This window comes from Lampris incognitus, chromosome 8 (assembly GCF_029633865.1).
Source record: "Lampris incognitus isolate fLamInc1 chromosome 8, fLamInc1.hap2, whole genome shotgun sequence".
Taxonomy (NCBI): domain Eukaryota; kingdom Metazoa; phylum Chordata; class Actinopteri; order Lampriformes; family Lampridae; genus Lampris; species Lampris incognitus.
In genome coordinates this window covers 52,183,794-52,255,882 of record NC_079218.1, presented here as the reverse complement: position 1 = coordinate 52,255,882, position 72,089 = coordinate 52,183,794, and the positions used below count along the sequence as shown (strand labels likewise).

The 72,089-nt window shown below is 45.6% G+C and overlaps 1 protein-coding gene across 1 annotated transcript; it reads left to right on the top strand.

Annotated features, from left to right (window-relative positions):
* The first annotated feature begins 23,369 nt into the window (after nucleotides 1–23,369).
* LOC130117324 (neuronal tyrosine-phosphorylated phosphoinositide-3-kinase adapter 1) lies at nucleotides 23,370–49,848 on the top strand. Its single transcript, XM_056285535.1, has 6 exons — nucleotides 23,370–23,557; nucleotides 42,997–43,364; nucleotides 44,554–46,380; nucleotides 47,148–47,390; nucleotides 48,747–48,853; nucleotides 49,426–49,848. Exons 1-6 carry the CDS (start codon nucleotides 23,370–23,372, stop codon nucleotides 49,846–49,848), a joined length of 3,156 nt encoding a protein of 1,051 aa, XP_056141510.1.
* Nucleotides 49,849–72,089: the final 22,241 nt, after the last annotated feature.

The following is a 72,089-nucleotide window of genomic DNA, read 5'->3' as shown; positions in this document are numbered from 1 at the left end:
CCACACTCTCACTCATACTGTACAACACTCACACTCATCCTGTACCATACTCACACGCATATTGTACCACACTTACACTCCTACTGTGCCACACTCACACTCACACTGTACCACACTTACACTCATACTGTACCACACTCACACTCATATTGTACCATACTCATACTGTACCCCACTTACACTCATACTGTACCTCACTCACACTCACACTCACACTGTACCATACTCATACTGTACCACAACCACACTCATACCGTACCTCACGCACACTTATACTGTACCATACACATACTGTACCACACTTACACTCATATTGTACCATACTTGCACTCATACTGTAACACTCACACTCAAATTGTACCATAGTCATATTGTACCTCACTCACACTTATACTGTACCATACTTCTGCTGTACCACACTTACACGCCTACTGCACCACACTCATGCTCATACTGTACCACACTCACACTCATACTGTACCATAGTCATATTGTACCTCACTCACACTTATACTGTACCATACTCCTACTATACCACACTTACACTCCTACTGCACCACACTCATACTCATACTGTACCACACTTACACTAATACTGTACCACACTCACACTCATACTTTACCAAACTCATATTGTACCACACTTACACTCATACTGTACCACACTTACACGCATACTGTACCACACACACTCATACTGTAACACTTACTTTCATGCTGTAAAACACTTACGCTCATACTGTGCCACACATACACTCATACTGCACCACACGTACACTCATGCTGTACCACACGTACACTTATACTGTACCACACATACACTCCTACTGTACCACACTTACACTCATACTGTACCACACATACACTCACACTGTAACACACTCACACTCATACTGTGCCACACTTACACTCATATTGCACCACACTCACAGTCATAATGTATCACGCTCACACTGTCCTGCCATGCTCATGGATCTCTACTCCATTCATTTTTCACCCTTTAATCTTATAGTCTTTTACACTGTCCATCCCCCTTTTCGTCTCAGTGGTGCAGACAGAGTCCAGCAGTGCACACACATGATCTGTCATGGCCTGCTGAGGCGCATGTGTCTCACACAGACAGACAGACAGACAGACAGCCTGGTAGTTAGACAGACAGACAGACATACAGGTGGTAAGACAGACAGACAGACACGTGGTAAGGCGGTAAGGTGTGTGTGTCACGCCCCGGCTGCTTCTCATTGATATGACAAGGCACTTCCCCACCATTTTGAATTTTCTCATACACGTGTGTGTGTGTGTGTGTGTGTGTGTGTGTGTGAGAGAGAGAGGGGGGGGGGTGAGAGCATGCTCACCATTGTTTTTGTATGTTAAGTGCACTGACTCACCTTGGTTATTGCAGATTCCAGCAAGAGACGATAAAACCAAGGGCAGGTTGAGGTGGAAAATGGGGAGCGGGGGGGGGGGTGGAGGCACGTCATTGGTTGCCCTCCTTGTACACCGATACTAGACCGACTTTATCGTACGTGTTACCGTGTAGTTGGAGCTGCTGCAGGGTAAACCATGTTGGCACACGAGCCCTCGGTGCAGGTGCAGTTATGTGCAGACAGAATAGGTGTTTAGATGAGGACCACATTAAGGTGTTTCCTGAAGTTGGTTTCCACTCGAGCCTGTGTCCTACTGGAGTGGAGCAAAGAAGGGGAACAGGGGAAGTCAAAGTGTATTTTTGGTTGCGGTCCATGAAAGATTTATCGGTCACTCAGTTTGCACGAGGCGGAGGAAGACAAGCCAACGTGTATTAAGAGTGAGGGCACGCTCTTGTGTGGCTGTATTTGGGTTTTTATTTCAGTTTACTTGTTTGTCTTTCTGTATTTCGTTGAGAGTGAGAAATATTGAATTCATCCTTTTTTTCATCCTCTTCGAGCCTTGCTGCTAAAATAAACTCACGCCTCTCTAATCCTCTACATACCATTGCTCTGGCCATTTACACAGTATTTTTAATGAATGGATGCCTTTTGGGGCGAAGACACACGAATTAATCGTTATTGCTACCACCGCATTTCGTCCTTGTGTTGTATTTCATAAACAATCTCCATTCCCGTACACTGCAATGAAGTCTCTTCAAAATCCACTGAGACATCACGTGATGCTGGTCATTTAACATGCGCAAAAATAAGAAAGAGCTGTTTTTATTTTTTTTATTTTTTTATTTTTATACTATGCATAGCCTGCTAGTGTAAATATTTCAGATGAATACGTGTACACGTTTAAGTATCTCATTGGCTTTGTCTATTGAAACAGATAATTGCAACATTGAATCAGGATCAGGAACAATTTATTCTCATCTCATTCATGTACCTGAGTACACAAAAGAGACGAATGTCGTTTCTCCCAGTCCACAGCAGTGCAACACAAAAGACAAAAACAGACATCCAAAGCCTCCCAAAAACGACACCATCAAAAACATACAAAACCTGAGAGAACAAAGCAAAAAACAAAAAACAAAACAAAAAAAAACAAAAACAAACAGTCAACAACACAGTTCAGTACATTTGCAACACAATTCAAAAAATTTCACTGTCCAAGAGAACGAACGCCAGTCAGGATGACTGTCGGAACTGCCGGTCTGCATGGGCTAGAAGTTAGCTTAGACTGCCCCGCTTCCGCGTCCTGTCAGAACGCACATGGTACGTATCCCCTTGTGGAATGAAATAGGAAACCTCAGGATCTGTTTCGTTTCAAGTGAAAAAGACCCTTTCTTGGGATTTTTACTTCAGCTCGTTGCCGAAACCAAATATGCTGCTCAAAAAAATAAAGGGAACACATAAGCAATGCAATGTAGCTCCAAGTCAATCACACTTTTGAGATATCAACCTGTCCAGTTAGGAAGCAACACTGATTTGTGAATCAATTTCACCTGTTGGTAAATTGTCTAATTTCCACCAGGTGGAAATTAGACAATTTGCAAGACAACCCCTATAAAAGGAATGGATTTGCAGGTGGTGGCCACAGACCATTTGCCTGTCCTCATCTTTTCTGGCCGATCTTTGGTTAGTTTTTCATTTTGCTAGTGCCCTCACCACTAGAGGTGGCATGAGGCGGTATCTGCAACCTACAGAAGTTGCTCAGGTAGTGCAGCTCATCCAGGATGGCACATCAATGCGTGCTGTGGCAAGAAGATTTGATGTGTCTCCCAGCACAGTGACCAGAGCATGGAGGAGGTACCAGGAGACAGGCCAGTACACCAGGAGACGTGGAGGGGGCCGCAGGAGGACAACAACCCCGCAGCAGGACCGCTATCTGGTCCTTTGTGCAAGAAGGAACAGGAGGAGCACTGCCACTAATGTGCAGGTTTCTGCTCAAACAGTGAGAAACAGAATGCATGAGGATGGTATGAGGGCCCGACGTCCACAATTGGGGCCTGTGCTCACAGCCCAACACCGTGCAGCCCGATTGACTTTTGCCAGAGAACATCTTGGTTGGCAGATTCGCCATTGGCGCCCTGTGCTCTTCACAGATGAGAGCAGGTTCACACTGAACACATGTGACAGACGTGAGAGAGTATGGAGACGCTGTGGAGAACGTTCTGCTGCCTGCAACATCCTCCAGCATGACCGGTTTGGCGGTGGGTCAGTGATGGTCTGGGGAGGCATATCCTTGGAGGGCCGCACAGACCTCTACGTGCTAGCCAGAGGTACCATGACTGCCATTAGGTACCGGGATGAGATCCTCAGACCCATTGTCAGACCATATGCTGGTGCAGTGGGCCCTGGGTTCCTGCTCATGCATGACAATGCTCGTCCTCATGTGGCCAGAGTGTGTCAGCAGTTCCTGTATGTCGAGGGCATTGGTGCTATGGACCGGCCTGCACGTTCCCCAGACCTGAATCCAATCGAGCACCTCTGGGACATCATGTCTCGTACCATCCGCCAACGCGATGTCGCACCACAGACTGTCCAGGAGTTGACCGATGCCCTGATCCAGGTCTGGGAGGAGATCCCTCAGGAGACCATCCGTCGTCTCATCAGGAGCATGCCCAGACGTTGTAGGGAGTGCATACAGGCACGTGGAGGCCACACACACTACTGAGCCTCATTTTGAATCGTCTTGAAGAATTTCCACAGAAGTTGGATCAGCCTATGTTCTCATTTTCCACTTTGATTTTGAGTATGATTCTGAATCCAGACCTTAATGGGCTAATGATTTTGATTTCCATTGATCATTCTTTGGTTATTTTGCTCTAAACACATTCCTCTGTCTAATAAATAAAGATTTTCAGCCGAAATATTTCATTCATCGAGGTCTATATTGTATTTTTAGGTGTTCCCTTTATTTTTTTGAGCAGTGTAGTTTTAAGAAAAAAAATTGGAAAATAATGTCACCCTTCCCAAATGTGCCTTCTAACCCCAGTGGGCAGGGGCGGAGCGTGGGTCTCAGCACAAAGGGGGCGGAGCTGTCAAGTGTAAAAATGCTTACTCACGCCCCCTTCTGGCAGTGTGACGCAGTTATACCTTAAAACCAATCACAGCTGGATCACAGCTCCGATGCATTCATGAATAGTCGTAAAAAAGGCTATAGCCTTTATAGGGGCCGTTAATATCTATGTATAGGGGCCCCGTACTGCACTGTATTTTTTAGCCGACTTTACGAGTGTGTCACTGAATGCGTTGGAGTCCCGAGACCCGGTGCGTTCACGGACGCTCGTAAACTCGGCAACAGAGCTCCAAACGGGCCCCCCCGACCTTGTGGGCCCTGGGGCGACCGCCCCCATGCCCCCGCTCTGGCTCCGGCACAGCCAGTGGGATTAAATAATTAAACACAAATATTAACCCCTTTACGTTTTGTTCTCCCCCTTCCCGTCGCTCTGTCCATTATGCCTTCGTTCGCCACACGTAGCCCTCCATTCAACAGAACTCACAATAGTGAACTGGTTTCAAATGTGATCAGGAGTTAAGTTTCTGTGGAAGCATGGTGGCACCATGGTGGCCCAGTGGTTAGCATATTTTCCTCACAGGTCCTGGGTTCGAACCCCAGGCCATCCCAGGTCCGTTCTGCGTGGAGTTTGAATCTTCTCCCGTGTCTGCGTGGGTTTCCTCCGGGTGCTCCGGTTTCCTCCCACCGTCAAGATGACATGCATGTTAGGGTTAATACTTCTGTCTGTGCCCCTGAGCAAGGCAATGGAAAGAGGAACTGGAGGTGGTCCCCCAGCCGCTGCAGTTGCCCACTGCTCCTATACAATAGGATGGGTGCAGGGAACACATTTCATCGTATGTATGTACAATGAGACATAATAAAAAAAAGTGTCTGATCCACGTGCAATCAAAGGTGAAAAGTTAATCACAAGAAGAGAGTAATTTGAATAATCTCTTCTTCTCCTTAATATACAAGCACATACACATGTATCCGGTTGAATGCGTAAAAAGTCTGTGCCCTAGTTTTTCCCTACATATATTAAGGTTGTTAAATGCCTCTAGACCTAGTTAATAGACGAGAAACTTAAGTTCCAATGCATGAATAAAGCATTAAATCCTGCAGAAGTATTTACAAGATCCAAGCCTGAGGAGCTCAGGCTTGGAGCAAAAGTAGAACAGTGTGCAGGGTTCAGGACCTCTAACCAGCTGTAAAACGTCACCATTAGGAGGCGAAAAGGCGCCTCAGTGGTAACAACAGCAAACATAAGGCCGTGTCAAGCTATCAATACTGTTTGGCCTATTGCTTGGAGGGCAAGAACAGTACAGTGTTGTATGAGAGGAATTGGGTCTGAGCAAGGGCAAGCTCTCTCTTCCTTTTCTTCCTACATCTGATCTAGATAAGCTTTCTTTTGATGTAAATAAGATTTGATATCGAATTTTGCTTACAGCTGTGTCATTATAGAACTAGACATACTATGTAGTACACAAGTTTATTGGTTCTCAAGTAGAGAGGTGGAAAACCAGCTGTTTTTAGACAAATCTCTTATGGTCTTGTAGGCAACTATATATTGGACGTCTCATAGAACCTTGAACGAGTAAGTGCTGAGCTGTACTGTGTATGTTTGATACCGTTACAGTCAGAGGTGTGCAACACCAAACATGCCTGCACGTACCTGAGACCTGGACCACTTCAGCTTCTTCTCAGGAGCCTTGGTTTGAACAAAACAATTCCTATGTTGTGAGATATGTGATACACATTCTGACTGTGTTTCTGACAAACAGGTCAAAGTCGTTGAGTTATTTTCTACTAAAATTGACACCTGTCAGTATATTGGCAAGTATGTTGAATTGGTAGCAGTTTTTAGCAAGTAGTATTTACCTAGCTTTGAGTTAACATTAGTCCTGCAACTAATGCTTGGTACCAAACTTTTCTGAATTGTCTCATGGTAGTGCTATGTGCACACACACACACACACACACACACACACACACACACACACACACACACACACACACACACACACACACACACACACACACACACACACACACACACACACACACACACACACACACACACATCCATGCATTCAGCTGTTCGTATTTTTGCCTTTAGTGTAGGTTGTGGATCAGATGGTGCGGCTTGTGAGATTGGCAAGTATATTTATAACGGCAAAGCCTGATGGCCTGTATGGTAGCCACTGATCGGTTACCGGTTAGTACATTGTGTCAGGACATGGTTTACTGCACGTGTGTGTTGTTGGGCCTGTGTGATGACAGTGCATCATCTCTGTTGTTCCAAATTGATATCCGTCTCACTGCGTTTGTTTTTCAGCAATTGTGTAACATAAAATAATGCTCCTTTATTGCAGAAGCTTAAACTTTACTGCTTTCACTCATATTCAGTTGCTTAACAATCACATATTTCAAGCACTTTTTTGCATGATTTTTGTTGCTGTTTGTTTTGTGGGCAAGCTTCCTGTTAACCTGGCAGCGTCTGAGCTTCCCAGTGACTCCTGTAGCACAATCACCAGCATCCCAGAATAAACAGCCATGGAAACGTACCAGGGAGCGTAGAGATGACCAGGAACCTTATCCCTCATCCCAAACATCCACGAGCTTGGAGAATTCTGAATCAGAATCAGATTCTGTTTTATTTACTAAGTCAGTTTGCATACATCAGGATATGGACTTGGTTTGTTACTACTGAGACAAATGCACATAACACAAAATTACAACGGGAATGTATAAGAACTTTAAAATTTAATTTACACACATTTAGAGCAAATATCAAAATGAAAAAGAACAGTCAAGGGTGTCATCTTGAAACCATCCATTAAGTAATAATTGTTTAATTAATCTGTGAACTTGGTTTGTTAAGCTCTGGCTGGCTAAACATCTTGTTGTCCCCAACACAATTCTAGCAATCATTTCTTAGCACATAATGGTCTTTATTCACTGAAGTCTGACGTGGTGAAGAGTCCTCGTGTGTGTGACTGGTGATGTGGGCAGGAACTTCTACACGAGAGTTGGACTGGAACTTGCTGCTGTGTTGTGATGCTGTATGTGGGCTGCTGTGTTGTGATGCTGAATGTGGGCTGCTGTGTTGTGATGCTGGATGTGGGCTACCTGCTGGTTCATTTGGGCTACCTGCTGGTTCATGTGATGCTGAAACCTTTTAGAAATACACACCAATGCATGAAGATGTGACGTTTTCAACATGTAATGCTTACTAGTTATTCATTCTCTAGTTACTCACTCACTAGTTCCTCTCTTACTAGTTATTCACCTACTAGTTACTCACGTATTAGTTATTTACTCATTAGTTATTCACTTACTAGTTATTCACTCACTCGTTACTCTTACTAGTTATTCACTCACTAGTTACCTGCTTACTAGTTATTCACTCACTAGTTACCCGCTTACTAGTTATTCACTCACTACTTATTCACCTACTAGCTACTCACTCACTAATTCACTCACTAGTTATTCACTTACTACTTATTCACTCACTCACTCACTCACTAGTTATTCACTCACTAGTTATTCACTTACTAGTTACTCACTTACTAGTTATTCACTCACTAGTTATTCACTTACTAGTTACTCACTTACTAGTTATTCACTCGGTAGTTGTTCACTCACTAGTTACTCACTAACTAGTTATTCCATTACTAGTTGTTCACTCACTAGTTACTCGCTTACTAGTAATTCATTCACTCGTTATTCCCCTACTAGTTACTCACTTACTAGTTATTCACTCACTAGTTATTCATTTCCTAAATATTCACTAACACTGAGCAAGACTCCTATTAATATGTAAACAATAGCTTTGAATCACACAGAATCAATACACTGTCCTTCTACAAACGCTACATACTACATACTACACAAACTGTATTAACACACTACACAAACTGTATTAACACACTACACAAACTGTATTAACCACTACTCAAACTGTACTAGCACACTATACAAACTGTACTAACACACTATACAAACTGTACTAACACATTATACAAGCTGTAATGACACACTATATAACTGTACAAGTACACGACACAAGCTGTACTAACACACTGTACACACTGTACTAACACACTATACAAACTGTACTAACACACTACACAAACTGTACTAGCACACTATACAATCTGTACTAACACACTATACAAACTGTACTAACACACTATACAAACTGTACTAGCACATTATACAAGCTGTACTAGCACACTATACAAACTGTACTAACACACTACACAAACTGTGCTAGCACACTATACACACTGTACTAACACACTATACAACTGTACTAACACACTATACAAACTGTACTAGCACACTATACAAACTGTACTAGCACACGATACAAATTGTGCTAACACAAACTGTTACACTTCAACACCACCGTGTTCACTGTGTTCCTCACTGAGGCAGTAGGAAGCCTAAAAATATACAAATTAATTCAATAACCAGAACATTACGGTGAAAGGTGAACAGGTACTATGTGGCTTTACAGACGATGAGTATTATTTTTTGTATGTTATTCTTTTGCTCAGAACTACTAGATGTGATTACGAGGAGTGTTGGTGGGTTTGTAGTAAGTTCATCAGGCTCTGGTGATATTCATGTGAGGCAGTTTGCTAACCAGCAGTCTCATTGTTCACAGAACAAGAGAGTGAAATGAGAGGCTGCTTCTCACATACAGGTCATGTTCGGTGTTAGCAGACAGACGAAGATGCCCCTGGCACGGGACAGCCCTGAGCCTTTTATGCAAAACAGCAATTATGATGAAGGCGCCAAGTGATGGAACAAATGACTGAGGTTGATCTTTGAGGAGGTTATCTCCTCAAACAGGATATTGAACGAGCGGCTAGGATATCACACTTGGATATTGAACCAAGTGTAACAATAAATATAGATGAAATGTCCTAACATGAAATAATAATTGCGTGGAATGTCTTGCTTGAAAAATAACAATTTTAGGTTGCTGAGTTTCAAGCAACACATGTCATGTAATTGGTTTGAGTGCATTATTCTCATTATTTGGTCTTATTCTTATTTTTGCCTGGTCTGGTTTTATTTCTTTGTAAAGCACTTTGTGACATTGTTTCAGAAACGTGCTATATAAATAAAGGTATTATTATTATTATTATTGTTAGTATTATTATTATTATCTTATTATAATTATTATTGTTACTATTATCATTATCTTATTATTATCATAATTATAATCTTATTATTATTATTATTATTCATCTTATTATTATTCTTACAACTTGATTTGAATGGAGCACTGTGGCAGTAACCCAGATGGGCATGTACAGCTGCAGGTAGTAAGTGTCGGGTAGTAGTGGGTGTAGTCCTTCAGGAGCAGGTTGTGTCCATATCAGTTTGCTGTAGAACGTTGGATGTGGTCTCCAGCAGGGCTCGAGGTTACTGCCACTGATGCTGGTTAAGATATAACACTACGGTCATATCAAAACCAAAGAAGAAGTGGCAAATTGGATCAGCTACAAGATAACTTCTCCTCTGAGATAATCACGGACGACAAAGCTAACATCTTGCTTTGAGCATATTCAGTGGCGAGGAGGAGACCATAGCCGACACAGTGTTGCTAGGAGACCACACAGTGACTAGTGTGTGAGGCTCGCTTGCACATCCCTCCCCCATTCTTACAGCCTGGCTGTTTTGCTATCTTCCTGTCTCCTCACTTGCCCATTTGCTTGTATCTCACCCTCAGATTCCCTGTGTCAGTATCACCTCCTGTCAGTGTGTCCGCACTCCGCTCTCGTGCTGACTGTATTAATCGTAGGCCTGGTCGCGCCCTCAATGGCTTTCTGTTTACTGGCTTCCCCCATCTTTCTCTGTGCCTCCTCCTCCCATCTCTCTCCCGCTGCTTCCCTTTCTGCTCCTCTCCATCTGTGAGTCTCAAGATGCTCACTCGTCTCCAGCGTTTTCACCTCCTCTTCTTACACTGCTCTCCTCCTCTACCTCTCCCCGGTACGCCATACCGGGGAGAGGTAGAGGTGAGCCGCAGCACCGTGTCTGGGCTGACTGGGTTTGTACTGGGATAATGGGGTCAACATAAATACGCACCAGCAGGCGGGAAAAAACAACAACAACAAATGTACCACAGCTAAAGCAACATATTTATTTATCAAGATGGTCAAACAGAATTTATCATGTAAAATACATGATTTTGTAGCTCCAAACTATTGAAAACACATCTTAAGAAACAACATCCACCCCGTTGTCACACGTGGAGTAATACATTTGATGGGGGGGGGGGGGGAATGTACGGTATGAGATTAAGATTTCATTAAACCCATCAAGTGTCTTTTTGTCCATTGTTGTATTTCTATTACAGTTGTATATGCAAATTGCTCTCAGTAGAATTTAAGTCCAAGTTAAGAATGGCCACAGACGCTAAACATCCATTAAAATGTATGTCAGTACATATGGGTGCTAGGACTAGATATAATAATAATAATAACAATAATACTAGTAATAATGATAATAATAATAATGATATGATAATAATAATAATAATAAATAATGATACTAATGATAGCAATAATAACAATAATGATGATATAACAATAATAATAATAATAAAGATACATAATAATGATAATAACATTAATAATAATAATAATAATGATGATGATGATGATGACGATGATAATGATAATATTAATAATAATAATATAATCATCATCATCATCATTATATTTATATAGCTCTTTTCTAGACACCCAAAGCTCTTCACATTGAAGGGGGTAACTCACTTCAGCCACCACCAACGTGCAGCAGCAGCAGCTGTACCATCAGCCCTTTGAATCTCACTGATGCCCTGCAGGCAGGCAAAGGCAAACATGCTTTCCATGTTTGTTTGTTTTTTGTGTTTTTTTTATCTTTGAGGATTTGTGTGTTGATCATTTTAAAATGAAAAAGAACATACTGTCTTTAGAAATATGCCATGAATAAAAAAGAAAATTTGGAATGCCCGGAAAATGCAGATACATACATACAGCTACATATAATGTGATATAGAGGCAAGATATATAGTTCAAATATGTGTGTTTGAAACACGGCCAATCTTTGACTGTAAGATCCCACAGTGGGCCTATACACAACCACCGTGCAGCTGTGAGCTGGTCTCTGAGGAGTCAGCCCGGGCTGACTACGTATTTCAACTGCATTTGCCACAAGCACATGCGGTGAGAGTGGCTGTTAAGCACAACTGGAGTCATATGTGGCTCGATTTGGACAAGAAATAAAAGAAACGTCGACTCTTCCACTGTGCTGATCCGTGAGGAGCCAGATGATGTGATACAGATGTTCAGTTACACCCGTGACCACCCTGATCGTGGCCAAATTAACCCTCCATGGGGCAAAGCTGTTCTATGAGCCCCAAACAGCCCACCCATGTGCACTCTCTGTACACAGTGCATGTGTCAAGAAGTTTTCATACAAGTTTTCAAGTTTCTTTATCATATATGAAAGAAAGTTTACATTTATTCTCAAAATCCATTATTATTTATCATAAAAATCCATTATCATTATCATTATCATTATTATGAAATGCTTGTTTTGCTGTCTCAGCACACGACTGGGAAATAGAAGTACTTATAAGAGTACTTATAAGAGTACTGAGAGAAGTCAAAGTGCAAGAACAAGAACAAGAAGTGCAAGAACAGGACATCTATATAAAAGAAAAAATAGGTACAAAAACAGTCAGTGCAGACTTTGGATGTACTTAATTGGACAGCGTGCTGCAGTAGAGTATGTGTGTGTGTGTATATATAATATTATATATATATATATATATATATATATATATATATATATATATATATATATATATATATATATATAACTTAGCACAAAAAGTAAGGAAATTTGTGTTTGGTAGAGTATGTATTTGTTGTAACAATGCTTCTTGGCAATAAATATTATATCAGGCAGCTGATTGTCAGCACCTGGGGTACCAGAAGCTCAAAACAAGAGTCAATAGAAACAGCAAAATAAGCTGCTTGGCATTGGCAGAGAAGGTTTGGCAAATTTTTCATGGGCGCAACCCACATACTCAGCTTTGCTGCTCTTCCCACAAATGCATGTTCCTTACACATGTGGCACCATTTAAAAGGGAGATAAACAGGCTTTCCAACGGTATAAGATTTATTGCTAAGAAGCATTGTTACAACAAAGAAATAATCTACCAAACACACATTTCCTTACTTTTTGTGCTAAGTATATATACACACACATATACCCTGAGAGCAGGATAAGCGGTTTTGATAATGGATGGATATATATATATATATATATATATATATATATATATATATATATATATATATATATACACTACCGTTCAAAAGTTTGGGATCACCCAAACAATTTTGTGTTTTCCATGAAAAGTCACACTTATTCACCACCATATGTTGTGAAATGAATAGAAAATAGAGTCAAGACATTGACAAGGTTAGAAATAATGATTTGTATTTGAAATAAGATTTTTTTTACATCAAACTTTGCTTTCGTCAAAGAATCCTCCATTTGCAGCAATTACAGCATTGCAGACCTTTGGCATTCTAGCTGTTAATTTGTTGAGGTAATCTGGAGAAATTGCACCCCACGCTTCCAGAAGCAGCTCCCACAAGTTGGATTGGTTGGATGGGCACTTCTTTGAGCAGATTGAGTTTCTGGAGCATCACATTTGTGGGGTCAATTAAACGCTCAAAATGGCCAGAAAAAGAGAACTTTCATCTGAAACTCGACAGTCTATTCTTGTTCTTAGAAATGAAGGCTATTCCATGCGAGAAATTGCTAAGAAATTGAAGATTTCCTACACCGGTGTGTACTACTCCCTTCAGAGGACAGCACAAACAGGCTCTAACCAGAGTAGAAAAAGAAGTGGGAGGCCGCGTTGCATAACTGAGCAAGAAGATAAGTACATTAGAGTCTCTAGTTTGAGAAACAGACGCCTCACAGGTCCCCAACTGGCATCTTCATTAAATAGTACCTGTTAGAGCCTGTTTGTGCTGTCCTCTGAAGGGAGTAGTACACACCGGTGTAGGAAATCTTCAATTTCTTAGCAATTTCTCGCATGGAATAGCCTTCATTTCTAAGAACAAGAATAGACTGTCGAGTTTCAGATGAAAGTTCTCTTTTTCTGGCCATTTTGAGCGTTTAATTGACCCCACAAATGTGATGCTCCAGAAACTCAATCTGCTCAAAGAAGTGCCCATCCAACCAATCCAACTTGTGGGAGCTGCTTCTGGAAGCGTGGGGTGCAATTTCTCCAGATTACCTCAACAAATTAACAGCTAGAATGCCAAAGGTCTGCAATGCTGTAATTGCTGCAAATGGAGGATTATTTGACGAAAGCAAAGTTTGATGTAAAAAAAATCTTATTTCAAATACAAATCATTATTTCTAACCTTGTCAATGTCTTGACTCTATTTTCTATTCATTTCACAACATATGGTGGTGAATAAGTGTGACTTTTCATGGAAAACACAAAATTGTTTGGGTGATCCCAAACTTTTGAACGGTAGTGTATATGTATGTGTGTGTGTGTGTGTGTGTGTGTGTGTGTGTGTGTGTGTGTGCAGGAAAATATTCCGCTCCTCATTTGTTGAGCACTTTTATCAACACCATTGACGGTTCCCGAAAAAAAAAAAACGAGAGGATAAAAGAGAGGCTATGGACCTGTCTTAAAGGGACAATTCACGGATTTTCAACCGTTTCTCTGCATCTGCAAGAGGGCTAACAAGAGAAAAACACCCGCAGTTGTTCCTGATCGTTTGTGTATCATTGAAGGCAGTGAGAGGGTTTTGTTGGTATTGCGATGTGAGCTGGCGGCTGGACAAGCTAAGTACAGCCTAGCAGGGCTTCTGATACCTGGTCTAGTCTGAAGAAGCTGTAAAAAACACATCCTCATCCTCTCGATAAGCTAGGTTTCCATGATGGAGACAACATCCCACAATTTAAGGGGGACGCTAGAGGCTTACATTGTGGGACATGTAGTAGGTGCTGTGGGAAAGTGTGTGAGCAGCAGAACACTGGTGTGCGTCAGTGTAGCAGTGTGGACTCTATTGCTTCAGTCCACCACATTACTCATCAATACATTACTTATCAGTACATTACCCATCAATGCATTGCTCATCAATACATTACTAAGCAATACATTACTCATCAATACATTACTCATCAATACACTGCTCATCAATACATTACTCATCAATACTGACTGCACACACACAGAACCATGGGTGAAACGTGTTGTTAAGGCTCTTATCGATTAAGTTGATATTTTTTTAAATTGATGCATATTCTCACACCCGTTTAATCAAATGATCACCAACTAACGTATACATGTGGACATGAAGATCCGGGGCCCGGGGGCAGTTTCCTGTTTTACCTGCTTAATAATGCAGCCTTGCCAGTGATGATACTCAAAGTGTCGTGTTTTATTATATAGAGAGTCTTCATCATTAACGCCAAATTGTTTTTTTCGGTACATCTACTACGTTTAAATCAGCGGCTGTGCATTTTGGATCCTGCCCTGACTGTCAGTGTGTGTGTTTGTGTAGAGATTTGTCTTCTTGTGTGTGTGTGTGTGTGTGTGTGTGTGTGTTTGCTGCTCAACGCATGTAATGTCTGAAGGAATGTGCCTGCGAGTAAAGAAATGCGGAGGCTTTACTTAAAGAAAAAAGATAATTCTGTTTCTTGCCCATTTTGGTTGGAATACCCTGACTGACACCATGGATGACACCGTGCAGGGTCTTTGTCCGCGTCCGCGTCTGAGTTCTCGTCTTCGCTTGTCGGCTGGGAGAGTTGGCGCTGGATCGGCTGGGAGGGCTTGGTCTGCTGCGCTTGTGGGCCCAGGGACCGCGGCCTTGCTCGGAGCTGCAGCCGAGGAGGTAACACCGAGGGCGTTCTGAAAGGACGCGGAAGCGGGGCAGGCTAAGCTAACTGCTAGCCTATGCAGACCGGCATAAGACCGAGGGCGGTCTAGCGGCGGCCTCACCTGGCGTTGACTGTGGTGTGTTTGATGTCGTCGTGTGGAGTGCGGGGAGGTGTGTCGAGGGTGTAATGTCCGTAGACGCCTTGTCTTACTGACATAAGAATAATTCAAGAACGAGCCGACTTCGTAGGTTCTTAACTGTGTAGCTTTTACTAGCGTTCATCCGACATACAACCTTCATAACATGCGCTTCTCACTTCCTGTATACGTCACACGCACTGCACGTACACCCGTGATTAGGTCAAGTTAAACACGTGACCTTTCATTCATTACATCTCCCCCTCTAAGATTATTTTCTAAACATTTCTCTGAACATTTACTGCCAACAATTTTAACCTGTATATCACCCCCCTTTTCACAAAAAAATAAAAAATCTCCCACAGTACACAAGTCAATACGCCTCACAAATCCAGCCGGATTGCAGGCTTGCTCACCCTGCCAGAGCGAGTAACATATGGTGTGGAAGTTGGCATTTCTGCTGCTCGGGACTCATCCGTGTTTCCACTCTCCCCTGGAGTGACATGGTCAGGATCCCTGCTGACAAAGGTGAGTGTTTTAGGTGTGGCCAACAGGTGGCGCCTGTTCCTTCTGTAATGTTCACCTTGAGCTGTCTCCACTATGTAGGATCTGGGAGTGGAGCTCTGACTGTGAACAACTGCTGGCATTGTCCATGTTTTCTGTCCATCAAGTTTGGTGAGTACTGCGTCACCCGGGTTCAGTGGGCGCAGTGTCCGCACGCCGTTCCTGCGGTTGTAGTAGAAAGCCTGCCTCGATTTGGCTGCGGCGTCAGCGGTTTTGATCAGTTCCTCTTTAGGCCAGGCCGGTTTCAGGTTATGCTGCAATGTGGGTAAGGTGGTTCTGAGTCTCCTACCCATGAGCAATTCCGCTGGACTGGCTCCAGTGGAAGAAGAGGGTGTAGCTCTGTATGTCAACAGGGCGAGGAGAGGGTCTTCCTGCCTTAATATGCTTTTGGCTATCTGAACAGCCCTCTCTGCCTGTCCATTACTCTGGGGGTAGTGTGGGCTTGAAGTCACATGGATGAAATCATAATCCTCACTGAACCTCCTCATCTCTTCTGAAACTAACTGTGGCCCATTATCGCTAACTACAATTTCAGGGATACCAAAACGTGCAAATGTAGCCTTCAGCCTAGCTACAACCTGACTGCTAGTAGTTGTTGGTAGATTTAGGATCTCCAAAAACCTGGAATAATAGTCAGACACTATCAAGTAGTTTTGCTTTTTGTACTCACACAGGTCTATGCCAACTTTCTGCCATGGTCTGGATGGGAGCTCACTTGACATTAAAGGCTCTTTTCTCTGTGTGTTCTTGTGTTCTCTGCAGAATTGACATTGCTGTATCTTTGTTGTAATGTGCTCTGTCATTTTGGGCCACCACACTGACTGGCTAGCTCTCTCTCTGCACTTAACTATCCCCTGGTGCCCGTCGTGTATTCTGTCTAAGATCACCTCCCTCATCTCTGTGGGAATGACGATACGACTGCCTCTGATGACTAAACCATCTACCTCAGATAACTCCCCTCTCACCTGATAAAAGTCTCTGACTGTCTCCGGCACTTTATCGACATACTCAGGCCAGCCGTGTCTGATGAAGCCCAACACTGTCTGGAGCTGCAGATCCCCATCTGTGCTCTGTTTTATCTCCTGCATCCTTTGAGGTGTGGCAGGCACCTGGCACACGATGGCATCAATGTGCGCTGCAACATCATCATGAGAAGCACCATCTCCGTAGCGCTGCTCTGGGCCTCTGGAGAGTGCATCAGCCACAGCTAAAGTTTTGCCTGGTGCGTATTCAGCCACTGCATTGAAACGCATCAGCCTCATTAACAGTCTCTGGCACCTAATGGGCACATTATCCAAGTCTTTGCTGTTCATGAGAGGCACTAGTGGTTTATGATCGGTGACAAGTCTGAAATTGTCAAGCCCAAACAAGTACTTCTCGAACCTTTCACATGCCCAGACGCTGGCTAAGCACTCTTTCTCGATCTGTGCGTACCTTGTCTCTGCGTCACTCAGCCGTCGGGAGCAGTAGGCCACGGGCTTCCAGTGTTCCCCGTGCTGCTGGAGCAGAACGCCTCCCAGCCCGTAGCTGCTGGCATCTGCTGACACCACCGTAGCCTTAGTGACGTCATAAAAGGTGAGTACCGGGGCGGTGGCGAGTGCTGCTTTAAGGTCTTGGAATGCTGTGTTCTGTGCAGGTCCCCACAGCCACTCTGTCGTTGCTTTAAGCAGTCCATAAAGCGGCTGACCTACAGTGGACAGCTCTGGGACGTATTTTGCCAAATAGTTCACCATCCCGAGGAACCTCTTGAGTTCCGTCACGTTCTGGGGCTGAGGAAAGTTCTCTATTCCGGCCACTTTGTCCGGGTCAGGTCTGATGCCTGCCTCGTTGATGATATGACCAAGGAAGCGGACTTGTTTCTGTTTGAACTTGCATTTCGCTTGGTTCAGTTTGAGACCTGCTGTTTCAATGACCCCCAGCGCCTCTGCTAGGCGCCGGTCATGGATTTCCTCAGTCTCTCCATGTATAAGGATGTCATCCATGTACACCTCTGTGCCCTCTAGCCCGGTCAGAGTTTCCGCCATCTTTCTCTGGAAAATCTCTGGAGCACTCGTTATACCAAATGGAAGGCGGCAGAAAGCATACCTCCCAAATGGGGTGATGAAAGTGGTGAGCCCCCTGCTGTCTTCATGCAAGGGGATCTGGTAAAACCCACTTGCTGCATCCAACGTTGTGAAGAACTTTGACCCTGCGAGCCTTGGCATTATTTCCTCCATAGTGGGCAGCACGTATTTCTCACGTTTCACCGCTCGATTCAGCCTCCTGAGGTCAGCGCAGCAGCGAACCTCTTTCTTGTTCGGTTTCAGCACCGGCACCATAGCGGCGCACCATTCTGTGGGCTGAGTCACTTTTTCAATTATGCCCTCATTTTCCATGCGCTGCAGTTCTTTCTTAACCAGTGGTACAAGTGGCAGTGGTATCCGTCTGGCTGTATGCACCGCGTATGGCTGGGCACCCTCCACCAGAGCTATTTTCACTGGGTCTGTTTTCAGCAGTCCACTTGAACCGAAAACTCCACTGACCTCATTCATCCGCTTCACTAGACCCATCTCCACTGCCTCTGGACGACTCAGCAGACAGCTGCCTCTCCCCTTGATCACATACACTGGAAAGGAGTATTGTTTCTCCTTGTAGTTGGTTGTGGCTTGAAACTGTCCTATGCAGCTGATGTTTCCACCTGGGCTTATGAAGCATGTGTCAGGAGGTCCCAGTTTTATGTTTGGCTTCAGCTTTTTAAATGTCCCTTGGTTGATAACAGTAGCGTCAGCCCCCGTGTCAATTTTAAAGGTTATTGGTACATCACTTATTGTTAAACTAACAGTCCAATCTTCCTGACTGCTCTCTTTGCCAACTTCTCCCAGAAAGTACAGCTGTTTAACCTCTTCAGTGACTTCTCTCACCGCTTTAGAGTGACATACACGCTCCCAATGTCCCTTTTTATGACACTTGTTGCACTTACTGTTCGTTGCAGGACACTTCCGCTCATCGGTGTGCTGCGTCTTGCCGCACCTCCCGCATTCATCTACTTTGTTGGTTGCCGGACTGCCGCCACCATGACGCTGTCCGCCCTTTTTGTTTTGGCGTTCGTCCCGCCATCGGACAACATTGACGTTAGCCAGCAGGGCCTCTGGTTGGTTAGCTTGGAGGCTGAGCTGCTTTGTTATTGCCTCCGCCTGGCGCACTTGTTCAATGACTTTCACCAGAGTAAGGTCCGCTGTGAGCTGGAACTGACGGGAGAGCACCTTATCTTTTATGCCCACTACCAGACGATCTCTGATATGTTCATCCCTCTTGTCCCCAAACTCACAGTGTTCAGACAGCTCGTACAATGTCCGGATGTACATCTCCGCTGTCTCTCCTGGCTGCTGGCTACGTTGATAGAAGCACGCCCTCTCATGTATGATGTTACGGCAGGGAATAAAGTAGTCATCGAACTTTTTCAGTACGATATCATAGTCCACTTTATCACCCTCCGCCGCGAAGTCAAACGAGCTGAATATCTTTTCAGCCTCGCTTCCCATTGCATAAATCAGCGAACTCACTTGAATCTCCTCGTCGTCTTTATCCAGCTTTGTCGCGAGCCTGAAGCGCGAAAACCGTTGTTTCCACTCTGGCCATTCGACGGGGCAGTCAAACTTGAATTCACTCGGCGGATTAAACTTCGGCATGACCGCTCGTGTTCCGATACACAGACTATTCTGACACCATGTAATGTCCGTAGACGCCTTGTCTTACTGACATAAGAATAATTCAAGAACGAGCCGACTTCGTAGGTTCTTAACTGTGTAGCTTTTACTAGCGTTCATCCGACATACAACCTTCATAACATGCGCTTCTCACTTCCTGTATACGTCACACGCACTGCACGTACACCCGTGATTAGGTCAAGTTAAACACGTGACCTTTCATTCATTACAGAGGGTGTCTGACAGGGAGAGCTGGCGCTGGATCGGCTGGGAGGGCTTGCTCTGCTTCGCCCGGTTGCCACAGGGAACACGGCCCCTAAGTGGAGCTGCGCCCGAGGAGGAAACACGGAGGGCACTCTGACAAGACGAGTAATCGGGACAGGCTAGGCTAACTGCTAGCCCATGCAGACCGACGGTTCCGACAGTCGTCCTGGCGGGCATTTGTTCTCTTGGACAGTGATTTATTTCTTTATTTATCTCTTAGTTTGGATACATGTGTTAGCTTGAACATGTGTGTTCTTGTGGTTCTTGGATGTGGTTTCGTCTGTATGTTGCGCTGCTGTGGGCTGTGTGGGCTGGGGGATACGGCATTTAGTTTAGTTTAGTTTATTGTTTATTTTACAGGGACAACGCACAATTCTACAGTTGCACCAGAGTTAGCCGGCAGCTAATTTGCATCTACAGTCCCTGGGCAGGCATTTCGTTTGACTTCACATGCGCAAGTACATGAGGTGAAATGACAAATAAAGTGTTCCTGTTTCCTGATTCCTGAAGATGTGAGACGAAAGCTACAGTGAGCAGAGGGTCTCCCGGTGCTCGGCTTGGCTAATGGCCCCCACTAATCCACAGCATGTAATGTGGCTGTTGTAGCGAGTCTGCTTGGCTGCCGGAATCTAGAAATCCAAACCGGGATTTCACGCCTAATTAAAACTACACGGTTTTTAAACTCTATATTCTGTCAAGATAAATGAGATATTAATGCATTACATATGTTAGCATGTCTGTTAAGAAACGACTGACACCAAAATCAACATTTCAACAATTTTAATACTATTTTTCACACAATTTAAAATGTTCGCTGTCCAATGCATGTAAACACGCTGTCCAACGCGTCGGTGGTAGTCATGGTGCGTCTGTAACGGCGTCTGTAACCAGACATGTTGGCAATAATCAAGAATCAAGTGTAGACTATTTCTCTGCACTGGAGAACGCTTGTGTGTTTCTACGACAGAGCAATGAACTTCACAAAGGAAATGACGCGACCAACACACGTCATAAATAGTGACGTGCCGCGCACGATGACGCGCAAATTACGAGCGGTCATTTTGGCCGCTCATGGTCGTTTTAGGCAGATCTTATACATTTTTGTGCAATTGATCTAAAACTAATTTTAATGCAAATATATGCATTAAATATATTAAATATATGCTTTCAAGGAGCGGCAGGTCTGTACCTTTACCCCCCCACACACACACAAAGTTGTTAAACTTTGAAAATCCAAAACTGTCAAAATGACCGCCTGGACCGGTCTAACAAAAGACAGCCTACAGTGTCCACCTGATTAAAACCGAGTCAGTAGGCATGGCTGCCACAGCAGTGTAGGCTGTGGCCAAGACCCAAAATACGTACAAGAAGAGCAGCCCACCACCCTGACCCAGTGAGGGTCACCCTGTCAGAGACACACACGTGTACACACCTCACCATGGCTCCTGGCTCAGCTCACCATGTCCACTAGTTTTAAGGGTTAAGGTTTTTGGTTGGCCATTTCTTTTAATTTTTTTGCCATCACAGTACTACTGTTGTGGTTACACCGCCCCGAGCTGCCTCACCAGCACGTTCAAGCCACTCCCCCAGCTCGGACGTGCCGGAAACATCCGAGCGCTCGGCTCGCGCTCTGAGGAGACGAGCGCTGCACTGCACCAGGTGTTTGCCGTCATCCATCAGGCACACCTGCGGCAATCAGGCAGCCTTCTACAAGAAGCCTCCCAGAACGTCTCTCCGTGCTTCGACGTACTGAACCCTGCGACCCCTCTCCCTCCGCGACTTCCATGGCTCCCCGCGTCTCCCTCGCTCCTCGTCCCCAGCGGCCTTCACGTTTTTCCCCCGGACCTCTCCAGCGATCTCCCTCTGTGTCTCTCTACCTGGACCGATTAGACTTCCTGGATCTCGGACCCGTACTTCCTCGGACAACCCCTCGCTCTACGGATTCGGACTTTGGTAGCTATAGGCGCACGCACATCGTCTCAACAATCCCCATCTGAGATTCCCCTGTTATTATCCCTGTGGCAGTGTTGTTTATTTTCCCTGCATTAAAATCGCCCTTCGGGTTATCCCGGTGCTCTGTTGTCTGTCTGTCCTTTGGGTTTCGCTACACTGGCCTCTGGTCTTCATTCGCGACTCATAACAACTACAATTACACGACAAGATATTCTTCTGTTTTTAAATAGTTGAAATTTCTGTTACAATTGGTGGTAAAATTTAAGAGTGAACGTTTGTCACCTTAACACCCACATGGTGTTCATGCGGCCCATACTAGATTGGGAATGCCGCTATACTAATGAGAAATGTTTAACAGTTCGCGTTGCTTCATGGTCATGCTGGGTTTTTGTGTTAGGGTTGTGTGGACGTGTCATGAACACAGCACTCATAAGAGGTTTTTTTACATTACCAACCGTATTAGATTCAAGTCAGAGAATACATGTATTGTCAGGAATGACTGGAGTGAGGACGAAGTGTAACGTACTCTAAATACTCTAGCTCTTTTGTAACAACAATTCTGCAAGTGCATAGTGTAGTTACACTTCATCTCACCGAGTAACCAGGATGTCCTGGCAAACGTATCTGATTTCAAGTTTCTGATCCAATTGTAGAAATAAAGTTCAGCTCAATACAAACAAACATTCCAGCATGTGATGCCTAGGGCACAAAGCTGCATGTGATGCCTAGGGCACAAAGCTACATGTACCGGTACCCTCAAAACCCCTCACACTATTTGTGATGGAACAATACTGAAAACGTGCATCAGCTGACGGCTGCCCTTTTCTCGACCAGCTGCACTGCAACCTTCCATTCTGCAATGTGAAAACACTGCTGGGCCCTCAGATATCTGCCTCACAACAAGCCTGACTCCTCATGGGCTGTGTGCAGGAAGCTGTGCACGTGGTACATATAATAAGCCACATTACAGTCTGACTAGCAGACAAGCCTAGTGAGGCCACCCCGAGGCCTGCAGCCCCAGATGCTCTGCAGCTGAGTTACCATGCTTACTCAAATATTCATAAATGGATAATGAAAATGTAAATAATTTTCATGTGATACGCTAGAGGTTGGGATAAACAAAACATCAGCCTCCGTCAACATGCGTCGCTGTATCTGTGGCTTGCAGTTGGGGTAATAGGCGAGACTGCTTACCGAGATGGAGGCAAGTCCTCCGTTGCTTTGCCAGTAATCTGGAAAGTATTCACCTCACACTTGTCAGCTGAATGTAGGAGCCTGCGTAAGCTAGGCAGCCGGACATTACATCACCGAGGTAAAGACGGATTTGAATGATTTGTAAACACTAACGGTACCCCATCTCCTTCCTGTCTAGGTGATTTGGAGGAGTCGGCTGTGACATACAACCGTTTCTCCCCAGCGGTCCTCTATACCATGAGCTCTGGCTCTGGCCAGGATGTGGCAGTCGAGCATTTCCTGCATGACCTAGAGAGGCGGGGTAAGCGGCGACACTGTGCTGTGATAGGCTGGGAGGAAGAGCGACCCCGCAGCGACATGAATCTGCTGTATCGCAAGAGTCGTTTGGACTGGAGGCAGAGGGACCAGGACGGCAGCAAAAAGAGGTAGGAAGAAGTGCTGACAAAGATAATGGAGTGACCAAAGAAATATCCGAGTTTTATAGTGATACAATATAAAACTCGTGGACAAGGCGGATTTAAAAGAATTATATTATCGTTAAAAATAATGTTAAATTTCATTATAATTTAAATTTATTTTATTAGAAATAATTATGTATAATTATAATAATAATAATTTTATTATTATTATTTATTTATTATAGTGGGTTTCCTCCGGGTGTTCCGGTTTCCTCCCACAGTCCAAAGACATGCAGGTCAGGTGAATCGGCCGTACTAAATTGCCCCTAGGTATGAATGTGTGTGTGTGTGTGTGTGTGTGTGTGTGTGTGTGTGTGTGTGTGTGTGTGTGTGTGTGTGTGTGTGTGTGTGTGTGTGTGTCGGCCCTGTGTGATGGCCTGGTGGCCTGTCCAGGGTGTCTCCCCGCCTGTCGCCCAATGACTTCTGGGATAGGTTCCAGCATCCCCGCGACCCTGACAGCAGGATAAGCGGTTCGGCTCATGGATGGATGGATGGATGAACCTAGACTTCGATTTTAAAGCTACACTTGCCCCCACTGAGTGTGTGAGAGTAAAAATAAATAAATAAATGTGGATAGTGTTTTCAAGTAGCTGTTAAGTACTCTCAAGGTAGTTTGCTGTTTGTTGTTTATCTTTTAATTGCTAACATACTACCAGGCCCATCTTAATTGCTAAAATGAAAAGAAAGCAAAAACTTGTTATGGCTACTACTACTGCTACTACTACTACTACTACTACTACTACCTCGACTAGTATTACTCATAATCATGATCACAGTCACTGCTGAAAATAATTAAAGGCAAATGAAACAGTATGAATTAAACAGTAAATATAAAATAGAAATGTATAAACAGCAAATATTTATAAATTTAAATATATATATATAATGTTATTGATTATATATATTAATTTACTATATATTATTATATTAATATGAACAATATTCATTAATAATAAAATTGATATTACTATTAATAATAATATAATATATATTAATTATATAATTTAATTATATATCATTTTATGTAATTTACATATATAATTTATAAATGTAAAATAGATATTTTATTTATGTTATATATAAATATATATTTTATATAAATAGCAAACATAAGTAAATATTTATAAATAGTAAATATAAAATAGATATTTATTTATCTATAAATAATAGAGTAAACTAAATCGCACTTACAAAAGCAGTTTAAGTGCTAGTCTGAACAAGTTTGGATCTTTACATTTTTGTCTAAGATGCAGAAGGAAATGCTTGTCAGATGTGCCCCTTAGTTATGGGTCTTACTGAAGTAGTTTATGCTAGGAAGAGTTTAGAGGATGTGCAGGAATGTAAAAAGTCAAAAACAATATTGGCGCAAATCAGATGTGAGATTTGTGGCTTGATGAAGAACAGTCTAGCTAACAGAGTCACATCCTAATGTGAACCATCTAGTAAAAACTTCATGTGGTCTCTCATTTGAGAATCAGACCAAAACAAATTCATGACAAGTGCATGTTATGCAATAGTGCAGAAGCACATTTAAAGTGACTTGGAGAGCAGTGAAAAGGCAGGTAGAGAGGGCAGAGCAGCAACCCTGGACCAGAGCAAAGAAGAGAGACAAACAACAGAAGCAGCATCAATACAGCACCACCAATAACACACCAAACAACACCATCACAGCTGTGACAAGTGTGTGTATGCATGTACAGGTGAGTCAGTAAGTACGCATTTAAACAGTGTGTTGTGGGTAGAAGCAGAGCTTTACAGTCTATATGTAAATCACCCACTGACTCACACATGCAAACAATACACACTGGGTTATTAACACAGCAGTTGTTACAGGGAGGTTTTTGTTTTTGTTTTTTTAAATGAGTGTGAAGCCAGATGAACAGTTTGTTGCTATCTGACTCAAGGTGTTTGGCTGAGGCACTCTTGTTTAGGGCAGATATGAGCCTCACTACACATCTAAAAAAGACTGCAGAGCCAGGAGAGACACAGAGCCAGGGGAGACACAGAGCCAGGGGAGACACTGTGGGTGAGCAGGGCATGTTGGGTGATAAAAGCAGAGTCAGGCAGGGATTGAGCAGTGGAGATAATGGTAAGGATTTTGGAGGGTACCAGGCATAATGGGATACGTCACCATTAAAATCTGGGAAGAGGTGGAGTAAGCTAGCAAGCAAACAGGGCCAGGACTGCAATAGCTGCAGAGCCAATATACGTGGGATTGGAATGGGCCTGGGTTGGCAGGTCCAGGACTCACATGAAGGGAAGACTGTTTGGGGGCACAAGAACCCTTTGAAGACCTGTTGGAAGGATTAAAAAAATACATTTAGGTGAGATTGTTTCGTCTTCTTTCATCTCCTCAATTCAGTTGCACCTCTCACTACAGGAACTAGGTGAATAAAGAGGCCTACACCCTGTGTTAACGATGAGACACGTGCTCTTAAGCAGGCCTGCAGAAGACTGGAAGATAAATCGCGAAAATCAAGATAGGAAGTTTTTTTTAACCTATTTTGGCATGAGTGTTTATTGAATATATAAGAGTACTTTATCTGCTGCAAAAGCAGCATATCTCTCTCACTTAATAAAACATAACTCCAGATTTTTCTTTGACACTGAAGCTAAATTTACTAAAAAGCAGCCGTCTATTAGCTGCTCACCATTTACAGCCCATGAGTTTCTAGACTTTTTCTGCAATAAGGTTGATGAGATCATAAACAAAATTAGTTCTTCAAATCCAGCTACTCCAGCAGATCCTGTCTTACCAAATTCATATCTATACAATGAGTCACTGATAGTCCCTGTTATTACAGCTTTTGAGACTATCTCTCTTGATACTTTGACTAAGCTCATGTCAGCTTCTAAACCAACTACTTGCCTACTTGACCCTTTACCAGCAAAACTTTTTAAAGAGCTCTGGCCTTTCCTGGGAACTACAATGCTAGACATTGTTAATTTAAACCGCACCTCTTGGGCATCCGGGTAGTGAAGCATAGTGGTCTATTCCGTTGCCTTCTAACACGGGGCTCACCAGTTCGAATCCCCGTGTTGCCTCCGGCTTGGTTGGGCGTCCCTACAGACACAACTGGCTGTGTCTGTGGATGGGAAGCCAAATGTGGGTATGTGTCCTGGTTGCTGCATTATTGCCTCCTCTGGTTGGTTGGGGCGCCTGTTCAGGGGGAGGGGGAACAAGGGGGAATAGCGAGTTCCTCCTTTGCGCTATGACCCCTGGCGAAACCTCTCAATGTCAGGTGAAAAGAAGCAGCTGGTCACTCCACATGTATTGGAGGAGGCATGTGGTAGTCTGCAGCCCTCCCTGGATCGGCAGAAGGGGTGGAGCAGTGACCGGGAAGGCTCGAAGAGTGGGGTGATTGGCCAGGTACAACTGGGGAAAAATTGGTGGGGGGACCTCCACTGAAACTGACCAGAATGGTGAATGATCTTCTGATTCCACTTCTATGCTTCTACTACTGGACCTCAGTGCAGCCTTTGACACCACTGATCAGTGTATACTATTAGACAGATTAAATTGTAATTTTGGTGTTTCTGGCTTAGTCCTCTCTTAGTTAAAGTCCTACTTACCTGGGAGAACACATTGTGATATAGTAATATTATATCAAAATTCTCGTACGTTAAATATGGTGTACCGCAGGGCTCAGTTCTTGACCCCCTACTTTTCTCCCTTTATATTTCACCTTTTGACCAAATTATATGCAGTTATGGAATAAATTTACATTGCTATGCTGATGATACTCAGCTGTATGGGCCAACATGGGCTGATGCTCATACTAAAATGATTAATTTAGAGTCTGTTAATGTTCTCATTCATCCAGGTCATGGTTATCCAAAGGAGTTGAATCATGTGCAACTGGACCTGGTATATATATGTGAAGACGTTTCACCTTTCATCCAAGAGGCTTCCTCAGTTGGTGCCTTTCTGACTAGACCAAGCCAGTCTGACTGGCTGGTGATGAGACTCAGAATTTACCCTCTTTGGAGTCGTTGTCAGAGCTATAGATGTCCATGGCTTTTTGTGTTCCGATGTTTACCAACGCCCGTCGCTAACAGAGTCATGGATATGAGTGGCGCTTTTGTGTACCAATGTTTGGCAATGCCCGTCGTTATCAGAGCCATTGATTATGCGTGGCTCTCCTGTGCTCTGATGTCCAGCCGCGCCCGTCACCATCGGAGCTATTGATTTGCATTTGTTTAGCAGCGACGGTCGTTGGGGGTGTTAGTTTCGACTTCATTATTCAGTGGTCATGAGAGTCGTTGGAGCCGTTAGTGAGCGACTGTTGTTCTTGGAGGCTAGGCTTCTTGAGTCTCCTAGGTAGAGATGAAAGGACGGCATTGTAAGTGGGAGATAGGTGGTGTCACAGACCTCCTCCTCTGTTGAGGGATGTTTTTTCCAGTTTCACATAGATGGCTCCCTTCACCCCTCTTTCAAACCATCTATCTTCTCTGTCCAAAATGTGTATGTTGCTGTCCTCGAAGGAGTTTGTCTTCTCCTTTAGGTGTAGATAGACTGCTGAGTCTTTTCCTGAGGAGTTTGGCCTTCTGTGTTGGGCCATCCGTTTGTGTAGTGGTTGTTTGGTTTCTCCTATGTATAGGTCAGTGCAATCCTCATTGCATTGTACAGCATACACCAGATTGCTTTTTTCGGGTGTGTGGTACACGGTCATTGGGATGAACCAGTCTTTGTCGGAATGTGTTGCTGGGTTTGAAGTATACCGGGATTTGTTGAAAATTCTCCTGAGTTTCTCGGAGACCTCAGAAACATACGACATGACTGTGCTCTTCCTTCTGTTCCTTTTCTCCTCGTTGCTCACCTGGTTGGTCTTTTTGGAAAGTGTTGCAGTTTTCACAAAGGTCCAACTGGGGTAGCCACAGGTTTTTGAATTTTAAAGCTCCCCTTAGGTGTTTGTGTTCGTCTCGTTGGGCTTGAGTGCTGCTGGGCACATTGTCAGCTCTATGTTGCAGAGTTCTGATGACGCTCAGTTTGTTTTCCAGAGGGTGGTGTGAGTCGAAAAGTAGATATTGGTCTGTGTGTGTAGGTTTCCTGTTAACCCCAATGTGGAGGCTACTGTCTTCCCCAATATGGACGTCACAGTCCAAGAAGGGCAAACTGTTGTTCTTTACGTCTTCCCTTGTGAACATAATGTTCTTGTCCACTGAGTTGATGTGTTTGGTAAACGCTTGCACCTCTTGTGTTTGGATCTGAACCAGTGGCTCGGAGGTGTTCCTCTGAAGGAGTTCAGGGCCCTGTGTTCTACCTCTTCCATATATAAGTTGGCCACAATGGGCGATACTGGTGAGCCCATTGCACAGCCATGTTTCTGTCTGTAAAACTGGCCCCTGAATTGAAAAAATATGTAGTGTTCAGGCAAAGGTCCAGTAGTTGGCAAATCTGGTCTGGGCTGAGGTTGGTCCTATTGTGGAGGGTGTCGTCCCATAGCAAACATTGCCTCACAGTTTCCAAAGCCTCCATGGTTGGGATGCAGGTGAATAACGAGGTCACGTCGTAGGATACCATGGTTTCATTCGGTTCCAGTTTTATGCCTTGGACCTTGTCCGCGAAGTCAATGGAGTTTTTGCTATGGTGAGGTGTTTCGCCCACTAAAGGGGTCAAGATGTTGGCTATATGTTTGGCAATGTTGTACGTGACCGAGTTTATGCTGCTGACTATGGGCCTGAGGGGGGTTCCATCTTTATGGATCTTAGGGAGTGCATATATGCATGGAATGTTATCTTGTGGGTAGAGACTGTGGTATTGTATCCTATCAATGGTTCCTCCTTTCTGTACTTTCTGTAGGTATTCAATTATTCTCCTCTTTTAACCACTAGTAGGATCGCCTCTCAGAGGTTCATAGGTGTTGGTGTCGCTGAGAAATGACGTGATCTTGGCGTGATAGTCAGCTTGGTCTAGTCAGAAAGGTACGAACTGAGGAAGCCTCTTGGATGAGAGGCGAAACGTCTTCACGGATATATACCAAGTCCAGTTGCACTTGATTCAACTCCTTTGGATGACTAATTTAGAAGCCTGCTTGGCTGCTGGGAAAAAATGGATGTCACTAAACTTTCTGCTTTTAAATTCGAACAAAACCAAGATGCTGGTCATTGTCCCTGCTAGACACAGACACCAATTAGATCAAGTAACAATAAGAATCGACAACCCTGTGATTTCACACAGTTTGGCAACCAAAAATCTTGGTGTTACAATTGATCCCAGTCTTTCCTTAATAAGCACATTAAAGAAATCACCAAGACTGCCTTTTTCGCTTACATAATAACATAGCTAAAATTCGGTCTTTTTCTGTCCATGGCTGACGCAGAGACTGTAATGCATGCATTTCTTTCATCCAGATTTGATTACTGTAATGCTCTGTTTTCAGGTCTGCCACATGCTAGTTCTAAAAGTTTTCAGATGGTTCAGAATGCTGCAGCTAGAATCCTGACTAAATCTAGAAAATTTGACCATATTACACCATTTCTTGCCTCCCGTCATTGGCTTCCTATCCATGTTAGATCAGAACTCAAGGTGCTTCTGCTAACTTATAAAATCCTAAATGGGCTGGCCCCATCCTACCTGTCTGATCTCATTAAACTGTACATTCTATCTCGAGCTCTTTGCTCTCAAAATACAGGGCTCCTGTGTGTACCCAAAGTTAAAAAGAAGTCAGCTGGTGGCAGGGCTTTTTCCTATCGGGCCCAGTTCTTGTGGAATAACCTGTCTGCTGCCGCCAGACAATCACAGTCTGTTGAGTCCTTTAAATCCAAACGTAATACTCTACTTTTTGCCTTAGCCTACAATTAGTTGCCTTTAAGTTGAGTGCTTCACAACCTGTACTGCATGGCGGGTCGGTTTCTGTCTCAATTAATTTACCAAGCACTGTTCTGCCGACGAGATTATAGCATGTAGATTGTTGACTATTGCAGATGATTCCCAGCTCTCACAGGTCTTTTCTCTCTCTCTGGATGATGTCTTCTCCTTTCTCTTTTTCTGTATGAGAATGGTGTGATGTGACTCTTCCTTGTGTGCACGTGCAGTCTGTCTTCCTCCCAGGTCTTTGTGCTGATGGTGGTCATCACCTGGATACTGCTTGGCATCGCCCTCATCACATGTTCTTTTTATATATCTTATAACTCCATATAATTGTGTTATCCTATTTTAATCATTCTCTCAATAATGTATGACAATTTTTTTTTACATGGTGGTGCTGGTTATGTGTCTCATGTCCTGGGCTGTTCCAGTGGCATCTAGACACTGCGTGGTACCCTCTTCATCATATTCTTCATATATCTTATAAGTCCATTATAATTATGTTATCCTCTTTCAATGTCATATTATGTAAATTGTGTAAACACAACATCCATTGCATGTTGTCCGTCTTGGGAGACAGATCCCTCTTCTGTTGCTCTCCCTGAGGGTTCTTCCTATTTTTTCTCTCTGTTAAAGGTTTTATTTAAGGAGTTGTTCCTTATCCGATGCGAGGGTCTAAGGACAAGACGTTGTGTTGCTGTAAAGCCCCCTGAGGCAAATATGTAATTTGTTATATAGGGCTATACATATAGAATTGACTTGACTTGACTTTTGGCTGCTCCCATTAGGGGTCGCCACACGGATCATCCATTTCCATCTCTTCCTGTCCTCTGCATCTTGATCTGTCATGCCAACCACCTGCAATGTCTTCCCTCATCACATCCATAAACTTCCTCTTTGGCCTTCCTCTTTTCCTCTTGCCTGGCAGCTCCATCTTCAGAGTCCTTTTCCCAATATACCCAGCATCTCTCCTCTGCACATTTAATTTAATTTAAGTTTCCTTTATTAATTCCCTTGGGGAAATTCAGTTACTGCAAATTAACCCATCCTAGCTGTGATCTGTGTAGCTATGAGCAGTGGGCTGCTGCCTTCTTGCTGCACCCGGGGACCAACTCCAGCTCTTTTCCCATTGCCTTGGCCAAGGGCACAGACAGGAGTATAAACCCTAACATGCGTATTTCATTTGATGGTGCGGTAAACCGGAGCAACCGGAGAAAACCCACCGCGGTGGCGGTGGCCACTGGTCTATTCCGTTGCCTACAAATCGCCGGATCACTGTATTACCTTCGGCTTGGTTGGGCGTCCCTACAGACAGAATTGGCCGTGTCTGCGGGTGGGAAGCCGGATGTGGGTATGTGTCCTGGTTGCTGCACTAGCACCTCCTCTGGTAGGTCAGTGCACCTTTTGGGGGGGGGGGCTGGGGGGAATAGCGTGATCCTCACACGCTCCATGTCCCCCTGGCGAAACTCCTCACTGTCAGGTGAAAAGAAGCAGCTGGCGACTCCATATGTATCAGAGGAGGCACGTGGTAGTCTGCAGCCCTCCTCGGATTGGCAGAGGGGGTGGAGCAGTGACCAGGACGGCTCAGATGAGTGGGGTAATTGGACAGGTCAAATTGGGGAGAAAAATACAAAACACCACAGACGCGGGGAGAACATGCAAACTCCACACAGAGGATGACCTGGGATAAACCCCAAGGTTGGACAACCCTAGGGTTTGAACCCAGGACCTACTTGCTGTGAGACGACAGCGCTAACCACTGGGCCATCGTGCCACCCATTTCCAAACCATGGCAAGCTTGCCTCTCTTGCTTTGTTACTAAACTGTCCAACCTGAGCTGTCCCTCTAATATACTCATTCCTAATCCTGTCCATCTGCGTCATTCCCAACGAAAATCTTAGCATCTTCAACTTTGCCACCTCCAGCTCCGCCTCCTGTCTTTTTGTCAGTGCTACTGTCTTCAAACCATATAACATAGCTGGTCTCACTACCATCTTGTAAACCTTCCCTTTAACTCTTGCTGGTACCCTTCTGTCGCAAAACAACTCCTGACACTCTTCTCCACCCACTCCACCCTGCCTGCACTCTCTTCTTCAGCTATCTTTTACATTCCCCATTACTTTAACAGTTGACCCCAGGTATTTAAACTCATATGCCTTCGTCACCTCTACTCCTTGCATCCTCACCATTCCGCTGTCCTCCCTCTTGTTCACGCATATATATTCCATTTCCTCCTACATACTTTAATTCCTCTTCTCTCCAGTGTATACCTCCACCTCTCCAGGCTCTCCTCAACCTGCACCCTGCTCTCATACAGATCACAATGTCACCCGTGAACGTCATAGTCCATGGACATTTCTGCCTGATCTCGTCCGTCAACCTGCCCATCGCCATTGTAAACAAGAAAAGTCTCAGAGCCGACCCTCCCACCTCCACCCTGTGTGAACACCTCCACCTTGAACCCATCTGGCATTCCTACCGCACACCTCACCACTATCACACTGCCCTCATACATATCCTGCACCACTCCTACATATTTCTCTGCTACTCCCGACTTCCTCATACAATACCACACCTCCTCTCTCGGCACCCTGTCATATGCTTTCTCTAAATCCACAAAGACACAATGTTACTCCTTCTGGCCTTTTCTATACTTCTCCATCAACATTCTCAAAGCAAACATCACATCGGTCGAGCTCTTCCCTGGCATGAAACCATACTGCTGCTCGCTAATCATCACCTCTCCTCTTAACCTAGCTTCTATTACTCTTTCCCATATCGTCATGCTGTAGCTGATCAACTTTATACCTCTGTAGTTGCTACAGTTCTGCACATCACCCTTATTCATGAAAATCGGTACCCGTATGCTTCTTCTTCACTCCTCAGACATCCTCTCATGTTCCAAGATTGTGTTAAATAATCTAGTTAAAAACCCCACTGCCATCTCTCCTCAACATCTCTCCTCAACATCTCATCTGTTGTGTCACAGCAAGAAGGTCCTGGGTTTGAACCCCAGGCCATCCTAGGTCCTTTCTGTGTGATGTTTGCATGTTCTCCGCCATGTCTGTTTGGGTTTCCTCCGGGTGCTCCGGTTTCCTCACACCTTCAAAAAGACATGCTTGTTGGGGTTAATACTCCTACATGTGCCCCTGAACAAGGCAATGGAAAGAAGAAGTGGAGTTGGTCTCCGGGCACTGCAGCTGCCCACTGCTCCTATACAATAGGATGGGTTAAATGCAGAGAACACATTTCATTGTAAGAATACAATGACAAAATAAGATGGCTTTCTCTTTTCATAGCTGCCCTCACTTCAACCTTGCTAATCCACCACACTTCCTGATTCACTATCCACACATCATCCAACCTTCTCTCTCTCACTCTCATTTTCTTTATTCATCAGCCCCTCAAAGTACTCCTTCCACCTTCTCAACACACTCTCCCCACTTGTCAGCAAATTTCCATCTCTGTCCTTCCCAGCTCGGTCCCTCTGTCTAGCCGATTGGTGCAAGTCCTTTTTTCCTTCCTTAGTGTCTAACCTCTCACACAACTTGCCATAAACCCTATCCTTTGCCTTTGCAACCCCTCTCTTCGCTTTACGCTGCATCTTCTGGTCCTCCTGTCTACTTTCTTTAAATCTCTGATTGTCCCACTTCTTCTTCACTAAATTCTTCCTCTGTATACTTTGCTGTACTTCCGCATTCCACCACCAAGTCTCCTTGTCTTCCATCCTCTGTTCAGATGACACACCAAGTACTTTCCTAGCTGTCCCCCTCACCATTTCTGCAGTAGTTGCCCAGCCATCTGGTGACTCTTCACTACCACCCAGTGTCTGTTTTAGCTCATCCCTGAACTCTACACAAAAGTCTTCCTTCTTCAACTTCCACCATTTGATCCTTGGCTCTGTCTCGACTCTCTTCATCTTCCTGATCTCCAAAGTCATCCCATAAGATCTTTGCATTATTTCCTCCATTTGAAATGTGACAACGATGTGATGATTCTGTTGGACAATCAATCAATATTACAGTCAAACAGTATTTTACCATAGTTGGATGTTGAAGCCAAAGAGACATAGACCTGTTAACACTGATTTTCTTGGACAGCAAACAAGAGGAAGCAGCATTTATTGCCTGTGTGCAGTCAGGTTTTGTTTATTTTGAGCTCTATGCATTGGCATTTCTTTTCTTTTTCCCCACTTTTGTTTTATCTTGAAAGTTTTGTTTTGTTTTGATTTGATTGATAAAGTATAAGAAAGGGGTAGGACCAGAAAAGTTCTTTCCTTCATCCTACGCCCTTTTCGAACATGGTCTAGTTATTACTTGTGTTGTTACAGAGTTTGCAAAATATGTTCACTATTATTTCCATTTGTTCTTGTATTCCTGCCTGTGTATTTTATTTTGTTATTTTAGCATGTTCGAAATAAACGAAACGAAAACGAAACAGCTCACAAGTAAATAGTCTGCACCCTTGTAAAACTGCAATTCTCAGACTATAGATAACGAAGGCAGTCTAAACGCCATCAAACCATATCACCACATTATTGTACGCTCATATTGATCGTCCGTCTGACAGACGAATTGCCACATCGGCATCACATTAGAATCTTTTTGTCCTGCTGGAGTTGTTTCTAATACACACGTGCTTGCCACTGCACCAGTGTTCATCCTGCTCGGCAAAGACAACGTCGGGGACGGGATCAATTTCTACAGCCATGGTAAAGTTGGCAGTATTACGCAACCTGACTCCATGGTCCAGGTGGATAAATTAGTTTTTATTACAGGAGAAATGTTACGGATTGCGGCTTTTAAATCCAAATTTTAGATATCGAGACTGTTTTTCGTCCACGATTACACAATAGACAAGGTATACCCCAAAACAGTTCTATGTGGGAGAAATCCCTGACATCTTATAAACCTAGGATTGAATTATAGACCATAACTCTTTAAAATGGAGAAAACAATGGTGAAAAGACTAATACTGCGTGGCTGTAGTATGTAATGTATGTAGGTGCAAAGCCAAACTGCTATTTCTAATAGGAGAAGTAAGTTGTGGTCCACGTTTAACAGGAAATGCTGAGATGATAGGATTGGAGAGATGTGGTCAAATTTCATTGTTCCACTCAACGTTATGGGAGATGCACAATAAACCAATTGTAGGTTTTGGATGGAGCTATCAATGACGTCAGAATGATGTGCATTACCCTGATCAAGTCTTTATTTGATAAAGGAGTGTATCCCCTTTCTGGCATCAGGGAGGGGAAAGGAATTTCCAAAGATTGCTCTGTTTAATGACAATAGAATGCAGTTTAGAAATGTTTTTGAAGCATATGCCGAGAGACAGGTAAGCATCCAGCTTTACCCCAAGGTATTTAATCTAGTTTCTTGTGACAACACAGCCAGTTATAATAAATGATATATGAGAAGTGATTGTTCTTCTTGGTTAGGGTTCAGTCTTATCTGCATGTATAAATAATGCATTTATAATACCTGATGAGCATAGCTGAAGACACATTTAAACTATTCACGTGCTGGCAGTAGTATTCTGGATGATCTTGAGGCCTTTCAGGTTGTTTGGGGAGAGTTGAATGGATTACTATTGCCAAGGCAGTTTCTAAAAAATCATCCGCATCCCGTAACACTCAACGTCTCAACGGTGAGGGATTGACTGAAAAATCTTACGTTGTCAATTATCTAAAATGAACCTTACACTGAAAGTCAGTCTAAAATGACTCCTAGAATCCTCAACAATACCCGAATCTGAATTTAGAGCTAATAAGATCCACTTTGGATTTGCAGTGTACTTTCTTCAAGCATTTCTTAGGGCAGTGGTGCCCAACCCTGCTCCTGGAGTGCCACCCTCCTGCCGGTTTTCACTCCAATTCTGATTTAACAATCTGATTCAATTAATGAAGGTCTTGGTCAGTAGGTAATTAGTAGAATCAAATGTGTTAAATTAGGGTTGGAGTGAAAAACGGCAGGATGGTAGCTCTCCAGGAGCAGGGTTGGGCACCACTGTCTTAGGACTTCTTTTGAGACTTAGTAAAGTTGTACGGGTCATCTAGCCTCACAAACACCTGCACTCTGTACTTTCAGTTTTGCAGTATTCACAGGACATTATGATGGAAAACTATCTGTAGAATCATGGAAGCTCAGAAGGAAAACATAACTCCTGCTATGTTGACCTAAGCCAGGGGTGGCTAACCATGTGCCATGGAGAGCCATGTGATGCAGGTGATCATTCCACCATGACTCCACGCCAGGTGATTTAACTGATTAGCACCCCTTTAACCAAAGAGGAAGAAGGTATCAGTGAATTCCCTGGTGTGAAGTCCGGTTGGAATGAAAACCTGCATACACATGGCTCTCCATGGCACATGGTTAGCCACCGCAGACCTAGACCATCAGCTATTATCAACTGTCAGAAACACACTTCTCAGCAGAAATGTCTTTTAGTGGTAAAGACATTAAAGCCTTCAAAATGTCACGGCAGGGTTCAGTTACTTAAGTCAATCAATTAGAAAGTGTGCATGGTGTGTAGAATAGCAGTAAGTGTAAGGAATTCGAGGGGCAGCCTGGGAACCGCCGCAGCCGGGACGCGATTACATTAGTCAGTCGACTAATGGGTCCAACCTGTTAGCTAAGGGCCAGAGAGTCTAGTTATCCGTGGTCGTTACACTAACCCCCCTCCTTCGGGAAGCGCGTGCCCGCGCTTCATCATATGAGCTCCCTCACGACTCTGGGCGCACGCGCTTCCGATGGCCTCATCATCTCACTTCTGACACCAATGTAGCGAATTCGGGGGGGCAGCCCGGGAACCGCCGCAGCCGGGAAGCGAACCCGGATCTCCCACCCCACGGGCGATAATGTTAACCAACGGGTTCGCGTCCCGGCTGCGGCGGCTCCCGGGCTGTCCCCCCGAATTCGCTACATAAGATTCAAATTAATTGTGATGACACGTAACCAGCACTTTACCTCATCCAACCAGAGCTTTAGCAAACGTTGTCATGTGAATTTGCCCTAGAAGCAGTCTCATTTTGGTCTAGATTGTTGTATTTTATAAGTGATATTCATTCAGCTCTTTGACCACAGTCTTCTTTAAACTGTGTGGAACAGAAGTTACATGAGTCACGAGGCGGTCCCTGCTGACGTGAAGTAATGGATTTTATTAGCAAGTCCGTTATCAGCACAGTCTCAAAGCCATTTGAGAATTTCTTCTATTACCAGAAGGAGTTCAAACGCACGAGTGAAAGATAAGTTATCAGACGAGTGTTTAAGAGGCCAGAGGAGAGCAGTGATGGCCTCACAGTGGTAGGTTGGATTGACTCAATCAGTAGGCCAAATTTTTACCTCTGAGTGCTAGTAGGGGTAGCAGAATTTATGGATTGCTTTCTAGATTGATGCTTAGAAGTACTTAGAGGTTTATTAAAAAATTGTGAAAAGCTCGTTTTCCATGTTTAGGTCAAAGAATTTTAAGTGGAGACACTTAAAATGTTGTTGCCAAATAAAAAAGGCAACACAAACAATATTAACACACTGAAAATATTGTTGTCACTGTTGTCAAACATCATGGTTATTTCCATTATTATAGCAAAAGTAAGAAGGAGAAGAGACATTTGAAGCATGGTTTGTATTCACATCTTGTTGTACCATGAAACTGGTTCAAATCATCTTTTTCCAACTCTTACAAGTTGTGGATGGAAGCATCAGAAAGGAAAAATAACACAATGCAAGCTGCAGTAAGGAGCTATGCAGCCTTTATTCCGGGCCTGTGGCCTTGTACGAGCTATGATGATAATGACAAGTACACACGCACAAACACACACACACACACACACACACACTATAAACACACTCATCCACTGGTAATTAAGTACACAAACCTACTACACTTCCACAGATCACAGATACTGATGCACATTCTCTCTCTCTCTCTCTCTCTCTCTCTCTCTCTCTCTCTCTCTCTCGCTGTCTCTCTTTCTTCCTCCCTCTCTCTCTTTCTGTCTGTCTGTCTGTCTGTCTGTCTCTCTTGCTCGCCCCCCATCTCCTTCTCTGTCTGTCTCTCTCTCGCGTGCCCTTCTCTCTCTCACACACACACACACACACACACACACACACACACACACACACACACACACACACACACACACACACACTGCCCTGCATAATGTAATGAGACTGGAAGTAGTTGCATCTCGGTGTCAGTGCGGCTTCTGTTGTTTGCATGTAAGAATGGGAACTGCAGGCTCCAGTTGTCTCAGTCTGTACTTCCCTGCCCCTTGGGGATGGCAGCAGATTTAGAGGACAGAGCTCTGTGGCCTGCAAACACACATACTGTACTCGCATCCATGCACTTAAAGTTGCATTGTATGAAAGTCCCTCTCCACACATCTTCCGAAACAAATATGCACCTGACACAAATGAGCCATTTGACACACAGAAACACAAAAACCCACAAATGCAGATGTCAATCTTGGTATCCAGGTTTGTTCCTTATCTCCTTACCAACATGTGATCAACAGATACCTTGCAAGATAAGCATCAGACTGGTCCGTTGTTCACGCTTTACTGAATTCCAGGAGCTTCCCCTCGGAAAGTTGTAGTAAATACTCTAGTGAGTTCCTCCTCTTCTGACGGATGTGTACAGCACAGATGTGAAGATTTTTCCCGACATCAGACGCGTTTGTTGGAGTGTAGTAAGTTCAAAGTGACCCCTATCATCGGAGACGTGTTGCACATAACGTATATAAGAAAGGCTTTTTAACTGCAAAATCGCTCATAGGCATGCACGTCCCTACACACTGCAGTTATTCCCGCCATTTCATTGATTTCTTGTATTTTCAGTTAGAGTTAACATCATCAACTATTGCATCAGTTTGGATACACAACTACTACTACTACTTTCGGCTGCTCCCGTTTGGGGTCGCCATGGCAGATCACCCGTTTCCATCTCTTCCTGTGCTCTGCATCTTCCTCTGTCACACCAGCCACCTGCATGTCCTCCTTCACCACATCCATAAACCTCCTCTTTGGCCTTCCTCTTCTCCTCTTCTCTGGCAGCTCCATATTCAGCATCCTTCTCCCAATATACCCAGCATCTCTCCTTCCCACATGTCCAAACCATCTCAATCTTGCCTCTCTTGCTTTGTCTCCAAACCGTCCAACCTGAGCTGTCCCTCTAATATACTAGTTCCTAATCCTGTCCTTCTTAGTCACTCCCAATGAAAATCTTAACATCTTCAACTCTGCCACCTCCAGCTCCTCCTCCTGTCTTTTCATCAGTGCCACTGTCTCCAAACCATATAAAATAGCTGGTCTCACAGCCATCTTGTAAACTTTCCCTTTAACTCTTGCTGGTGCCCTTCTGTCACAAATCACTCCTGACCCTCTTCTCCACCCACTCCACCCCGCCTGCACTCTCTTATTCACCTCTCCTCTGCACTCCCCGTTACTTTGGACAGTTGACCCCAAGTATTTAAACTCATACGCCTTTGTCACCTCTACTCCTTGCATCCTCACCATTCAGCTGTCCTCCCTCTCATTCACACATAAGTATTCCGTCTTGCTCCTAATGACTTTCATTGCTCTTCTCTCCAGTGCATACCTCCACCTCTCCAGGCTCTCCTCAACCTGCACCCTACTGTTGCTACAGATCACAGTGTCATCCGCAAACATCATAGTCCCCGGAGACTCCTGCTTGATCTTGTCCTTCAACCTGTCCATCACCATTAAAAACAAGAAAGGGCTCAGAGCCGATCTTTGATATAATCCCACCTCCACCTTGAACCCATCTGCCATTCCAACTGCACACCTCACCATTGTCACACTTCCCTCATACATATCCTGCAGCACTCCTACATACTTCTCTGCAACTCCTGACTTCCTCATACAATACCACACCTCCTCTCTCAACACCCTGTCATATACTTTCTCTAAATCTACAAAGACACAATGTAACTCCTTCTGACCTTCTCTTTACTTATCAATCAACATTCTCAAAGCAAACATCACGTCTGTAGTGCTTGATTACCTCTGTAGTTGCTACAGTTCTGCACATCACCCTTATTCTTGAAAATCGGTACCAGTATGCTTCTTCTCCACTCCTCAGGCATCCTCTCACTTTCCAAGATTGTGTTAAACAATCTAGTGAAAAACCCCACTGCCATCTCTCCTAAACACCTCCATGCCTCTACAGGTATGTCATCTGGACCAGCTGCCTTTCCACTCATCATCCTCTTCATAGCTGCCCTCACTTCCTCCTTGCTAATCCACCGCACTTCCTGATTCACTATCCCCACATTATCCAACCTTCTCTCTCTCTCTCTCTCTCTCTCTCTCTCTCTCTCTCTCTCTCTCTCTCTCTCTCTCTCTCTCTCTCTCTCTCTCTCTCTCATTTTCTTCATTCATCAGCCCCTCAAAGTACTCATTCCACCTTCTCAACACACTCTCCTCACTTGTCAGCACATTTCCATCTCCATCCTTGATCACCCTAACTTGCTGCACATCCTTCCCAGCTCGGTCCCTCTGTTTGCCCAATCGGTACAAGTCCTTTTCTCCTTCCTTAGTGTCTAACCTCTCATACAACTCACCATACGCCTTTCCCTTTGTCTTTGCCACCTCTCTCTTTGCTTTATGCTGCATCGCCTTGTATCCCTATCTCTTCATCTCTCTGACTATCCCACTTCTTCTTTGCCAACCTTTTCCTCTGTATACTTTGCTGTACTTCCTCGTTCGAACCACTAAGTTTCCTTGTCGTCCTTCCTCTGCCCTGGTGACACACCAAGTACCTTCCTAGATATCTCCCTCACTATTTCTGCAGTGCTTGCCCAGCCATCCGTCAACTCTTCTCTACCATCCAGTGCCTGTTTTAACTCCTCCCTAAACTCCACACAAAATTCTTCCTTCTTCAACTTCCACCATTTGATCCTTGGCTCTGCCTTCACTCGCTTCCTCTTCTTGGTCTCCAAAGTCATCCTACAGACAACCAACTGATGCTCCCTAGCTACGTTCTCCCCTGTCACCACCTTGCAGTCTCCAGTCCCTTTCAGATCATGCCCTCTACATAAGATATTGTCCACCTGTGTGCACTTTCCTCCACTCTTGTATATCGCCCTGTGTTCCTCCCTCTTCTTGAAATATGTATTCACCACAACTATTTCCATCCTTTTCGCAAAATCCACCACCATCTGTCCTTCCACATTTCTCTCCTTAACACCATACCTACACCTCTCCTCCCCTTTATCTCTGTTCCCTTCACCAACATGCCCATTGAAGTCCGCTCCAATCACCACTCTCTCCTCGTAGGGTACACACCCCACCACTTCATCCAACTCACTCCAGAATTCTTTTTCTTCCATCTCACACCCAACTTGTGTGGCATATGCGCTGACAACATTCATCAACACACCTTTAATTTCCAGCTTCATACTCATCACTCTGTCTGAAAGTCTCTTCACCTCCAACACACTCTTGGCATACTCTTCCTTCAGAATTATGTACCCCCACCCCATTTCTCCTCCCATTCACACCATGGTAGAAGAGTTTGAACCCACCTCCTGTTCTTGCACCTGGTCTCTTGCACGTACACAGTATGCCTACCTTTATTCTTTCCACTATATCAGCCAGTGCTCTCCCTTTACCAGTCATAGTGCTAACATTCAAAGTTCCAACTCTCACCTCCACCCGCTTACCTTTCCTCCTCTCACGCTACCTCTGGACATGCCTTCCCCCTCTCCGTCTCCTTCACCCAACAGTTGCATAGTTTCCACTGGCACCCTGCTGGCCAACAGTACCGGTGGTGGTCATTGGTAACCCGGGCCACAACCAATCCGGTATGGAAATCTGATTTATGAGCTGCATATTTGATTTGGCAAAGATTTTACACCGGATGCCCTCCTGACGCAATCCTCCCCATTTATTCGGGCTTGGGACCGGCACTAAGAATGCACTGGCTTGTGTATCCTCAATGGCTGGGTTACACAAAACATTAATATACAAACATCAAAACAGCTCCTAAATGAATGATGAACTATCTCCTGGGTTCATGAGTGTAACAGTGCTGAGATGTAAGATGCTGATCTAAATAATTTAGGAATTTCAGGGACACCGTGTACAGTGAGTGTTTTTTTTTGGTTTTGGAAGGTTGGCATTGCAATTGCCAAACTGAGTATGACTGAGAGGGAGCAGATGTGCAGTGATGAAGATGGGAGGATTTGAAAATGCTTATAAAGAAGTGGTCTTCAGCATAGCTGTTCGTACCTATGCCTTGCCAAATGTCTCATCTCTAACTCTGAAAGCAAACTGCATCCATCCATGCATGTGAGTGAGGAAATATTTTTTTTCTGTGTGTTTGTGTGTTTGCATCTGTCCACATGTGTTGATTTGCTGAGAAACAGACAGAGAGCGCAAGAGCAGCACTACAAATTGAATTAACTATAAGCGATTTTAAAGAACACTTTTGAAGACAAAAGAGAGAGGACAGAAAGAGGTCAACAACACAGAAGGTTTGGAAATGACTTTTCTTTGCTGAACTATGATTGCTGAGTGTGGCAATTTTTTTCTCTCTCCCTCTCCGAACCTCCCAATGCCAACCCCAACCACAGCTCCACCCAGAATGACCCCTCAGCCACTGTTGGCAAGTCCCGTGACCTGGCCTCCTTCCGCCGACACTTCCGCATGGGTTTCATGACCATGCCAGCCTCCCAAGACCTTTCTCCTCACTCTTGTGCCTCAGCCATGGCACCACGTTCGCAATCCTGCCATGCGGTAGGAGCTGGGGATACCAGTCTGGAGAATGGGGACTACTCAGATACCCAGTCCCAGCACAGTGGTCGTTGTCCACCAGCCAAACCCAAACGCCATCCCAGCACCTGCCTTAGCTCCTCTTCCAGTGATGCCAGAGGCCCTCCTGAGGCCCCGCCTCCTCCCCCACCCACCCATTCACAAGCCAAACACACAGAGAAGAAGAATGGTAAGAAATAGGAAGTTTTAAATGCATGTTCTTCAGCAGACATGGGCAACCAGCAACCACGAGCTATGCGGTGCCAAGAGTATGCAGGTTTTTCATCTAACCCATCACTACATCAGATAATTTCACTGACTGACTCACTGGATGTGGACTGCTGGAATAAGTTTGCCATTGATGCTGACTATTTCAGTCAGTATTTTAGCCCCTCCCCCCATTTGTTTTCATTTTCAAATCTGTGTGTTGTCATTTTCAAATGTTTGTGTTGTCATGTGAGCAACAACAATGACAAGCTCTTATGCTAGCGTGCTACTTTGCCGTTATGGAAAACTTAAAGAAGGAGTTGGATTGTGCAATAAGGTGGGTTTTAGTGGCTTCAGATATGCAAAGAATATTATTCGAATATTTGCATTCTTTCTTGTTTGCTGATAGAATTTAGTTGTAATCAGACTCTACCTCTTGGACGTCAGTTATCAAATTATGTTCATGTTTGTTACCTGTAAAACACTGTTCACATCGACACACATCATCAATTATTTTGGATGAAGGTTTCTTCTGATGTGATCGATCCGTATGCTAGGGCTCGCCTTGTGCCATGCGTAAAATGCTCCGCATTAACATTTTCCCCTGGCCCTGTTCTGCAAGGACGCTGGTGAGCATAGGGCAGTTTAGTACTGCCCTCAACAATTCTGACTGATTTAGGCGATACAAACAACTCAGAACATTTTTTTCAACTGATTCCAGAATGACAATGGGTTCTGCCAGACCACTCCTCTACACTGGAACAGTGCTAAAATTGTGAGTGGAGATAGGATGGCTATGCGATAGAGGTGGCAAAACCAGGTCCAGAAAGTAAAACACCAAACCATCTATTTTTTACACCCATGTACTAGTTCAGCTGATTTCATTTGCCTATATCTAGCTGAGTAATGTTGTTTAGAATCAACCAGTTGAGTACATGAGTGGAGCAAATACATGGATAACATGTTTGCTTTCTGAATTTAGATTTGCCTACTCTGGGACTACTGATCAGCCTTTGCACTTTGGTTGAAGCTGTGTTAATCAGTGAAATCAGCCGGTGTAGTGATGGTGGATGGAAGGAAAACCTGCAGACTCTTGACACTCCTTGGCACATGGTCTGCTCTATCATATTAATAATTTCCCTCTTTGACTTGTTCTTTTGTTCCTCCTATAGCCATGAAGAAGTCTGATTCAGGGGAGATTGGAGGGAAGAGAGTGCCTCCATTAAAGCCCAAGAGAAGCCCGAGTACTCAGCTTTCTTTTGACCCCCCACCTTCACGTGTGCCTCCTCCTACCATGACCCTGCCTTTCCAGGCAGCAGAGACTCAGCCTCAAAGAGGAGACAGAGAGGACGAGCCTGTCTACATAGAAATGGTGGGACAAGTGTTCACTAGAGACAGTCAGACTGCCACCCCACATCCTGTCACCCCTGTGGCCACCACACCTGACTCTGACTCTGATCAGAGTGAGGCCATCTATGAGGAGATGAAATACCCACTGCAAGAGGACAGGGAGTCCCAAAGGCGCCTGCCTCTCAAACAGGACAAACTTAAAACCTCCAAACAGTTCCACTCCACTCCTTCCTCTAGCAGTTCCTCCCCTCTGCCACACCCCTGTTCCTCCTCTCCATCCTGCTCCAAGCCCAAAGCTACAGTGTCCATCTCTCATTCCTCTCCTTTACCCTCTTCCACATCCTCCACTCCTGTTCCCCAGGTAATTTCTGCCAGTCCACACACCCCTCGAGCCCCTACTCCCTACTTGCTCCAGGGTAATAAATTGGAGTCAGAGACAAACACCAAGATTCCAGCCCCTTTTCCCAACCTTCTACAGCACCGCCCACCGCTACTAGCTTTCCCCCAGCCAGCAGCAGCCTCCAGTGGAGTAGGCGTGCAGCACAAGGTGTCCTCATCCGGAAAACTGGGAACTCAAACCTCCAGCGCAACTACTCAAGCTAGCACCTCCTCCTCAAATATTCCCTCTACTAACCTCCCTGTACCATTGTCGGGCTCCAAAGAGTCCTCTGGAGGGACTGCAGCTCAGCAGGAAAAACATTGCAGAGAGGCTCAGTTAGGGCCTGCACCTGGGCTAAGGGCCAGGAGCCACTCAACACCCCTGCCACCCTCTTCCAAATCCACTTCTCCTTTCTCCCATCACCACCACCACCCTCACCATCGCCCCTCTCACTATCATCACTACCGCAAGCCAGAGAGGGGAGGCTCTCCTGCTCCAACCAAGAGTAGCTCACAGACCTCAACCCAAGTCTCTGCTCAAACCCAAACCCCAGCTTCAGGCAAGGAAAGCAAGTCAGTCAGCTTCCTCTTGAAGTCAGATAAAACAGAAAGGGATAGAGACAGAGACAGGGACAGGGACAGAGACAGAGACAGGGACAGAGACAGAGACAGAGACAGAGACAGGGACAGAGAGAGAGAGAGGGACAGGGACAGAGACAGAGGTAGAGAGAGGGAGAGAGAAAGAGACAGGGAAAAAGATAAGGACAGGGACAGAGAGCGGGATAAAGACAGGGAAAGAGAGAGAGATAGAGAGGGAGGGACACAGTTATCCCAGATGGAAAACACACCCACTACCTGCAGCCAAACATCTCAAAGCAGCACCAGCTTAACGCCAATGCCTCTGTCTTCATCCCAGCGTCCTCATTCTCGCCCCCACCTCCGCTCCCACACTCCTCATGGCCTGCCTGCTTACAAGCCTCCCTCCTCAGACAGCCCTCTACTGTGGACCTACCCCTCTGTGGGCTTCCGCAGACCCCCAGCCTATGATAGCCTACGAGCAAGCTCTCAGATGCCCTCTGCGCAACAGGCCTCAGGTCCCTCTGGTGGAGGGGAAACTGCTTCCAAGAGTAATGGAGGTCTTATATCCCTCCAGGCGAAAGCCGGCTTCGTGCCTTGGAAAAGCAGTGCTGGTTTAGCCTTTGCAGATGAGGGGTCTTACTGGCCGATGCACAGGAAATTGTCCTTCAGCCATGGGACCAGAGAGACAGAGAGTAAGTCATCTGTTTGGCTTGTCATGACTGTTTATCAGTGAACATAGGTGTCTTTTTCAACAACCAACCATACAGCAAATTTCACAAAATAGTTCGACCCTTTTTTTGCTGGAGGTATGCTAGCTAGTAGAATCAGCTTGGTTAGAATGGAAACCTCCATATGAATGTTTCTTATTGCATATGGTTGGAAACCACCCCACTGACCATTAAACCTGTTTTGATCAAGACTATTTGACCAGACCTGACCAACATGACGGCGATGAGTTAGCTTTGAGCTAGCTCAGATTATATCTTGCTGAATGAGCCCATTTTTAGACCAAAATGTTTAACCATTAGATATTTATTTATTACCCAAACAACTTTATCTGTCTAAAAAAAGTCAAAGCAAGTTTATTGTGCTATAATAGTTTTAATTGCTTTTGTTTTAGTAATGGCTGTTACGTTCTCCAGCAAGAGATTTAGACATCTATTAGACTCACTTTTTAACCAAATGTAGCCCAGTTTTAGCCCAGTCTGTGTGCATGTACCAATCAGGTCTTTCAGATGTTTCATCACTGTAAAACTGCTCAGTGGGACAGTTGTATATTAACGTTCTAGGATTTCAGATTGTAGCATAAGAGTGAAACATTTTTGAAGTTTCAAAGTTGTAGTAAAAGTATACAATATGATTTTCAAGATACTTTTTATGATTTAACTTCTCCTTGATTAAATTTTTTTATCCTTTTCATCCGTTCATTTAATCTTGTTCTGCTGCACTTCTCTCTTAGAGGATGAAGTGCGTGCGTGGAACGGCAGCGCTGATGCTCTACTTAGGATGGACAAAGAGGAGCTTGGGATGGGGTCTCGAGGAGCCCATTCAGGCATCCCAGTACACTTCAGTGGTGCCAGCAGCAGGGGCCTGGATCATAGTGAGTCCCTTGCCGGCATGGATAGCAGTCCAGTATTCAGAGCCTTGCCCAGAGTTGGGCTCCCTCTCCCTTGTCAAACATTCCCTGCCTGTCGCAATGGAGGTAAGTAAACATTTCCTTCTGCGACGTTCTCACTTCTCGAAATTTCTCCATGCTGGGTACTTCTCCTGGTGGTCCTGGTGCTCTGCATGTCACTTTTTGCTGCTTGATTAAGTTAAGAAATCCAATTATTTGTTTTCATGAGGGCATCTCTTTTCAGTCTTTCAGAAAAATAAAAAAAAGCTTACACTGTGTATAAGCGGTGCCTGGCAGACTCCACGTGTAATACCTGAGATAGATTCAAGGCAGCTGGTCAATAAATCACTCAATTAAAAAGAGAAAGAAGATAGACCGAGTGCTAATACAACATGGACATATTTACAAAAGCATGACTAGATACATAGAGAATTGCCAAAGTAGGTAAAAATGAGACATTTTAAAGATTAAGTTTAAGAATTGTCTAAAATGATTAACCTGACAGAAGTGGCAATGATACAATGGAGGAATAGCGAGGAGTGCATTATGGGGATTTTTACAGTAGATACAAACAAAATGTTACTCATTGTTATAACCACCATATCAAAACGCATCCGGGCAAAATTAAAGAGGTAATAAAGTAAAGTCTTGGTTGTCTATTGAAGATTATTTGTAGCCACATGATCTAAAACCTAATAAAGTGTAGCAGGTCAGCCTTAACTCACACCTTACCCTCTGTTGCTTTGCCTTTCATGTCAAGTGGTTGTTCTGTTGACTGCCAGGGTTGAAAGCCCTGTCCACTGCTCATACTCCCTCACTACTTCACATCACTACATCACTACAGGTCCAGGAGTATGCACATGTACACACACATTCCCAGGCATCGATCTCCTTTCTGAGAGTTTTTGACATGGACGATATATGTTGTTTCTCAAAATAATTACAATTCCACAATGTATCACCTCTTGTTTTAATCTGCATGTATATCACTGGTTTTCTGTGAAAGTGTTGTGATGAAACTGTATGATGAAACTGTATGATGATGGTGGTGAAACTGTATGTTCAAAGAAAAGTGATGTTTTTTGATGAAAACATTGTTTAATGTTGACAAACCTCTTTGGCTTAGTAAGCAATATTGCAGAACATAACATCAGAGGCAAATAACTACACCCAAGATTAAGTGTAGTTGTATGAAAATAATGTCACTGAGCTCCTACAAGTACCTGCATTTAATAAACGTAAGGTAACATCGTTTTATTTGCCATAACTTCTATAGGTGGCAATTCAAACACCATACAAGGGCCAAACCAACTGTGTGTTTGCTGAGTTGTAATGTTGTGTTGCTGTACACTGGCACAGGGTGTAATGTCTTTTTCTTTGAGTTATAATGTTGTGTTGCTGCAGACTGGCACAGGGTGTAATGTCTTTTTCTTTGTATGTCAGAAGTGGGGCGGCTGGGCCGCTCCTCTTCCACCTCTGGGGTGAGACAGGCGGGTGGAGGAGACGTCCAGAGACAGAGCAGTCTACCAGCACGAGAGTCCCTGAACCAGGTTAATATCTACTACCCAGGCTTAAAATTACACAGGATGTTAGACATTATCCTTGTTTTCATTGCTGATGCTTCCTCTTCTGCTGGAGACAGGGTTTCTGCAGATCTATTTATAGCTCATACGTTTGTCCACTGAGCAGAAGAAGGATGTGGCCAGCCTTGAAAATATAATAGCAGGAGAGATGCACGAAATGACATAGCTATAGGGAGAGAAGAGTGGATGCGGTGGGGAGGGTGCTGTACAGTGTTTTAGAGTGGAGAGCTGCAGTCCAATAGCAGCACATTCGACCAGATTCTTGGCTGCATAAGAAATGCTGACGCAGTTTGAGTGTGCTGCAGAGACCGTCTGTATGTCCTCAGCTCCCTCACTGTAATGCATGGCGTGGTGCTGCGTCCCAGTGGCTGCCTTTAGAAACTGCGCTTTTACAGTAGCTCTGCGGGGAGGGTTGAGTTGGGCTTGGTCCTATGTACTTAAAGCAATGCAGGGGGCATGCAGGCTCTGGGTGCCCCCTGCATTGCAACGATATTTACATAAAATAACATGTGTTTGCCTCCTCCCTCCTCTCTGTTTAGTTGCATGGTCTGCCCCAATCTCGAACGCCCTGCAGTCCGAGTGTTTCTCGGCAGCAGCAGCAGCTCCAGCTTCACCAGCAGCAGCTGCAGTTAAAGCAGCAGCTTCAGCAGCTTCAGCAACAGCAGCACCTCCAGCTGCAGTTCCAGCACCTTGCCCAGCTGGCACAGGGACAGCCTCCGGTCACCGGGGGCACCACCCCATCTACAACGCAGACCCAGAGGGACGGCAAGTTGCTAGAAGTCATAGAGCGTAAGCGCTGCTTGTGCAAAGAGATCAAGGCCCACAGGCGCCCTGACAAAAGCCTGTGCAAGCAGGACAGTATGCCCATCCTGCCGAGCTGGAGACGGACACCTGAACCTCGTAAGACTGGCACACCACCCTGCCAGAGGCCACAGGCTGTGGTGTGGGACACAGCGATTTGAGGTGAAACGGCAGGCTATGTACTGTATGTGTTGAAAGGACACAAAACACACTGACTTGTGGAGCAAGATGGTGGTGCAGTGACCAAGCGGTGACATTAAAAACTGGTAAGATGGGTGGATGGTGGAAGTGACAGAAAGACATGATGTGACTCTGAAAGACACGATTTGTTTGCTCTCTGATGGTATGATGAGGTAGGACTGAACTACAGACCACAGTGAAGGTTATTGGAGACCATGTACTTGTTTAAGCAAAAAAGAAAAGAATAATTGATCAAAATTTTCTAGAGGGAGGAGAAAAGAAAATAAGCGTAACAATCAGACTAAAATAATTTCTTACCCAGTTTGTATTTGCTCTGTATGTCCTTTTTGATGTGTTCTAATTGCCAATGGTTTTTCCATATTTGTTGCCACAAAATGAAGAGGAAAAATTTGTCAACTTGTGTAGTGCATTCTTGAGACTGATATTGCCAAAATTCCTCCTGACTACTGCAGTCAAGAAGGAATAATGTCCCCTCTTTGTCTATTACATTGAGAGAATACAGAAAGATGCTGCATAGAAATGAAATGGCACATTGAACAGTTGTTGGCAGTGTTTAGAAACCACCAACAACTATAACCAGAAATGGTGAAACTCACTATAAGGGTGAAGCTCACTGATATGGTGAAACTCACTATAAGGGTGAAGCTCACTGATATGGTGAAACTCACTAACATGGTGAAGCTCACTGATACAGTGAAACTCACTAATATGGTGAAGCTCACTGATATAGTGAAACTCACTGACATGGTGAAACTCACTGATAGGGTGAAGCTCACCGATATAGTGAAACTCACCGATCTGGTGAAGCTCACTAATATGGTGAAGCTCATTAATATGGTGAAGCTCACTGATATGGTGAAACTCACTGATATGGTGATGCTCACTGATAGGGGTAATGAGGTGTGTCTTCGATTTGTGGATACGTATAAAATGTTTGGGTTTCAATCAGTCATCATTAGAGATGCAAAATAATCATCACCGAGGAGTAAAAGCTACCTAACACTTTGCATATTTGTATTATAAATATATTTACTTTCTCAACGTTTCTGCAATTTTCTAGCAATATGCTCCCACTGTTGGAGCAACATAATTACAACTTGTGTCAACTAGCCTAACATATCCAAGACTTGAACAAGTCATATTTACTGTGTAATTCTCTGCATGTCACAATAGACATACAGTATTGTAAAAATAAGTGTAGAGTTGCTCATGTCAGATCTTGAGTATGATGACGATATCGTGGTTGTATAAAAAACATTAATGTGTCACTTGGGGTGTCATTAGAAAAGGTTGTGTGACAGATAGCACACACTGTGCAGCCCAGCCAAATATAGTTACAGAACAATTGTACAAAACTTGCATTATTCATGGTTACTCACAGTTGCACATCACTGATTGTTCCACCCTACAGAACCAAGCACTGACAGCCATAAAGACAGACTGCAGAAGATGTTGCAGTCGGCAGGCCTGTGGAGATGTATCACCGCAAACACAATGCTGGAACAATCTGCACAAAACATGTTATACACTTATGAAAACAGAACCCTAATATACTGTAAATAGATATGTACAACTGTATTGAAAATGTAGCAAATATTTCCATTTTCATACTTGTAACCAATACATATTATGTAGCATATACTGTATAAACATAACTTTTTTGTTTTCTAAAAAGAATTAAGTACTTTATCTGCTGCAGCCAGTCCATGTGTTACTTATAGTTCTACTAATAAACAGTAAATCCTCTGAAGAAGGCGCAGTCCAACAGTTGTTTAATCAAATTTATGCAAAACTCCCTTTAAGCAGATGTTATTTTATTTTTGCCTTTTCTACATTCTCTTTTGTTTGTGTACAGCTTTCCAGTCCTCGTCTTGACATCCTTAATATGTTGCTGCTACCTTGAACTGTTGATGTTGTTCAGACTGTCGTCCACCCAAAAATGACCCCATAGGTCGTTTGTACAAGCAGCTCATTACGACCTATAGGTACGTTTTAAGCTACATCCTCGCGCTCCTCCGTAATTATAATACGTTACTTTCCCTGTAACAATAAGCATCTCCTTCCATAAGCTATCGCGAGAACGAGTGTTAATAAAAGCAAAGTTTAATGTCACATAGCGGTTATAATGTCCATGCTAGCTGACTTGCTAACTTTTGGCTAAAGTTAAGTTAGCTCTTATAACGTTGTTCATAGGTAAAGATACTGCCAATAGCAATCTTAGTTACTAGACGGCGAAATAACACAAAAACGCACTGACTACACATTATATTGTCATCAATTTGTTTTAAAAACCCACAATGCATGGAGGCGAAAAGTATCTGTGACATATCTCCTAACGCCAGTAGGGGCGCTAACTGTGGGTCGTAGTAGAGGACAAACGGCCTATGCGGTCGTGTGGGTTGGAAGACTTGTTGCGTTACCATGAGTGACATTATTAGTGTAGTGCTTCTTGATGCATATTTGTTTTATTTCTGAAAGCCACGTGAATCGAAGTGTGTCCCCGAGGAGGGAACCCCTATGAAACACGGTTCTGAGGCACCCGGATGTCTTTTGGTTGTTGATGTTGTTTTGATAGTTGGCACCAAATTGTACAGTCACACACAAGAAGAAGAAGAAGAAAAAAGGCGTGTCTAAATGTTTGGGTTAATGTAACAAAGTCCCTGCTTTGCCTTTTTTAAGTTCCACCTGTTAGTGTTTGGGGGTCCAGGCTGTTAACCTGACTGAGTCCGTTTCAACCAGACGGACCAGAACCAGGTTCACACACATGGGCAAGTGCAATGCATGCAAATTCCTCACACTGAAAATGTTGAAATTATATTTACTATTGTCCCCTACTTAATTTCAGATACCAAGTAATCACCTAATTACACTTTTTATTTTCAATAATCAGTACTGAACTTTAGGTATCATCTCCAAAATAGTTTACAGAAGCCGGTGGTTTTGTGTGTCTACTTAAAACAGTGGCCAATATATATGAGTGCCATACTATATTGATATGGTAAGATACGGTGTACCTTGGAAATCACTGTAGTGCTATATTTGCTTTGATATTGTCATTAAATAAATTTTATATAATGAACTTTATATAATGAACATAATTTTTGCATGTGCTCTTGTTTCATGTTTCCAGATGGAGGTGCAAAAAGATTTAGGCAAATGTCGCCAGTCCCAGCAGTGTCCACGTGGGGGCGGTAGTTCCCTTTTCAGTCGTGGATTCACACTCCACGCTTGCAAGTACACTTGAACGCAGCTCATTGATGGACATTTGGGCCTGTCGCATGTGAGCTGTAGATAATGAGGCCATAAAGTCGCGGAGATAAGAAGAAAACCACAAGGCTGCAGTTTTTAGAGTGGTGAAATTTAAATGGATTTATGTAGTGCTTTTCTAGCTGCAACAGCTTTTCAAAGCGCTTTACAGTCAATTAATGCTCCATATTCACCCGCGCGCGCGCGCGCGCGCGCGCACACACACACACACACACATGGCGGTGTCAACCATGCAAGGCGCCATCCAGCTCATTGGGAGCAGTTACGTGTCTTGTTCAATCACACCTCAACATTTTTTCAAGGAGGAGCCGAGGATCGAACCGGCAACCCTCCAGTTACCAGACGACCGGCTCTACCTCCGAGCCACTGCCGCCCCCGAGGCTCCTTACTGATGAAGCATTAGTTTTTTCAACTTCACTTGCATCAGTTTTGTTCTTTTTTCACCAGGCATGTGCTGATAGAAGAGTACACAGATTATATAAACCATTGAGGAATATTGCCTTTCACCCTCGTTTACCACCAGAACAAGTTCTGGCCATCCCGTACAAAAAATGGCCCAAAACAAAACCATAACATGTAATGTAGTATTATTTTTTCATCATATTACTTTCCAAAAACTGTTCGTGTCTTAATTGTAACCCTAGATTTGCGAAACTCTCACAGTATTTTTAATCTAAACTTAACCTAGCCTCAACCCAACCCTAAAGCGCTACTGTGCTGAATCTATTGCGCAAGTGCGAGTTTCGCAAATCTAGGGTTAGCTTCTAGACATGAGCCCAAAAACGACAGCCAGTAGCATTTCCTGTGTTTTTGCCCCATCACTACTCTGTAGACAGTACTCTGAAAATTATTATATTTCTTTTTTTCCCCCAGTCTGTTAGTATACAAATAGTGTAGTAACAGAAGCTTGCTCAGTGTCTTGCCCACCTTCAGAATTCCAATGGTTAGACTATTGTGTGGCACCTGTTATTTGTATAAGGCGTCAAAAACCAGGTAAATACCAAGATCAAGGTTGAAGAAAAGGAAAAATCGTTCCTTTTCAGTTGTAGCCCCCAAAACCAGGAATGAGTTAACTCTGCACGTTAGGCTGGCCTCTACACTGCCTGTCTTTAAATACAGCTCTTGGATCCTGAGCCCTCATCTGCCTCCTCTGTGTGTGAGACAGTGTTTTGCTTAGTTTAGTATTTTATGTTTATTCAAGTTTGCATTATTGCCTGCCTTGTTTAGCAGTAGTCTTTTGTGTTTTGCTGAAGTCCAGTAAAGAGACTTTTTACTTTACCAACTGCCTCTTCTCTGCAATTGGGTCCAAATACATGGTGTTCCATAATAAGCCCGGACCATTTTAATGGCCTCCCAACCCCACCCCCGACTCCCACCCCAAAATAAACGTTTCATTGCTGCTTCTTTTTTTTGCCTCTATTTCTGTCCACCCAAATCATTAGCAGTGGGACTTAATCAACATCTTCCATCGAGGTTATACAACAGAAGAAGTGTAACAGTAGGTAGATGATTCCCTTGGGCTTGCTGACTCCTGAAAAAAAGTGAGCCAATGTATTGCTTCATTATGATGGAATTAGCCATTATTGTAGTGAGAAAAGACTTGACAACTGACAAAAAATTATGAATTAATCCTACCATCTGTGGTGTTGGAAGACTTTGCACCGAGCATGCTGGTTGGAGAAGCATCCTGTGCCGGAGCTATGTTCGAGTGCTGTTGAATCCTGAACCATTCTGGACGTCTTGTCCATTTCACCAGCGGTGCTGAGGGAGCCATCCACTCCATTTAAATCATGGGCGTTGGTATGGTCTCCATTCAGTTCACACTAAGGAAGGAGATGAACCATCAATCAAATATTGCAAATTTACATTTTGGAGTATCGAGTATGGGTCCTCCATCCTTTCATGATTTTTGAGTAATGTTTCTTACCTCTTTGGTGTTGACATCCAGAATGTCCTCAGCAGGAGATTCATCCACTTTGAGGGCCTCAAACATTAAATGGACTTCAATCGCCGTAGTGTTGGCAATCGCGGTCAGGAGCTTAGGACCTGCGAGGCTTAATTCCACAGTCAGATCCTGCAGTTTGAACTCTACCACGACCTTTCACACTATCTCTAGGACCTTCTCATCCGGTCCTTTTTGGGGAAACTGACCTTGCGGTCGTGGAGGTCAGGGAGCTTATCCAGCACAGCCTTTGCGACCCCAATAGCCACATTGCTCAGATCACGTGAGGGCATGATGATTTCATCATTGTGCGGATGATCCCAGAGCTCCTGGAGCACTCTGGGAATAAGCTCTACCACAACATTCTTGTAACTAAGGAGCCTGAAGCTGGGCTGTTCCCGTTTTCTCTTCACCAGGAGCTCGATAACCTCCTCAACCAATCTGGAGAATGTGAGGATTACAGGTCAGTTCATCATCAAGACCAGCTATTTCACCTCATTGTCTTAACCTTGTCTTGTTCTTGACCTATGTGACTTACTGAGAAGAGGGGCTTTTGCTTTCAGGTGAAGCAAGCAACATGCGAGCCTCAAAATCGATGTCACCCAGTTTCAAGGCAGTGTTCAAGTCCCAAGTCTGAAAAGGAAAAAGGAAGGACATCAGTATTAACATATTTTCACTGCATGGATTTAGTTTGATTGTATTAAGTCTTGAACTCCATTTCATTCATACTGTAGCGAATTCGGGGGGCAGCCCGGCCGGATCGTAACAGCCGGAATGCGAACCCGGATCTCCCGCATCACAGGCGACAATGTTAACCAATCGATCCTTTAGCCAAGGGCTACGGAGCCTATTCATCCGTGATCGTTACACTACCCCCCTCCTTCGGGAAGCGCGTCCCCGCGCTTCAGCATATCAACTCCCTATGCCCTCACGATGGCCTCGCGGTCTCACCATCCCACTTCTGACACCAATGTAGCGAATTCGGGGGGGAGCCCAGGAACCGCCACCACAGCCGGGACGCGAACCCGTATCTCCTGCACCGCAGTTGACAACGTTAACCAGTTGACTAAAGGGTCCGACCCGTTAGCCAAGGGCTAACGTGTCTACTTATTCGTGTACATTACACTACCCCCCTCCTTTGGGAAGCGCGTCCCCGCACTTCAGCATACTATAAGCTCCCTCACGCCTCTGGGCGCACGCGCTTCCGCTGGCCTCATGGTCTAACCATTCCACTTTTGACACCAATGTAACGAATTCGGAGGGGGGGGGCAGTCGGTAATCGCGTATCCGGGACGCGAGCCCGTATCTTCTGCACCACATGCGACAACGTTAACAAGTCGACTATCGGGTCCGACCCCTTAGCCAAGGGCTACCGAGCCTATTCACCCGTGATCGTTACAATACGAATTGATAATGTACTTACCATCATAAGTAAAGAATGTAGGTTGCTATCTTTCATGCCCAGAACATACCTCCTCTATTGGTTTCAAATAAAAAGAACAGGAATTGAGTATTTCTGTTATTCTCACTTCAAATATACCGACTTGACACAATCAACAGTTATTGACAGATGGTCAAGTGGACTGTATCTGTGTATACTTCACTTATCTCGCATTGAAAGTGTTGTTTCCATACTCCACCATCATTTCTGCCATTACCTCAGTGGTAAGGTGAACTGGCACGATCCTTTGAATGTGGAGGAGCAGAAATTGGTTGCCCCCCGAATTCACTACAATATTATTCATACAGATAACCAAAAGACTAACCAGTACAATGTTAGCATAACAAAATATGATTTCATGTTGTTTTATAAATAGTATTTTTATTCTAAATGATATAATGTGGCCAGTGCCTGAAAAAAGTCCTTGTCCATATGCTGTCACGTGTCAGGAAAGAACCCAAAAGCAGATGGGACAACCAGGTAAGGGAAGAATCAAGTCTTTATTCAAGTGACCGATCTCGGGGGTAGAGCAGGAGTTGGCTCAGTGGCAGGTAGGCAGGCAGGCAGAAGTCCATGAATGGCGACGTTCCAGCAAAGACTGGTCCATAGTGGAGGCCTTTTAAGGGTGAGGGCGATTGCTTGATGGCCAGCTGGCATGCCGGGGTGAAGGGGGGGTCAGCAGGTGTCAGCTGGTGTAGCAGGTGTCAGCTGGTGTGGCAGGTGTCAGCTGGTGTAGCAGGTGTCAAGGGCGATTGCTTTGATGTCAAGGGCGAGAGGCTGTGACAGTACCCCCCCTCCGAGGAGCGTCACCAGGCGACCTACCGGGCCCGTCAGGGTGCGTCCTGCGGAAGTCCCGGATGAGGTTCGCGTCCAGACAAGGCGACGAGGGACCCAACACCTCTCCTCCGGGCCATATCCCTCCCAGTCCACAAGGTACTGCAGGCCGCGACCGCGGCGACGAGAGTCCAGGAGACGACGAACAGTGTAAGACAGATGATCGTTGATCATACGAGGAGGTGGGGGCGGGGGGGGCGGAGGAACTAGAGGGCTGGTAGAGACAGGTTTGAGGCAGGACACATGGAAGGAAGGGTGAACCCGGAAAGTGCGGGGCAGCTTCAGACGGACCACAGAGGGGTTAATGACTTTGACAATGGGAAAGGGACCAGTATACCTGGGGGACAATTTTTTAGCGTCCGATTTCAAGGGTAGATCCTTGGTAGAGAGCCATACCTGGTCACCAGGGGAGAGGTCCGGAGCAGGGGTGCGATTACGATCCGCCAAGCGCTGGTAACGGCCGGAGGCCCTGAGCAGTACAGCACGGGCTCGCCGCCAGGTCCGACGGCACCAACGGACATGGGCCTGGACAGACGGAACCGGAATGTCTACCTCTTGAGAAGGAAAAAGGGGAGGCTGATAGCCGTAAAGGCATTGAAAAGGGGACAACCCAGTAGCAGACGATGGCAAGGTGTTATGGGCATATTCTATCCAGGGAAGTTGTGAGGACTAAGAGGATGGGTTGGCAGACACCAGACAGCGGAGAACAGTCGCCAATGCCTGGTTGGCCCTCTCGGCCTGGCCGTTGGTCTGAGGATGGAACCCCGATGACAGGCTGACGGTGGCACCGATGGCAGAGCAGAAAGCCTTCCAGACAGCAGAAGTGAACTGGGGGCCACGGTCAGACACTATATCACGGGGAAGACCGTGGACCCGGAAAACCTCCCTGACCAGCAGATCCGCAGTCTCTCGAGCCGAAGGCAGTTTAGACAAGGGCAAAAAATTAACAAATTTACTGAAGCGATCAACAACAGTCAGTACAACAGTGTTACCGTCGGAGGTGGGCAGACAAGAGACGAAATCCAAGGACAGATGCGACCAGGGACGGTGTGGAACAGGCAGGGGGCGCAGCAGACCGGCACTGGCCCGAGTGGAGGGCTTATTCTGGGCACAAACAGGACAGGCAGAAACAAAAGACCCAGTATCCTCCGTCATGGAAGGCCACCAGAACCGCCTACGGAGGAAGGCTAGGGTACGGGTTACTCCAGGATGGCAGGTAAGTTTGGAAGAGTGAGCCCACTGCAACACACTAGATTTAACAGCGTCTGGAACAAACAAGCGCCCAGGGGGACCGTTACCTGGGTCAGGCTGAGTCTGTTGTGCTGCCATGACCTCCCTTTCAATGTTCCAGGTGACAGCCGCAGCCGCAACCACACAGGTAGAGGGAACGATGGTGTCAGGTTGGAGCTTGGGCTCAGACTCCTCCCCATGCACACGAGACAGAGCATCGGGCTTGGCATTCCTGGAGCCAGGTCTGTACGTCAAAGAAAAATTAAAACGACCAAAAAAGAGCGCCCACCTGGCTTGGCGCGCGGTGAGTCGCTTTGCTGACTGGATGTATTCCAGGTTCTTATGGTCAGTCCACACTATAAAAGGAAGCTCAGACCCCTCCAGAAAATGTCGCCATTCCTCCAGTGCCAATTTCACTGCCAGGAGCTCACGATTCCCCACATCATAGTTCCTTTCAGCTGGGGAGAGACGGCGAGACAGGAAGGCACAGGGGTGTCTCTTGCCATCCTCACTGGAGCGCTGAGAAAGGACCGCCCCCACCCCAATCTCAGAGGCGTCCACTTCTACAACGAACTGTTTGGTTGGGTCTGGCTGGATGAGGATAGGGGCTGTGGTGAAGCGGTGCTTGAGGGCTTGGAAAGCTGCCTCTGCTACAGGGGTCCACAGGAACTGTCTGGAGGTGGAGGTAAGAGCGGTTAGTGGGGCCGCAACGCGGCTGTAATTGCGGATGAACCGTCTGTAGAAGTTGGCAAAACCGAGGAGCCTTTGAAGCTGCTTACGGCTGGTCGGGCTTGGCCACTCAAGAACCGCTCTGACCTTGGCGGGGTCCATTCTCACCTGCCCATTGGCCACGATGTAGCCCAGGAAGGTGACTGAAGGGGCATGGAATTCGCACTTCTCTGCTTTTACGAAAAGGCGGTTCTCCAGTAGCCGTTGAAGGACTTGGCGGGCGTGCATGACATGCTCTGACAGGTCTCTGGAAAAAATCAGGATATCATCCAGGTAAACAAAAACGAAACGATCCAACATGTCACGTAGGACGTCATTGACCAGACTCTGGAAGACAGCTGGGGCATTAGTGAGACCAAACGGCATCACCAGATATTCAAAATGCCCCAGCGGGGTGTCGAAGGCAGTCTTCCATTCATCTCCGTCTAGAACCCGGACCAGGTGGTAAGCATTGCGGAGGTCTAGTTTAGTGAACACTGTGGCTCCCTGGAGAGAATCAAAAGCAGAAGTCATGAGGGGCAGAGGGTACTTATCTTGACTGTGATATTATTGAGGCCTCTATAGTCAATACACGGCCGGAGGGTTTTGTCCTTCTTGGCCACAAAGAAGAACCCCGCACCAAGGGGTGACGATGACGGGCGAATAAGACCAGCCGCCAAGGAGTCCTTGATGTACCTCTCCATGGACTCCCGCTCAGGCTTGGAGAGGCTATATAGACGACTGCTGGGGAGGGGAGCGCCCGGCAGCAGGTCAATAGCGCAGTCATAGGGGCGATGAGGAGGCAGGGAGAGAGCTTGCTACTTGTTGAACACGGCTTGGAGGTCATGGTACTCTGGAGGCACCAGTGACAGGTCAGAGGTCTCAGAGCTTGACACCTGACTGGGGACAGACTGAGGCAGAGCAGACTAGAGGCATATGGCATGACGGATGGGACTCCAACTTGAAATTCTGGCCGATGACCAATCAATATGGGGACTATGCTTAACCAGCCAGGGATGACCAAGTATAATGGGGACAAATGGAGAATTGATAACGAAAAAACGTAACTCCTCTTGATGGTTTCCCGACAACAGGAGGCGCACAGGCTCGGTCCTAGAGGTTATCCGGGCCAGGAGACATCCATCCAGGGCATTAGCTTCAAGAGGCTGGTCCAGACTCACAGAAGCAAGACCTACCTGCTTCACAACACCTGCATCCAAAAGGCTTTCATCAGCCCGAGAGTCAATTAAAGCCAAAAGTTTAGTGGACTGACCTTTAAAACTGATGGTAGCTTGCAACTGGGTACGTGGACGAGGAGACAGAGGGCAGACAGTTGGGCTCACGGAGGGCGTCAGCCATCTCCTGTAGCACCTGGCTGTGCTGGCCGAGGACCGATTCCTGGTTGGCTACAGCCTGGCAGACCGTGACCAGGTCTGTGGTGGGATGGTCTGCTGGGTCCATAGTGGCTGGAACGTACTGTCGCGTATCAGGAAAGAACCCAAAAGCAGACGGGACAACCAGGTAAGGGAAGAATCAAGTCTTTATTGAAGTGACCGATCTCGGGGGTAGAGCAGGAGTTGGCTCAGTGGCAGGTAGGCAGGCAGGCAGAAGTCCATGAATGGCGACGTTCCAGCAAAGACTGGGCCATAGTGGAGGCCTTTTAAGGGTGAGGGCGATTGCTTGATGGCCAGCTGGCGTGCCGGGGTGAAGGGGGGGTCAGCAGGTGTCAGCTGGTGTAGCAGGTGTCAGCTGGTGTGGCAGGTGTCAAGGGCGATCGCTTTGATGTCAAGGGCGAGAGGCTGTGCCATATGCAAGTCTCATTACATTATAATAGCTAGGAAATAATTAAAAGTAATGTAAAATTAAACATTGTAATTACTATGTATAAGAAGTTGAGTAACCACGAGTACTCCAAATGTTTAATTTTGTTTTTACATCAGTAATACATTTAGAGACATTATATTCTTTGTAGTTTCTGGTGACCATTCCACTGCTGTCGACAATCCATTATCTGCATACCGACTAAGGTCTGTCAATGGCCTTCTTAATATCAGTAGTCTCAAACAGCAAAATCTTTTTGTAATACACGTGTGAATAAGTTAATTGTTGTAAATCACATTTCGGTGGCCTTACGCATACAAAATAGGTAGCGATTGTAAAGAAAACGGCTTGTGTTCTATTGTAACAAGTGTCTGAAATTGAGATTTGACCAGAAATGTAAAGCGCTTTGAGTGGCTGTTGCAGCTAGAAACGCGCTATATAAAATGCAACTTGATTGATTGAAAGTGTTCCTTGCATTGTTGTAGTGCAGGGTTCCCAATTAATTTTCCCCAAGAGCCAAATAATGTCATGCATGCCAAGGGCCAATCCCCCCCCCCCCTTTAAGCAAGCTGCTGCTGCTGGTGGACTCGCGTTTGCAGGACTCGCGTTTGCGGCGGCCTCACCCAGTGCCGATTATGAAGTGAGTGTCTTTGTTCACATCTACGTCTGCGTCTGAGTCTAAGTTTGTGTCATCTTATGACGTTATTATTTTGATCGTCGATTTCGCTTGGCTAGGAGAGCTGGCGCTGGTTCGGCTGAGAGAGCTTGGTCTGCTGCATCCTGTGGGCTCGAGGAGGAGGTAGGAAGTGGGGCAGGTTAAGCTAATTGCTAGCCCACAGCCCTGCCCAAGAGGAAACACCGAGGCGGTCTGGCGGTGGACTCGCCTAGCGTCGACGGTGCAGTGTTTTTGTCTGCGTATGCGTTTGTGTCCTCGTGTGGAGCGCTGGAGAGGTGTATCGAAGGTGTCTGGCTGGTAAGCTAGCGTTGGATTGGCTGAGGGAGCCTGATCTGCTACATACAATAGGCCCAAGGACTATGGCCCTGCCTGGAGCTGTGCCTGAAGAGGAAACAAGACGTCGAAGCGGGGCAGGCTCAGCCAACTCCTGGCTGGCGTTGTTCTCTGGACGGCGGAGTTGTTGGACTGTTGACTGTTCTTGCTTTGTTCTCTCTGTTTTTGTATGTTTTTGGATATGTGTTTTTGTCTTTTGTGTTGCATTGCTGTAGGCTGGGGAAAACGGAATTTCGTTTCTTTTGTGTACGTACTAGTACATAAGATGAAATGACAAATACATTGTTCCTGATTCCCCATTCCTGATTCTTAAAGCCTGTGTTCAGGGTCACAGAAGAAAAGAAAATGCACTCTTGAAATAAAATAAGCCTAAAACCAACCATTTAATCGTGGACAAATGGACAAAAATAAATTGACGTTTGTTTACCAACCAGTGAGAGAAGTGAGAGCGACGGGATGAGGCGATCCTTCTGATGTATTCTGTTGTGGCAATCCTGAGGCACTGGCCAAGATGTGTGATGTGCATTAGAGAGTCTGTTTCTTTCCTGGTTCTTGATCGAGTTCACTGAAGAAAACGATGACTCACGTATGTGTGTGGAGGGGAAAATAGTGAGTAGCAAAGCTCTCGTGTTCTTGAATCGAGCTTGTCCAAAAGTCCCTCACCCCAACGTCCTTGTGTTGTGCTTTCAGCAAATCGGATGTTCCCATCCCCAAGACCTCCATCTGAAGAGTCGTCTCATCTATGGTAGGTACCAGCCTTTTGGCCTCTGCAGTACACTGGCCGTCAACTGAGAACGGCTGTCTCGGGAAGACCAGGAGGTCACCTGAGAGTTCAGGGGAGCTTTCAAATCCTTGAAGTTTTCTGCCACGAAATCCTTCATCGCTGGAACCTTCCGCATTTCGTTGTTCGCCCGTGAATGTCTCTCTGCAAAAGGTTCCGCTTTGACTGGAAAGCTTCAACCGCCTCTTACATATCTGCAATATTGTGGTTATTGCCTTGTACTTGCAGATTAAGGTGATTTAGATGAGACATGATGTCACACACACAAAAAAGCATTTTTCCTTTGTCTTGTAAAGCACTTTGCAACTTTGTTTTGAAAAGTGCTATATAAATAAATAGTTATTATTCGTATTATTATTATTCATATTATTATTATTATTCATATTATTATTATTATTGTTGATGTTGTTGTTGTTGTCATTTAAAAACCTCTGATATTCTTAGGCGTTTTGGCTCCGCAGTCCAGATAAAAATCATACAAGCTCATCACGCAGGTCACACACCCTCTCCAACACACGGAACTTTGCTCAGGCAGCGAACATCATTATGCAGCAAAAGCTCCTTGTGTTCCGTTGATATTTCCTCCAGCAATGCTTTCAAAAGGTGATGTTGCAGACTAGAAGTGGAAAGGTGATGTTACAGACTAGAATTGAAAAGGCGATGTTGCAGATTAGAAGTGAAAAGGTGATGTTGCAGACTAGAACTCTCGCGAACGAAATGTTCCAGTCTCGTCACAGTATCCATCGCTTTTTTCATTTCCTCACACAGAATGCACAACACTGATTTGTGAATAATGCAACGAAATGCTAAGAGCGCTGGGTTAACAGTGTTTACCAAGCCTGCTTACCAAACCCTTGTGTTGTCCCACCATTGACGGAGTCCCACTGGTGACAATGGACACAATTTTGATCACATCCAACCCAGAGAGCAGACACATTTGGGCCTAATCTGGGGCAATTTCGATACTTACGGCTCAGTTACGGCACTGACAACTGTTGTGTGGGCCAGACGTGGCCCAAATGTCATAAACCGGGCCTGACTTGGGTTACGGCACATACTATGTGGGCCAGATGTGGCCCAAATGTGGCCCAAGTTTGGCTGAGTTGAGGAAGCCACACTCACCCTGAGTCAGTGCCATATTTCAAGGCCAAATATGGGCCATAAGATAACTGCAGATGTGGGTCATATTTGAGCCAAAGATCCTTTGCTATCTGGGTTAAGCCATTCTTCTCAGAGGTCTTCAGTGCGCACAGGTCGGCATTGTGTTTTAGAAGCCCTGTCATAAATTGACATTTCTATGTAGATTTTAGCCACAATTTTACGTTACTTTTTTCATCAAAGCCACATATGATGTCCTGCCCTCTCCCACAAATCTAAATCTCTGGCTTGGAGAGAATCCATCTTGCTCCCTGTGTACAGCCCCAGCAACCCTCAAACACATCTTGGTTGGCTGCAAGACCAGGCTCACCCAAGGCAGATAAACCTGGCGACACAATCAGGTGCTCAGGTGCTTGGCAGCTGAACTCCATCGCAAGAGGGTTTCCATCAATGCCCAACCCTTCAACAACCAGGGAGGGCCCCGGCGTTTTCCAGTTTTCGTTCGGGAGGGGGATAAACTGAAGCCCAACCCTTCACTTCCCAACTTAGGCTCACTAAACTCAGCCAGGGATTGGGAAATGTGAGTGGACTTAGTCCAGAAGCTCATCCTCCCGACAGAGATCGCAACAACCACCTTGCGACCAGACTTCGTCCTCTGGTCCAATTCTTGCCTGCTTGCTTACATCATTGAGTTGACAGTCCCCTGGGAGGATGCAGTCGATCAAGCGAGCGAGCGTAAGAAGCTGCGGTACGCCAACCTAGCAGCCGAAGCAGAGGACAGAGGACAGAGGCTGGAAGGTGAAGGTGCGCCCTGTGGAGGTAGGTTGTAGGGGCTTTGTTGCCAGCTCCACAGCAAAACTCCTGAGGGAATTAGGAGTCAGGCCCACAGGAGAGTGATCAAAGAGCTAGCCAACACTGCTAAGAGGACTAGCCACTGGATCTGGATAAAAAGGAGAGACACCTTCTGGGCTGCCAGGATGAACAGCTAACCACAGGTCACACACCCAGGACCAATTAACCTGTGGTAGGCCTGCCTCAGCGGAGGGTGTCTTGTGATAAAAGGCCGAAACACCCTGTGATGCTGAGGTACACAACTGACGATGTGTCCTGGTGGTGGCAATGTCACCTTGGCAGACATCTCCAGTTTAATTCCCACCGAAACTGTTGCAGTGCAAACACTAGGTATTTTAACAACCAGTCCTTTTTTTAATCTTGAATATCTGGAGTAAACCAGTGACCACTGCGAAAGGGCAGCTGACAATCAGGGAAAGACAAGATGACGGCCTGGTAAGACTGCTGACAGGAGGGAATAGACCCCAACGGGGCTGGTATGGGCTAGCGACTCATACTAGCAGGACCCAGCGCTAGATAGCGTTCCTGGATCCACCCAAAATTGCTATGAAACCTTTAAGGAGAAGAATCCCCCCAGAGTCTGCGAGAGCGGGGGCGCAAGATGACTTACAGGGGGATCACACGGTAATGGAACAAGGAAAGGATTTGACAACGAGTCGAACGACCAGCACTGCAACCGATGGATCATCAACACTGGCAGGACAAAAGCTGCACAGCTGCATCTGTGGCTGGTCAAAGGTTACATCAGTGAAGGGTCTCAAGATCCATCAAGGCAAAAAGAAGTGCCTTAGTGAGCTCAGCAAGGGGCCTCGCATTAACCAATACTTTTTAAGACGTAGGCCAAATCAGTCGAGTGAAGCCCGGAGGCAGGAGAACCCCCACAGTCTTCAGGGTATCAGCACCCCAGACGAAGTGCAGCTTTGCATAGACCCTCCAGTGGACTCCGGTCTGGAGCCTGGCCAGCCACAGCCAGCAGCAGAGAGGAAGATGGAAGGAAGAAAACCTCAAATCCTGTGGCCCAAGTCCAGCCAGAAGATTGAGTGGGAGACCATCAACTCTGACCTTGTCCTCTTGCTAGAAGGTCAAAAGGGAACAGTTGAAAGAAAACTGGAGAACAGGGGAGCCATAATTTACAGCTATGGCACAGAGAGATTTTAGGTAAAGGAGAAGTTACCCAGTAGGCAGAAAGGCCCTTCAACCCAGCCCAAATCCAGGAGGCAGCGGGAAATTGACAGGTTGGTGAAGGAGAGAAGACAAATGAGGAAGCAGTGGAGGAAGGCCACAGAAGGAGAGAGGGTTGGGCTTGATGCACTGCAGGCTGAAATAAAGCAGCGTTTGACAAAGCTGCGAAGAGCAGAACACCTCAGATGACATCATAAGAGGAAAGAATGGGCTAGGATTCGCTTCTACAGCAACCCTTACAGCTTTGTCAAGAGCCTTTTTGACAGCAAGAACAATGGGAGCCTCAGAGTCCACATACGAGATCTGAAAGAGCACCTAAAGAAGACCTACTCTGATGTCCGGAGACATGAGCCAGTCACCATCCTGGATGACATGCCACCAATTCACCCACCTGACCACCATATGGACACAAGACCCCCCACATGGAGCGAGGGGGAGAGGACAGTAAAGCAGGCAAGATCGATGTCAGCTCCTGGGCCCAATGGTATTCAGTATAGACTCTATAAGAACACTCCTGGAGTCCTGAAATACCTCTGGAAGCTGATGAAAGTGGCATGACAGAAAAGAGTCATACCCAGGGCATGGCGAAGAGCAGGAGGCATTCTGATCCCCAAGGAGGAGAACTCTTCCTGCATCAGCCAGTTTCGCCAGATCAGCCTTCTAAATGTAGAGGGAAAGATCTTCTTTAGCGTGATTGCCCAAAGGCTCTCCACATTCCTGCAAAGAAACAACTTTGTCGATACATCAGTGCAGAAAGCTGGGATCCATGGCTTCTCAGGATGTCTGGAACATGCTAATATCACCTGGCACTAGATACAAGCTGCCAAGAAAGAATGGAGAGACCTGCATGAGGTTTTCTTAGACCCTGCCAACGCTTTTGGATCGGTTCCTCACAAGATCCTGTGGACGGCGTTTGATTTTTTCCCATGTCCCCAAAAACATCACAGAGTTGGTCAAGACCTATTTTCAGGATCTCCAGTTCTGTGTCACAACACAGAACACCACCATCACTTGGCAACATCTGGAAATAGGCATCATGGCGGGCTGCAATATTTCCCCTCTGGCATTCACCATGGCAATGGAGCTTGTCATCCGTTCATCTCGATGGGTGGTGGGAGGCGAAAGGTCCAGGAATGGCCTGCGTCTTCCACCAATCTGGGCGAACATGGATGACTTGACCACCATAGCAACAACAAAACCATGCACCAGGCGCCTGCGGCAGAAACTCCAGGAAAACATCAAGTGGGCACGAATGAAGTTTAAACCAAGCAAATCTCGCAGCATCTCCATTGTTAAAGGCCAACTAACAGATGAACGGTTCTGCATCAGTGATCAACCAATTCCCACAGTCCGGGAGAAGCCCATCAAGAGCTTCGGGCGGTGGTACAATGCAGACCTCAAAGACACCCAGCAACTGGAGTAACCTCGTCAGGATACAACTCGCAGGTGAGGAAGTGGCTCGGACTGCCAAAATGCCTCAGCAGTTTTGGACTCTACGGCAATGGAGCCCTTTCACTGCCAATTTCCAAACTGGTTGAGGAATTCAAATGTGCCAAAGAGAGGCTGGACATGTCCCTCACAGAATCCCGAGACCCGGTAGTGAGAGGAGTTGCTCCAACCCTAGCAACAGGGCAGAAATGGACTCCAGCTGCAGCTGTACTGGAGGCGAAATCTGCCCTCCGCCACCGAGACGTAGTAGGCCATGTTCAAAAAGGCAGAGGTGGCCTTGGCCTGGGAATAAAAACAGCTACCTGGCAAAAGGCGACTACTACCGAATGGCGAACTATTGTGGTTGAGGAGGTTCGCCGACAGGAAGAAGCAGCCAGATGTTCTAAAGCCATAGCACAACCCAAACAGGGCCGCTGGATGAGGTGGGAGGCTGTTGAAAAGAGGAAACTCACATGGAGTGAGCTCTGGAGCATGGAATCAAACAGGCTGGGTTTCATCATCAAAGCCACATATGATGTCCTCTCCCACAAATCTAAATCTCTGGCTTGGAGAGAATCCATCTTGCTCCCTGTGTACAGCCCCAGCGACCCTCAAACACATCTTGGTTGGCTGCAAGACCAGCCTAACCCAAGGCAGATAAACCTGGCGACACAATCAGGTGCTCAGGTGCTTGGCAGCTGAACTCCATCGCAAGAGGGTTTCCATCAATGCCCAACCCTTCAACAACCAGGGAGGGCCCCGGCGTTTTCCAGTTTTCGTTCAGGAGGGGGATAAACTGAAGCCCAACCCTTCACTTCCCGACTTAGGCTCACTAAACTCAGCCAGGGATTGGGAAATGCGAGTGGACTTAGGCCAGGAGCTCATCTTCCCTACAGTGATCGCAACAACCACCTTGCGACCAGACTTCGTCCTCTGGTCCAATTCTTGCCAGCTCACTTACATCATTGAGCTGACAGTCCTCTGGGAGGATGCAGTCGATCAAGCGAGCGAGCGTAAGAAGCTGCGGTACGCCAAACCTAGCAGCCGAAGCAGAGGTCAGAGGTTGGAAGGTGAAGGTGCGCCCTGTGGAGGTGGGTTGTAGGGGCTTTGTTGCCAGCTCCACAGCAAAACTCCTGAGGGAACTAGGAGTCAGGACGCAGGTGCACAGGAGAGGGATCAAAGAACTAGCCAACACTGCTGAGAGGACTAGCCACTGGATCTGGATCAAAAGGAGAGACACCTTCTGGGCTGCCAGGGTGAACAGCTAACCACAGGTCACACACCCAGGACCGATCAACCTGTGGTGGGCCTGCCTCAGCGGAGGGTGTCTTGTGATAAAAGGCCGAAACACGCTGTGATGCTGAGGTACACAACTGACAATGTGTCCTGGTGGTGGCAATGTCACCTTGGCAGACATCTCCAGTTTAATTCAAACCGAAACTGTTGCAGTGCAAACACAAGGGATTTTAACAACCATTCCTTTTTTTTTTAATCTTAACAACTTTTAATTAATTTTATGGTTTGTCTGTACTATTTTCTGGATTTTATCTGATAATCGGTTGGTGCACGGACTTGATCGCACTGGAGTCTCTGTAGTGCTTTCGCTGTGTGTGGCGAGAACTGTGTGGACTTGGACCTCTGTCGTGGCCGTAATCGGCGGTTTTGTTTTTATTTATTTATACTTCCTCACTGAGCTTCTTGTCTGATTTCTGGAAATACAGCTGTGTTCCCATTTTCTGCCTTCGGAAAAATGCCCCCCTCCCCCCTCTTCTCCCTCCACTGAATGCACCAGCTGTGCCACGTGTAACCAGGTTAAAATTAATGTTTTTATTTTATTTTGTTTGAGTATGAAATATCACCAAATCCTGTCTGTGTGCTGTTATTTGTGTTTACTACATTTTATTTTATGTCATTATTTACTTTTATGTATGTTTTATAACGACCGTCATGTACTTGTACTGTCACTTTAAGAGAGGGGTCTTGTGAGAACACGGAAGAGGGAACGCGGGAGAGGCCATTTTTGTTTTGTGGGAGGAGTCTCAAGCAGCGATCGAGCCGAGCCACGCGTGTTTCTTACCGTAGCACAGTTTTGCTGGTTGAGGAGAACGTAACCTTGAGTATCCCTGTAAGAAGATACTGCAAGCTGTGGGATAAAATACTTGTTTATCCTTTCTTACATCTGAGTCCCGTAGACGGTTTCTCCTTCTAACGCACACGAGTGAAGTCCGAGCAGTGGTTGAGCTTCGACCCCCACGTCCGTAAGAAACACCGCTCCAGCTGGAGGACTGGACGTTTGTCGAAGGGTTTGAAACCAAAATAAATGGCAAGATGGGCCAAATAGAGTCCTGCGTGTCCCCCCTCCTTCCTTGATCATGATGATGATGATGATGATGATGAGAGACTGAGGGCCCCCCACAACACCTGGGGCCCCACCCAAAATAGAACACAACGCAGAGCTAATGATGAGAGTGACGGGCGTGCAGCAGGCTGACCAGCATAGAACAGCATAGAACTGCCCCCGTTACATTGGTGCCGTGACTCTCCTGGATCCTGAGAGTGACATCAGTTGCTCGCCGCGGGAGGCTGCTGTCGTCATCAAGCCCCAGACGTCCTCAGGTATTTCTATAGACTGTACGCTCATGTTACAGTGGACTGGAGTTGAGCTGTGTGGACACTGGACAGTCATAGCTGTGGTTACCATGGACTGGGCTTGTGAACAGGACATTTGTATATATTGAAGGAAGAAAAACACACGAAAGAAAAAAAGTTAGTTTATGTGATTGAAGGACTCGTGTGAATAATCTATTGATGTAGACTACTAAATATATGCATATGTGATTAATCTATTGGTGAATTTGTTGATTGTATGTGATTGTTTCAATCTCTTAGTGCTTTCTAGATTCAATTATTTAAATGAATTGAGCTTTTCACTTTTTTATTTTATTTTTTATTTTATCTGAGTGTTAGAGGTAGGAACATGGCAGAGGGTGGTTCGTACGTAGGTGGGAGTAACATTGCTGATCAGGATCTTTTGGATTGCCAGTGTGCTATGGAGAGGGGGTACCAGTTAGATGTGGGTGGGGGTTTACGGCTAGGTGTAGGTAGGAGTTTCGGGCAGCTCTTAGAGGGCGGGGAACCAGACACCAGAGCACCAAGACCTAGAGACCCGACCACATTTGGCACTCCTCAGTTCACCTCCACACGCTACGTAGAACGGGCCAGGTCAGGTATCAGCGAAGGGGCTGTGCTAGGTAACAGCGAGCAGCCAGTGGGTGAGTTAGCCACGCTCATTACTCAGTTAGCAGTGAAGATAGGAGAGTCAATCACTGCTAAGCTGCAGGAAACACAAATGCTTAGAAACACACACACAGACAGTGCTAGGTCTGCTGAACAGCGTTCAGAGACAGTGCCTAGTGTTAGAGTAGTAATGCAGACAGACGCTAGGGAACCTCCTATTTTCAGGGGGCGATAGCTCTGATAAGTTTACAGTTCATGAGTGGGAGAGCCTTATGACTTTGTATTTGAGGAAGCGAGCCATTCCAGTTAGTGAGCAGTCACATGAGATTCTAGCCAAGCTCATGGGGAAAGCAGGGGACGTGGTGAGGATAAAGCTGCGCAACACATCTGTCGACCACATAGCGAACCCCCACATTATTTTTGATGTACTGAAGCAACACTTTAGTGACCTCACATACTCGAGCATGCCCCTGGCGGACTTTTACAGTACGCTGCCCAAGCCAGGTGAGGACGCTATGGAGTATTGGATTAGGCTTAATAAGACAGTGGAGGTGGTTGACGAATGCTTGAAGCGGCAAGGCCGTAGTATTGAAGAGCCAAGCCACGAGGTAAGCATGATGTTTATCAAACACTGTCCAGATCAGTCTCTTGCCAATGTTTTTAAGTTCAAGTCCGCAGGGAAATGGTCTGCTAGCGAGATCCAGGAGAGGCTTGATGAGTACATGCTGGAGAGGAAGTCTCGTGTTGCTGCAGGTGGACAACGTGAAGCAGGCGCGGTAGAGCGTAGGTTCCATTCACAGGTTCATGTCCCTGTAGTCGACGTGGCTCCCGACTTGAACACGACCGTGCCGGTGGTGCCATCTCCCGTCCCGTCTCATGTGTCATCTCCTACACCATTTTGTGTAAGGTCTCCTACACTGTCTCCCGCACCTGTCTCTGGCGGTGATGACTATATGAGGAGTTTGGTGAGCTTGCTAGACCGTTTGGTCACAACGCAGACTCAGGTTCCAGTTAGCGCTGCAGTCCGGGCACCGACGCTGACTCAACCGCCAGCTAGCGCCGCAGGGCGGGTGCCAGACGCACCGCAGCGGTTGTGCAGGGTTTGTAAGTCTCCGGATCACTCCACATTTTCCCACTGCAGCCGGGAGAACCGATGTATAAACTGTTTGTCTCCTGGTCATTGGAAGAGGGACTGTCCTCACCCTCAGCCGCCCAACCAGCTCCGTTCTCAGCCTGGTGGAAGAGCTGGTCGTCAGTCTCGTCCGTTAAACTACTAAACCCACACCTAGAGAGGGATGGTGTGGGTAATGTAGATGTATCCCTCACTGATGTCTCCGACCTGGCTCACTTGTATGAAGACAAGTGTGCCAA

Bases quoted from the DNA above. Each gene is read 5' to 3' on its own strand.
- LOC130117324 (XM_056285535.1), top strand. From the start codon at position 23,370: ATGAGCTCTGGCTCTGGCCAGGATGTGGCAGTCGAGCATTTCCTGCAT. The intron at 46,381-47,147 runs GTAAGTCATCTG...CTTCTCTCTTAG, and splicing joins TGGGACCAGAGAGACAGAGA to AGGATGAAGTGCGTGCGTGG. The intron at 48,854-49,425 runs GTTAATATCTAC...CTCTCTGTTTAG, and splicing joins CACGAGAGTCCCTGAACCAG to TTGCATGGTCTGCCCCAATC.